Source organism: Alosa sapidissima, chromosome 4 (genome assembly GCF_018492685.1).
Source record: "Alosa sapidissima isolate fAloSap1 chromosome 4, fAloSap1.pri, whole genome shotgun sequence".
Taxonomy (NCBI): domain Eukaryota; kingdom Metazoa; phylum Chordata; class Actinopteri; order Clupeiformes; family Clupeidae; genus Alosa; species Alosa sapidissima.
The window spans coordinates 7,934,408-7,995,648 of NC_055960.1; the positions used below are offsets into that span (position 1 = coordinate 7,934,408).

The 61,241-nt window shown below is 44.6% G+C and overlaps 2 protein-coding genes across 9 annotated transcripts; both read right to left on the reverse strand.

The window, feature by feature from the left end:
* Positions 1-3,749: 3,749 nt before the first annotated feature.
* Positions 3,750-42,506, reverse strand: LOC121706381 (alpha-2-macroglobulin-like protein 1). 8 transcript variants are annotated; one of them, XM_042088056.1, is made up of 37 exons: positions 42,344-42,506; positions 32,666-32,754; positions 32,390-32,517; positions 30,648-30,828; positions 30,148-30,307; positions 29,846-29,898; positions 28,987-29,007; positions 28,175-28,340; positions 27,205-27,289; positions 25,241-25,367; positions 23,480-23,600; positions 23,296-23,405; positions 22,333-22,500; positions 21,786-22,028; positions 21,494-21,706; positions 21,067-21,216; positions 20,672-20,812; positions 20,487-20,574; positions 19,323-19,455; positions 18,953-19,178; positions 18,312-18,438; positions 18,046-18,167; positions 17,914-17,965; positions 17,620-17,703; positions 17,331-17,507; positions 16,533-16,608; positions 12,866-13,022; positions 7,325-7,402; positions 7,002-7,152; positions 6,106-6,296; positions 5,417-5,632; positions 5,193-5,329; positions 4,922-5,003; positions 4,291-4,359; positions 4,085-4,190; positions 3,936-3,974; positions 3,750-3,829 (listed from the first exon to the last, which is right to left on the reverse strand). In XM_042088056.1, the coding sequence occupies exons 3-37, from the start codon at positions 32,470-32,472 to the stop codon at positions 3,798-3,800; spliced, it is 4,365 nt and encodes a 1,454-aa protein (XP_041943990.1). In that variant the 5' UTR covers positions 32,473-32,517; positions 32,666-32,754; positions 42,344-42,506; the 3' UTR covers positions 3,750-3,797. The 8 variants fall into 8 exon arrangements, with proteins under 8 accessions (XP_041943990.1, XP_041943996.1, XP_041943993.1 ...); XM_042088062.1 differs by having other exon boundaries at positions 3,752-3,829; positions 32,390-32,509; XM_042088059.1 differs by having other exon boundaries at positions 3,752-3,829; positions 32,390-32,512.
* A 1,784-nt stretch (positions 42,507-44,290) lies between these two features.
* On the reverse strand, positions 44,291-48,620 carry LOC121706933 (WD repeat-containing protein 53-like). The gene is made up of 4 exons (XM_042089084.1): positions 48,132-48,620; positions 44,882-45,011; positions 44,512-44,784; positions 44,291-44,442 (listed from the first exon to the last, which is right to left on the reverse strand). The coding sequence occupies exons 1-4, from the start codon at positions 48,618-48,620 to the stop codon at positions 44,291-44,293; spliced, it is 1,044 nt and encodes a 347-aa protein (XP_041945018.1).
* Between the last annotated feature and the right edge of the window lie 12,621 nt (positions 48,621-61,241).

Consider the following 61,241-nt stretch of genomic DNA (forward strand, 5'->3'; position numbering starts at 1 on the left):
TTGGTACCACTGTCTTTATGCCTCACTGTTTGCGTGCTATATTAGCACATTAGCACATATGCATACCCCCCCCCCCCCCCCTCCATGCCACAGCCGAACTGTGGCCACACTTATACATTTTCTTAAATAGTTAAATATATAGATATATAGACTTTACTTTATTTCTGCATTGTTGCACTGTTGACTTACTCATTTGCACTATCACCATGACCACTATCACCATTGCACTACCACCATGACACTCATTCACACAGAGCACCTTAGAGCACCTTACCATACCTTACTATGCACAGAGAATCACAGGCTCAGTCCCTGCCTCAGTCATTGCAAGCGCCTCTGATTTATTAATCACCACTATGTGGATACTGTTTTTAGAATTTATTTAGATTAAGTGTTAGTATAATTTGTAATTTTGTTATTTGTATTTTAGTATATTTTTATATATTGTATTAAGTGTTAGTATAATTTGTATTTTAGTATATTTAGCATATCCTTTATCTTCTACTGTCCTTACTGCTTAGTTGTGTTTTTATATTATATACTTTAATTACTCTTCTGCTGTTAAAGAATGTGTTTGTGTTGTATGTATGCTGCTGAGACCTTGAATTTCCCCTGGGGATCAATAAAGTATCTATCTATCTGTTTTCATTTACTAGAAATATAGGCTATTTCAAAAAAAAAAAAAACTATAAATCCAAGGAGAAGTGACATCAGTTGAGCAGCCGCGAGCCGCACGAGAGGAGGCAAGGAGCCGCAGGTTGGCCACCCCTGGTGTAGGCCAATCGGCCCACCAGCTTTTTCTACTTTGTCACCTACAGAGTCTGACGGGTACGATCTTTCGAAATGCCATGTTATTTCCCATAGACATTTGACGACCGGAAGTTGGATGGATACGGAAGTTACGGAGGCGGGACTTATTCTGGAGAGGTCTATGGCAAGTGTAGTCACCACCGGCCGGGTGAATAAGGCGAAACTTCCGGTTTCTGAACTGGTTGCAGTTCCTTCTCTGGTTCCACGTGAGGGCGCTCGTCCACAAGTGCAGAATGAATGGAGGTCTATGGAGCTGTACCCCTCAAAATCCACTTTTCTCGGGATATGAAATATTTTTTTTGTTATATTTCAGGGGAGGCAAATAAAATAGGCCTACACACTGTTGACTATTATATTGTTTAAAGTCACTTAATTGTTCTAAAAAGCCTTTCAAACGTGTTAATGATGTCATTCATTAGCACAATGCTAGCGTGTTATGGGCAACAACGACCCAACCTGTAAGAAATAGAAAGGACAAGTACTTTCGACCTATAACCCATGTTGTTGTAAAAACTACAATCAAATCTGAGATTTCTCAAAGACAATCAGGTGAAGGAGACAAATTTGCTGTCTAGCTCCATAGACTCCCATTCATTTTTCACTCATGGCGATCGCCCCCAGTGGAACTCTGGTGGAACTAGATAGATAGATATATAGATAGATACTTTATTGATCCCCAAGGGGAAATTCAAGAAACCAAAATTCGGTACAATGGGACTTAATAGGGAGTGGCCAGGCTCTCCGTAGATGGGCTCTGTTTTAGCCTTAAAATTCTTTGTGAATACGGGCCCTGCTGGACTGAGAAATGAGCTTGCAGGAGTTAATTTGCCTCTGGTGCCAGACACAAAACACAGGGGCACATGGGGAGGAAAAGTCATCTCATCGCCCCCTACTGGTTGCGTTCCTACAGTTTGGCAAAATGAATGGGATTTTTGCTGTCTATGGATTTTCCATAGCTCGTTTTTTTAGAAAAAATATACAGGAACGTCACATATTACCAACCGTCATGTATGTCGACTCCAACCTCTTACGTGTAGGTCACTTAATATTCATTTCTATACAAACCAAGACAGCGGATTCCTAAAAAAACACTAGCACCTACACCATAAGTTTATCTAAATTAGCTATGTACCAAAAATTACATTTTACCGTGACTCGAAGAGCTGTAAAGTGTTGTAAGGCTGCGTACAAATCCACTTGGAGCTCCAGTGGAATTTGAATTGCGACGACGATAATTTGAGCGTATCGAGCGTATCTGTATTTCTACTCAGCGCCCCCTATAGAGCTTATACTGTATTTCTACTCAGCGCCCCCTATAGAGCGTATACTGTATTTCTTGATGATAATCCCTTTAATGGTTCCGTGTTCTTGCTCATTCTGCTGCTCTATACACTCTTCAGTCCAAATGTGGCACCCGAGGCCTTTATCCAATCACATTCAGCCCTCTGGATAAAGGCCCCAAACCAATCAATCACATTCAGCCCTCTGATTAGTTTGAGTGCCATGTGACCAACAGGCCCCACCTCTCATACCCTTTAGAATGTTCAGGGGACTTCTAGAGATGGAACTGAATAAGAATGTTGTGTCCAGCAGAGGGCCTCAGTAATGTAACTAATGTTGCTACATGAGAATGCTGTGTCCAGCGGAGGGCCTCAGTAATGTAACTAATGTTGCTACATGAGAATGCTGTGTCCAGCTGTGGGTACAGCAGCAAAGCAGTTATTGGATTTCCAACCGAGTCAACCCTGACGAGTCATGGGTGAGGGCCCCAGGATATTCTCTTACAAATAAAGATGTGAACGCACTCATGGGCTCATTAGTATAGAAGGTTAAACATAAAGATCCAGGTTAAAAGGAGTTGTACCAAGTACAATGGGAAGGAGTAGATTTGCTGTTAATGTGTTTCTTCTTAAACCTAGGTACCACAGCTAGAAGAAAATACCAATCACTGCAAACATTGCCAAGTGACGTCAAACCCACTTCTCAGCAGCGTGGCCCACTTGCCCACTTCTCTTCTCAACCACTTCTATTAAGCTCAAGTTGCAAGGCAAATTTAAAATCATAATAAAAACCACCTGTCCGTAGCAGGAGCTGCTACTGATATGTTTTGATACCATCTCAAGTCCCTGATGATCACCGCTTGTGGATATTATGGATCAGGATGCCGTGAAGCCATATATAACAATGTTCCTTGTTTCATAATATTGTTTTCAACCATATTCCTTCATAAAATGACAATGCTGAGCTCTACATCCCTGTTGAAAAAAACCAGCCTGACCAGCTAAAGGTGGTTTGCTGGTTGACCAGCTTGTTAGATAGATACAGTAGATAGAGATAGCTAGATAGATACTTTATTGATCCTCAAGGGGAAATTCAAGACCAGTTAACCAGCTTGTTTGACCACCCTATGATGGTTGACCTGCTAGACCAACAAAACTCTTGCGAAAACATAAATTCGGCTGGTTTTCCCAGCTTATGATGGTAATTCAGCCGGTTTTGTTTGTCGTACCACCTCAAGCTGGTCATTTTAGCTGGTGTTGCTGGTCTATAGTGCTGGTTTAACTGGCCATTCCAGTTTATGTTGGTCATTCTAGCAAACCAGCATGGCCAGCTTGACAGACTGGTCACAAGCATGACCATCTTGCACCAGCTGTATCCCACAAGACAGGCTGGTCACACCAGCATGACCAACTTCCTCAGATGGTCACGCCAGCATATCCAGCTGGTGGCCCAACCAGCAAAGTCCAGCAATAGCTGGAAGAAAACCAGCAAAGACCAGCAGAAGCTGGTTTCTTGCCGTTTTTTTCAGCAGGGATGTACGGTAATACTGTTTTCATTCATATTCTTTCATAAACATATTGTCTTCAACTGACAATCCTCTGAACAGTATGAACATGAGACAAATGCTAGGATTGATTGTATATCTGTAATAAATACTGCAAACACATCAGCAAGTTAAAGAGTTGAAATGTCAAAATAATTTCCACTTAATGACCTCTTCCTTCTGCTGTCCCCTGACCTGCACAAGGGGAGGACACACACACACACACACACACACACACACACGTTAAATAGAATATTGGGACCTGTTGTTGTTCTTTAGAGGACTCAGCAGACTAACTGACCTGCACAAGGGGAGGAGTACTCAGCCTCAGCTTGGTCACCTGATTGAGAGAGAGAGATTTCATTGGTCAGGGGCTTACTAGCACTGCTGTATCCATGGCAATGTAATTATACATATATGTAATGCTGGTCTTGGTCTATGGAGTCTTACTGGTCTGGTAGTAGTCATACACCTTGACCCCTGCTGGCTTCAGGTTGGTGACTGGCAAATCCTGTTGGATGGTCAGTTCGTAGTCAACAGGTATATCCTTTCGAACCTGTTTGGAAATCAAAAGAAACACATCACATCAGATGGACAGAGCGCAAGTAGGTGCAGCATGTTTCAGTGAAAACCAGGATTCTTACAGATGGCCTTACCTCTGACAGATACACAAGGATGTGGTCATCTTTCCTGTCAACTCGGTCCACAAACATGCTGCCCTGAAGCTGTTAAAACACAGAACATTATGGATGGTGCACACACACACCAACACAGCGTCCATCAGCAACATTATGGATGGTGCACACAGCCTCCATCAGCAACATTATGGATGGTGCACACACACCAACACAGCTTCCATCAGCAACATTATGGATGGTGCACACACACACACACACACACAGCTTCCATCAGCAACATTATGGATGGTGCACACACACCAACACAGCCTCCATCAGCAACATTATGGATGGTGCACACACACACACACACGCACACCAACACAGCTTCCATCAGCAACATTATGGATGGTGCGCACACACACACACCAACACAGCCTCCATCAGCAACATTATGGATGGTGCGCGCACACACACACACACACACAGCTTCCATCAGCAACATTATGGATGGTGCACACACACACACACACACACACACACGCCCACCAACACAGCTTCCATCAGCAACATTATGGATGGTGCACACACACACACACACAACACAGCCTCCATCAGCAACATTATGGATGGTGCACACAGAGCAACAGATGTAGGAGGGACAACTTACTTTTTCAGCGTCAGCAGTGAAGCCAGATAAGATTTTCACATCTATTATCACCATGTTCGTGCTCTGCAGTGGTCCGTTATATCTGCACAAGAAAGGAGGAATAACTATTAGAACGGATGTGTATCTGCACAAGAAAGGAGGAATAACTATTAGAACGGATGCGGTCAGACTAGTTCAGTCAAAGAGAGCAGAAGCAGGCGCTGCATGGAGCTCCATACTGTACTGTGAAGGCCTGCTGCCCACACACACACACACACACACACACACATACTGGACTGTGATGTGGAGGCTGAAGGCCTGTTGCCCATCGGCCTTGTTGCACTGTCCCTCAGTCAGAGGCTTGGCTTGAGTCTTAATGCTCAGGGTTGAATGTTTACTGGGAGTGGGGATGTTGTAGAAGAGAGCGACCTGTTGAAGAGGGCGAGAGATGTGAAGAAATGTCACGGACAGAGTATCCATCATCAATAGTTTAGAAACAAGTTCTTTTCCACTGACCCCCACAGAAGCGCATGCAGAGCCCTTCACGTCCACGCTGTACTTCCCAGGAACGTGGCGCAGCGCCCTCTCCTGGTACAGCAGTGTGTTGTGCTGGTTCACATCAAACTGGTGTGTGTCGCCCCCTGCTGACCGCACGGTCACTGTGCCGGAGCCATGTGGGCTGAAGACCTTGGTGGCATACAGAGCCAGAGCCTGCAGTGCCACCACCGTGTCCTGAGAGAACACACACCCAGCCGTCAGCACACACACACACACACACACACACACACACCCAGCCGTCAGCACACACACACACCCAGCAGTCAGCACACACACACACACACACAGCAGTCAGCACACACACACACACACACCCAGCCGTCAGCACACACACACACACACACACACACCCAGCCGTCAGCACACACACACACACACACACCCAGCCGTCAGCACACACACACACACACACACAGCCGTCAGCACACACACACACACACACACAGCCGTCAGCACACACACACACACACACCCAGCAGTCAGCACACACACACACACACCCAGCAGTCAGCACACACACACACACACACACACACACACCCAGCCGTCAGCACACACACACACACACACACCCAGCCGTCAGCACACACACACACACACACACACACACACACAAACAGCTTAGAAAGGAAAGGTGTGTGGAGCACCTGTGTGGAAGAGAAGCCTCCATACGGATTCTGCTGCTTCACCAGCCAGTTGACGATCCTGGAAGCATAGCCCAGGTCTGCAGCCGTCAGGGCGGGTTTGGTGAGAACAGCTAACAGCACATAAGCACTCGTCTCCACTGCCAGGGAATCAGCTTGCTCTGATGAGGACTGAGACCAGTGCAGGAGACTCCCTGAGAAGACATGAGCCGTAGGAGATAGACATTCAATTCAAGTTTATTTATATAGCACATTTCATATGCATACACAGACTCCAATGTGCTTTTAGAAAACATTATCAAATAGACATTAAAACACATTAATAGTAAAATAAAAAAATGGTACTAGAAATAAGAATTTCTGATAAAAGTAATAAAAATGAAAGTCGCCACACCAACTTGGAAAGACCTTCAATTTTAACCAAAAGCTGAGGCAAATAAATATGTTTTCAGTCTGTTTTTAAAAGAGTTCACTGATTGGGAAGATTTCAGTTCAGAAGGTAGGGAGTTCCAGAGAGTAGGGGCATAGTGACTAAAAGCACCATGAGCGGAACTAGTATTTATTCTCGGGATTCTCGGGGAGACCTTTGCTTGAGGACCGTAGGCATCTGGCTGGAGTATATGCAGTGATCATATCAGAGATATATGATGGGGCTAAGCCATTCAATGATTTAAAAACAATAAGAAGTATTTTAAAATCAATTCTTTGTTTTACTGGGAGCCAGTGTAGTGATTTTAGTACTGGCGATATGTGATCATATCTTCTCGTTGAAGACATGAGCCGTATGAGATAAACATGAGCCGTATGAGATAAAGACATGAGCCGTAGGAGATAAAGGCAGCAGATGCACGTGTTTGCTCATCTATGTCGGTTCTGGCACACTGCACAACGTGTCCTACCAGCAGAGGTCGCTACGCTGTCCAAGTGTTTCAGCAGCTCAGCTCGGAGGTCTGCTTCCCCAGCGAGGCTGAAGGTGTAGGCCAGCAGAGCGGTGGTGTAGGTGTTGGAGCGGTCACTGGCGGAGGACTTCAGGAACCTCATGGTTTCTTGCTGAAGTAATAAAAATAGATTATTTTTTAAACATTCTGGTCAAAGGTTATATTTCTCATGAGCGGTACAAAAGGGGTATGACTTTCTAGTCATGTTCAGACAGCTATGGAAAAGATAAAGCATCTCAATGAAACCTTTGATAGAGGAGATGGTTTGAGACAGATTTACCTACCGTAACAGTGCTCATATTCAGCTCAAGCATTGATGCAGCGATGTAAGCTGTTATTGTTACATCATCGCTTACACCCCCCTATAAAACAATGAAAAACTCATCAACACTGAAAACGATGGTTACGTATGTAACCGCGGTTCTATGAATTTTGGATTTCCATCACATGCACGTGCAGGTCGAGTGTTTATCAACAAAGTCACTCGTGACATGGGGTGACGCATGACCCCCGTCCCGGTACTTAAGGTGCGCTCACCCCGGAAGTGACCTCTTGGCAATCTTCTCGTTCGCCTTCCGAGTGACTGGCGGTCATCCGAAATTCATAGAACCGCGGTTACATACGTAACAATTATTCTATTTCATTTCTACTGACCGCCAGAGGCGGTGCTTTCAGCACCTGGATGACAAATTCCAACAGGGTCACGAAGAAGATCTACATACCCTTTTAATGGCTTGAGAGGGTGGCTGTGGCTATTGACCCTATAAAACCTTGCAAATGTGCAAGTCGATGCCCATGAGGCCGCCATGCATATGTCGGAAAGTGGGACTCCGCGTAGTACTGACCATGACCCAGCTACACTCAGAGTTGAGTGACCACGAACGCGAGGTGGAACCGGTAAGCCACTATCAGAGTAGGCATAGCTGATGGCCTCCACGATCCACTTGGATAGCCGTTGCTTGGACAAAGCCAGGCCCCGCGCATGTCCAGTGTGGCAGATGAATAATGAATGTGACTGCTGGAGGGCAGCGGTCTGTTCGATATAGGCTTTCAATACTCGGACTGGGCATAGAAGAATGTCACCTTGCCCCGGTTCCTCTCCCTGGGCTGGGGGCTCGAATGCTCCCAGACTGAGCGGCTGGTTAGCATACGTTGCAGAGAAGGTTTTAGGTAAAAATGCCGGGTTCGGCCACAGGGTCACCCCTGTGCCATCGGAAGTCCATTGTAGGCACTCCCGGCTGACAGACAGCGCGTGTAGCTCTCCCACTCTCTTCGCCAATGACATGGCTAGGAGAAAAGCAGTCTTCAAAGACAACCATTTTAATCCCGACCTCCCCAGAGGTTCAAAAGGGTGCCGACAGTGCATTCAGCACCAGCGGCAAGTCCCAGGAAGGTATCATCCTTCTTTGAGGGGGCCTCAGTCGCTGAGCACCCTTGAGAAAACGGGTCACCAGACTATGGGATCCCACTGTAACTCCCTCTACCTTGTTATGCCTAGCTGATATTGCAGCTACATACACCTTGATAGTGGATGCCGCCAGTCCGTCATCAAACCGCGATTGTAGAAAACTGAGGATAGCTCCTGTCCATGTTCTTGGCACCATTGTATAAAAAGCTTCCACCTATTAGCGTAAAGCGCATTAGTGGAAGGTGCCCGTGAGTTGTGGATAGTCTGTACCACTGCAGGGTCACATGCCCCTAGCAGTGGTTCAGGCCCTTCAGAGGCCACACCCAAAGTTGCAATCGTGCTGGGTTCGGATGCCAGATCCGGCCACCCAGCTGAGAGAGGAGGTCTATGCGCACAGGGAGACGCCAAGGCTGTCCGTCCAGTAGGCTGCATAGCACCGGGAACCAGACTCTCCCTGGCCACCTGGGGGCTACAAGCAGCACTTGGTGGCCCTCCCAGAGAATCCTCTCTAGAGTGGGTAGTATGAGCGGGAGTGGGGGGAATGCATATAGGAGCTGCTGGGGCCACCCATGCGGCAGCGCATCCTGGCCCAAGGGGCTTGTTGACTCCCTGAGTGAGAACCAGAGGGGGCAGTGTGTTGTGGCTTGAGAGGCGAAAAGATCCACCTCCGCTCTGCCATATTGGTGCCAGATGGCGTGCACCACTTCTAGGTTCAGCCTCCATTCCCCTGGATCGGGGTGTTGCCTGGACAAGAAGTCCACTGTGACATTCCGTGTGCCTGGGATGTGCATTGCCCTCAGGCTCAATAGCCGAGGGTAGGCCCATGAGAGTAGCTGCTGAATCAGCCTCAGGGATGCTAGAGACCTTGTGCTCCCCTGGTGGTTGATATGGTAAACCACTGACATGTTGTCTGTCCTTATAAGGACATGTCTCCCTGCTAAGACTGGCAGGAAATGCTCGAGAGCAAGAGCGACTGCCTGTAGCTCCAACAAATTTATGTTTTGTTCCCTCTGTCAAGGGTCCCATGTGCCTTGGGCAGTTCTGCACTGCCAAACAGCCCCCCATCCGGCCAGGGATGCGTCGGTCTCTACCACTTCTCTGCGAGAAGGTATGATCCCTAAACGAACCCCGGCAGTCAGGAACGAATGCTTCTTCCATGGCTGTAACCCTTTTAGGCAACTGGTGGTAACGGTCACCAGTCTGTGCCTGTGGTGCTTTGGATGAAACCCTAGCCTGTTCATCCATATTTGGAGAGGCCTCAAAGAAAAGAAGGCCCAGGGGGACTACGGAAGAAGCTGCTGTAAGCATGCCCAACAGCGCCTGGAAGGACCTGAGCGTCAGAGCTCAGCCTCTCCTGAATCACACTATGCAGAGGAGAATCTCGCCTACCCTCCTCTGAGATGGGGTTGCCCTCATTGTCTGCGAGTCCAGTTTCGATTCCAATGAACACCGTCTGCTGGCTGGGGATTAGGGAGCTCTTCCCGAAATTCACAGTTAGCCCTAGCCTGGTGACATGAGCGACTAGCAGGGCTGAGTCCCTTAATGCCTCTGGCTTCTCTGTTCCCAGACAAGGGCAATCATTTAGGTAAAGAAGGATGCGCATACCTCTGCCTTGAAGCGGAGCCAGGGCTGCCGCAGCAAATCTTGTTAAGGTCCGGGGGGCCAGAGAGATTCCGATGGCAGGACCCGGAACTGGTAAGACCTCCCCTCGAAAGCGAAGCGGAGGAATTGCCTGTGGTGAAGTGCAATTGGAATATGAAAATATGCATCTTTCAGGTCTATGGTTGTAAACCAGACGTCTTGCTTGACGCTTTGTAATACCTCTGCTGTGTGAAGCATATGGAATTTGAATACCTTTAGATGGCTGTTCAACAGCCTTAGATCCAGTATGGGGCGAAGTCCACCCCCCTTCTTTGGAATTAAAAAATATGTGTATAGAACCCACAGTCTTGTGATGGTGACCCTAGTTGCTGGAGGGCCCCCTTTTCCAGGAGGGCCCGAACCTCCTGGCGTAGGGCCAGAGCCTTGCCCTGGTCCTTCAGTCATTTTGACCCCTTGAAACCTCGGCGGTCGGTGCTTGAACTGGATGGTGTACCCTTTTGACAGGGTTGACACTACCCCAGGGGTCTGCTGTATTCACTTCCCAGTAATTGAGCTGTTCTCTGGTGAAACGTCCGACCGCCGGCCTGTAGACGTCACTGTCTACCTCCTCGCCCCCTCCTATTCCGAAAGGGGCAATATTCAGGCGTGCGCCGTTCCCTGTGAGGGTTGGTTCTCAGCAGGCCGGCGAAACCGCTCTGGCCTTGTTGACCCCTGTGCAAAGGTCCGCCTTATTGGCTGAAGAGTATCACCCGCCGTAGCGGGCCTCTGTCCCCGAACGGATACACGGCGCAGGCTAGCAAACTGCTGCCTGGTTTGCGTTACCTGTAGGCTGCGTTCGAGCGTTTGCTGTGCGGCAGGCCCAAAGAGTTGTCCAGGAACCACCGTGAGACAACAAAGGGCTTTCCTGCAGGGCTCAGACAATGGTGACTGAGCCAGCCATATCTGTCGCCGTGTCAGGGTCAGGGACGACATTAGTCTCCCCAGTTCCCTTGTCATGTACCCAAATGCTTTCAGTGAGGCCTCACTCAGCACTTCTGCCGACTGGTCTGCTCCAGAGGACTGGAGGGTCTGTGACAGGGACAGTATAAGGTGCGACATTGAGTTGCCTATGCGCGCAACCCGCGCCGGTGAGTCATAGCTCTTCCCAATAAGCTCGTCAGTCAGGCGACACTGTGGCCGGGGACAACGTGCATCTGGCCTTAATGCCTCATCAGGTGAAAGGATAAGGGCGGCAAGTGCCGGCCCTATAAACGGCATGCGGTCCAGCCCATGACTGGCTGCATCCTGCATACTAGCCAGGGTTCTGCAGTCGCTGGGGAGATGGGAGAAACGTCTGGGGTCAGCCCAGCATCTCTGTAACTCCTCAATGAAAGGAGCTGAAGGAGGCACGCTAAAAGATGCAGTAGAAGGGGCCTACCTGCGCTGGTGCTGCATCTAAGCCCAGGCGTGCCAGCGCTATCTTCACAGCGGGTTTGATCGCTGATGTGTGGCTAGCAACTGAGCCCTTCTGTGAGCTGTGTCCAGAAGCATCCTGGGTGTACGAGCCATAAGACTCTACATCTCCCAGATCATCCGCCCACTCATCAACCGTCGATGTGCTCTCTATCAGAGCCTCGGAGAGCCCATCCTCCTCTCGGGCACCCCCAGCTGGGGACAGCACAGGGGGCTGCTCTGATGAAGACCTTGAAGCGGCTGCTGCGTGATCGCCAGCAGGCTGTGCTCCCCTTGTAGATTAAGGAGCATCGCTTTAATCTGAGTGAACTCCGAAGCCATGTCTTCTACCTTCTGGTTTAAAGGATCTGGCGTAGGGAGTTTAAGCCTCCTCTTAGCAGAGGCCTCCCGTGTGTCTGCTCTGCGTTTCTGCTTTTGGGGATCCCATGCGGCTCCTTGCAGGGGGTGGTTGGGAGTTTAACCCCCATTCTAGTTGGGCTAGCCTAGCAGTCCTTGCAGCTACGCTCAGGCAACTGCAATTCATGCAAGCCTGGTCTGTCAAACCCTGCCTTAAGTGTTCCATGCCCAGACAGCTTGGACACTTATCGTGGCCATCCTCCAGTTCATCAGGGAGGCTAATCAAACGCAACAAATCAGGGAGGCTATCAAACGCAGTAGGCTAAACAAATATGCGCAAATAAGGAGCGAACACGCGCTCACCTCGCCACCTTAGTTTAGAAATAAGAAACAGAAGAGAGCGTTTGAAAACGCGAACAAACAATCTCATAAACGTGAAATTAGCACTTCCAATACAAAAGCGGAATTCGCTTGAATTCTAACTCACTTAGGAAGATGTTGCGGAAAACACAAGATCCGTCATTAACTCAAGAAGCCCGCGAGACCGCGAAAGCATTTCAATAAACAAAAATGTATTTAAGGCACCCTGAATCGCTAGAAGGCGAAAAAACACCCAAACGATTCCACATAGGCCTAGTTGCCACAGTAGAGCGAGCTCACTCGTAACGGTATTAATAAAGAAAAGTGTACTTACCGATCATAATAGAAAGTCACGTAGACAAATCGCAGTCTTATAAGAGGGCGAGAAAATCGCAGCTCCAACTGTACGGTTTGAAAAGATTCCAGCGTTCGTCCACGAAAATATGCCAACACTCTAAACAACCTGCTTCCACACGAGAAGATTTCAAGAGGTCACTTCCGGGGTGAGCACACCTTAAGTACCAGGACGGGGTCATGCGTCACCCCATGTCACGAGTGACTTTGTTGATATAAACACTCGACCTGCACGTGCATGTGATTGAAATCCAGGTGCTGAAAGCAGTAGAAATGAAATAGAATTCAGCATCCAGTATCATACAGGTCAGACCTTCATTCTGTTGTTGAAGAGTTTCCCCTGCATATTGAAAACACCATCTGGTCGAAGGTTTCCTCCAAGCCAAGTGCTCGCATCCGTTATAACTTTTGGATCAATGTAGACAAAGGACTTTGCTTTTCCAAACGACCTCAACACAAATGCAGTGAGCCTGGGAGAAGAGATGGACACAACGCTGAGTTTGCTTCTGTCCAGAGGTAAGAGCTGTGGTCTAAGGTTAGGAGCATTGTATGCAAGTCATTTTCATTTCTATAGCACATTACATTCCAAAGTGCTTCACAGTTAAAAAAAGACAGAGTTTAAAAGATGATTCAAGCATCAACTACAGCCGACACCTCCAGACAAAAACCAAAACGAGAGAAACAGACATATAAATATACAGACAAAATACAAGTGGCATCAAATCCATAGTTCCACAGGCTCAGTGGCTGTTAAAAGCAAGTCTGAAGAGATGGTTTTTTTTTTAAAAATTTTTTAGATATTATATAATACATTTTTTTAAAATATATTTTTGGTCTTTTTATGCGTTTAATGATAGGACGGTGGAGAGTGACAGGAAGTGAATGGGAGAGAGAGTCGGGGTGGGATCCGGAAAGGACCACGAGGCGGGAATCGGACCCGGGCCGCCGCCGTACGGTGCAGGTGCCCCAGCTGGGGCTGAAGAGATGGGTTTTTAGTAGAGATTTAAAAACAGTCACAGGTGATGCCGATTAGAGTTCCGGTGGTAAGCTGTTCCAGAGGCGTTGCATGGATACTGAAAGCACTAATCTAATATTACTATTACTAATATAATACTAAGCAATTTAAAGCAATTCTAAGCAATATTACTATTACTAATATAATACTAAGCAATAATCTACAAGCCAAATTGTCACCTTAGAAAACGTAAATCCCAAAGATCTAAGAGCAACGGCAACGTCACTCATAGAACATTTATTGTAAAAGATAATGCAACACCGACAGTGCAACAAGGAACAAGCTTGGTAATGTCAATACACATAAACCTAAAACTAAAAGGATCAGTGGGATTAATTGCCTAAATAACACAGGTTTAGCATCCAAGTTATACTTCAGCCTTAGGCTACTTGATATGAAGCATATTCAAATTGCTCACGTTTTTGCTCTCCGTAACACTCATGTTTCCGCAAAATTCCACACCATCTTAAATTCCAAAATCAATGTTTACTCACTGGAACCACCACATGGATGTTCTTGCTCTACATTATTAGTATCTAGTTGTTTTGTAGGAATAGTACGCTTGTACAGTAGGCCCTAGGCTATGACATTCAGTTTCCTTTCTAAAATATTTAGCAACTCCATCCCTAACGAACTTACTATGGCCAATATCTTTGAAATGTAACGGTCTTGGTTTCATTCCGAAGACATGAAATCTAGGGATGTCCCGATCCGATATTTGGATCGGATCGGCCGCCGATATTAGCAAAAAATATGGGATCGGCCCGATCCGGACTCCCGATACAGTTTGTTTTCAAAACTCCGGTCCGTGTTTTCCAGCGCACCGATGTAGGTAATCCATTCCAGTTTTTTTCAGCTTTTCCCCCCAAATCCGGTCCGCGTTTTTCAGCACACCTAGCGACCTGTCCAGCATCCCACTTGTCTGTGCATGTCCAACTAAGAATTTAAAGTTATCGAGCAAACATTTCATGTCAGTTGAATTAATATAGCCTAAAATGTTAACCGCGACCGCGAGTGTCCGCGAGACCCTCTTACTATTAAGGCTCTTATGCATGTTGCTGCTGACAACATTCGTTAGACAGGCAAAGCTATCTCCGCGATTTAAGATTGTTGTGTAATGTATAGGCACAGCACGCACTTTAATTTTCCTATTAAAGTCTAACAAACGCATTTCATTTCAAAAAGCAACCTGGTCAATCGCTAACAACTAAGTGCACCTAGGCCTACAACTCTACACATCCAAAAGGGCAGAAGCTTCCAGTAGGCCATCATAACTTTTTTTACCGTTTAGTCTGTGCATCAGCGCAGCCTACGACGATGTGAATTAGTGGCAGCTGTTGTCGCGGTAAACTTAAGCTCCTGTCTCTAAATAGTGTAGATAGGCCTACTTGCTATGTTGCTTGATTTTCTGTAATAAAAAATGTAGCCTAGGTTACTTCAGCAAACACAGACCAGTTGTGGCATCAGTTTCGCTTTTAAAACGCAACAGTGAGAGGCTTTTTAGCGCAGTCTCACTTATCATTGATGAGCACAGGAGCAGGCTGACACCTGAGCATGTTGAAATGATCACCTTTGTGAAGAAGAATCTCCCCATCATGCTCAGACTGCAGCCAGGGCAAACAGTAGAAATTGGAGTATGGAGATGGAGCAGTAAAGTGTGGAGGAGATAGCAATACTGTAGAAGGCGTGACAGTTATTTGGGTTGTTATAGCCAATGCAGTGTGTGTGGTAATTTGACTATTTTCTACTCAGGTTTTGTGTGTGTTGCTTTTATATTGTTTACAATATTGTTTACACTGATGGCTTTTTTAAGCCTTGGTTTACACTCTTGAGCAGAGCACTGATGCCAATTCAGTTTGTGTGGTTAATTGACTATTTATTATTTTGTATTTATTTAACCCTGTTAAGAATAAACAGGTCAGCTTCTCATTACCAACCACTGTGGATTATTCAAACTAACCTAATTAAGTTGGCTAGTTGTTCTTAAGAGTAAAACCCTTTTCAACATGAGCATAACAACAAAATAAGTAAATATCTTTAATCTTTAATACATGCTTGGATCGGCCGGTATCGATATCGGCCGATGCTAAAAGCTACAATATTGGTATCGGATCGGAAGTGCAAAAAGCTGGATCGGCACATCCCTAATGAAATCTGGGTGAATTTGGGCCTCAGACTCTTGGTGTGAGCGGAATCGGAGCGGAACAGAGGGGCTGCTCCGGCCTCCAAATTAAAAAGCGCTCCAACAAAGCTCCATCCGCTGCGCTCCTTGCTTTGGCTCGGCAGCTCTGCGTGGGATGCAGATCCTAGTGGTCGTTATTGAGTGGAAAAGTTCAGCATGTTTGTGACATAACCGGGAGCACGCTCATTTAGTGATTTAAAAACAGTCAATGCCACTTTATACTGGATTGTAAATTTAACAGGAAGCCAGTGCAGTACTGGAGTGATGTGTTCCCGTTTCCTTGTCCTGGTAAGCAGTCTAGCGGTTGCGTTTTGTACCAACTCTTGCAAGAGATGATTCATCAACTCCAGTATAAAGGGCAATACAATAATTACAAGGCGATTACAATACTGTCAATCTTAAAAGTGGCGCTTCGGTCCTAATTATGCTTTTAAATGAAAGTTTGACTCGGGTACATTCACAAGACGACCCTAGGTTGCATTTTGGTGAGTTACGCTTTAATGCAGAAACACAATTAGCTTTAAAGCACCTGTTCAGTGCAGAGATCGGGGAGAGGATGCATTTGAGGCCGTAGAGGGGGAGGACCTCCTTGAGTGGCACTGTGATGTTTTAGTAGCCATGTGTTGAATCATGGGAAACGGCGCATTAAACGTTACCGATTTGTGGTCAGAGAATGCAGTATCTATTACATCAACCATGTCCAGATTAAAAGCATGTGATAGAACAACATCAAGAGTCTTGTGGTCTACAGGTGTCTTACTTTGTGAACCAGGATGGACTCACCATGTGTTTCCATCTCCTGTTCCAAACGTGCTGTATGCTCCATTAGGATGCTTATAGTTCAGCTGCCTCTGGTATCCTGTTGATTAGAACCATATTACTCATTATTATGTTCCAAATCACCAGCCACTGTATTAGGCACATGTGTTCAACTGCTCATTAACAGATATCTATTCAGCCCATCACATGGCAGCAACTCAATGCATTTAGGCATGTAGACGTGATCGAGAGCACTGCTAAAGATCAGGGGCGTGTCCAGGGGTGTGGCCACAGGGAGGCACTGCTTCAAAAGAATGAAGTTGGCTTTAATAATATCAAATCAATAAAATAATCAATTATCAACAAATTTGATATAGAGGTAAACAGTGAAGAATACGAAATGTGACACATGGTCATAATATATTTCTAGAGAGCTTTGTCTTCTGTCATACTTTGGATGTTGTAGGTATTGTTGTACCATGTAGTGTGTGTGTGTGTGTGTGTGTGTGTGTGTGTGTGTGTGTGTGTGTGTGTGTCCATACTTTTGACTGGTAGATATAAGTATGTATACTCTTTTGATCCCGTGAGGTAGTGGTAGTGTATGCTATAAAGAATTAAGGCAATTCTGAAGGCAAAAGGGGTTCAACCCGGTGCTACAAAGGTAAATGGGAAATAGTCATTAGTCATGCCTACCACACAGAACTCAAAAGTTAGAGGTGCCATCTTGTTCAGGGGTTTACTATCCAGGATGGATACATAATAATGAACATAGACATGTGCCCTCTACTGCCCTCTACTGTCAAAAGGAAGAGAACATCTCACCGCTTTTGAGGAAGTTGGTGGCCTTCTCCTTAATGTCTGCAGTGAGCTGGCCAGTGTTCTGCAGGTACTGCAGAATGTAGATATTTGGGGAGAGGACGGCCATATTTTGCTCCCCACAACCATAAGGCATCTGCAGGAGGCTGTCGATGTTCTTCAGAGCACGACCTAAGATGTCTCCTGCAGGAGGCATGGAGTGTTGGACAAACATGGTTAGGGTTTCAGCAGTCAGTCAGCCAATGTAAGGCTCTGCTGTGCATATGAAGCGTGTGTTGTATGTGACTGTTGGTACCTAGCACAGACACAGAGGCTCTGGCTGATCCCTTAACTACATCCCCTGGGAGTGTCAGCTCCACCTCCTCCGTCAGGGCGCCCCCTGTGGACACAACATGGAACTGAGTTGGGGGCCAAGCAGGCCAATGGCCAGTGGTCTAATATGAATAAAGGTCTGGGCAAAATACATGGACATAACAGTGCATGCAAGAATAGCATCAGGTTCCTTTTAACACAAGAATCTATTAATACATTCCATAGAGTATGCATAAGGACAACACGTGAACTATAGACACAGAAGATTGGAGCTCACCCTTTGGACATAAGAGCCAGCTGAAACTTCTTGCCTTCTCGGTTCCTTCCGCCTTACAAAAGAGAAGTTACAGATGTTAGAAGTGTGATTTTAGCTCTAGAGGTTCTTGTGCAGGACTACTGGCATGCCTACCTTGACCTTGAGGGAGCGAGTGACTGCGTCTACGCGGCCTCTCTCTGGGACGGTCACCACTTCATTGCCACACAGAGTCCGAGACGGCTCAGCGGCCGCACTCACAGTCACGCTCATCTCTCCTGCAGGCAAGTTTCCCCAGGTCAGCTTCAGCAGTGTCCACTACTACAGTGTCTCTACGCTCTCAGCATTACTCACAGAGTACAGAGGGTCCCAGTGTCTAATAAAGTTACCCACTTTCCTTTAACTCTCTCAGCGTTACTCACCGAGTACAGAGGGCACTAGCGTCCATTTGAAGGTTTTTCTCCCATCTGCACACAGACAGGAGGAGTACTGGCCATCAGAGGAGGGGGTCAGAGTGAAGTCTGATGAAGGGGTTGGAGTCACTGTGACCTACCAGAGAGGGACTCGTTTAACACACACACACACGAGATGCAACGGTACACAGTATTTTACAGAGCCATACATACACACATATACCGTGTGTGTGTGTGTGTGTATATATGTGTGTGTGTGTGTATATATACATACACACACACACACACACACACACACACACACACACACACACACACACAAAAATAAAGAGTTCAGACGACTCAAATCATGGGCACCATGTTTCATACCAACGTCGGATGATTCTACAATGTAACCCTGTGGGGCGAATACGGTATGTTGAAATAAAAAGCTAGAGAGGGAATCGAGTTTCACACACACACACACACACACACACACACACAGCTAATTAAGTAATTCAATCAGAACACACTTTGGCTACCAGAAAGTTCAAAGTCCTTATGCTCAGAGCATGATCTGTTGCTATACCATGATGCACTTGGGCAGGTAGTTGAAAAATGTTGCAATATCATGATGCACTTGGGCAGGTAGTTGAAAACTGTTGCAATACCATGATGCACTTGGGCAGGTAGTTGAAAACTGTTGCTTTGAGCTCAAAGGTCTCTCCACGGATGATGGAGTAGGGCAGGGAGAGCTCGAGGAAGAAGGGCTGGAACACTGTGAGCTGAACTGGTGGGGCCAGACCGAAGCCCTGGGGGGACAGGCAGAACGCCTCCATCTCCCAGGTGGTGATGGTGTCAGGGACAGTGAGAGGGACTTGTGTTTCTCCAGACCCCCTGTGAAGAGCAACGTTAGAGCAACGTTAGAGCAACGTTAGAGCAACGTTAGAGCAACGGTGATGGGGCTGGATATGGGGAGCTGGTTATGGGGCTGGAGACTAGTGCTGGAAACAGGATCCCTGATTCTACATGGCCACTTACCCGACCTCTGCCAGGTCCCAGATCCACGTCTCAGGGAAGATTGTACGAACAGTCACACCAACACTTTCCGGCACTGGAGCATCTGGTGCAGCATTTCCAGCAACTCCAAAGGCCACCTTGGGATACGGATACCCTATCAAGCAGAAACAAACTCGTACAACATGTGCAGTATGCAGTATGCAGTACCTGCCCTCTCTGCTCCCCCCCCCCAGTCTCTCCCCCTCCCCCCCCACGTCAGGGCACCGGTGCACATCACGATTAACCCCCCATGTCAGCAGCAGAGGCTTGAGGTGATAGTCTGCCTGCATCTGTGGACATGAAAGGTAGAGTGCCCATACCTACTGACCTACTGACGCTGACCAAATCCTTTACATGTTGTTTAACGACAGACAGACACACAGACAGACACAGACAGCATTAAGGTATTAAAATGGGGTTCACAGATTTAGAAAATGTCCCTCGACATTGGAAACTTTAAATGTCCCTCGAATGTCCCTTGTTAAATGGTGAATTTGTGTTTGCGCCTAAACAATTACTGCTGACATAAAGGTAAGAATTTCGTAAGAGATCTGATCCCATTGATATTGAAGGCAGTGAATGTGCCATATCTCTCTCTGACGCTACGCTGATCTGAAGGCAGTGAATGTGCCATATCTCTCTCTCTGTGACGCTACGCTGATCTGAAGGCAGTGAATGTGCCATATCTCTCTGTGATGCTACGCTGATCTGAAGGCAGTGAATGTGCCATCTCTCTGTGATGCTACGCTGATCTGAAGGCAGTGAATGTGCCATATCTCTCTCTCTGTGACGCTACGCTGATCTGAAGGCAGTGAATGTGCCATATCTCTCTCTCTGTGACGCTACGCGATCTGGAAATAAGGTGCTACTACTGCCATCCACAGCAAACTGCTCTCTGCTTTAGACTGGTAGGTATAACATCTTCTGCTTTACAAATGGCTTGGAGGCCTTCGGAGAGGCTTGGGAGCCATTGTTATTGCTATGGCGATGGCATTGACACAGGACTGTAGTGTTAATTAGAGCAATCAGAGGCCTTGGTCAATGGTCAGGTCTACAAACACCAAGTAAATTGAGCCTCATTGTTAAATTAGGTTACAGTGTCTCAATTCAAGGTCTACAGTGTGTTTCATGTTTAAGTGCTCTTACCGAATCCCTTGTGGTACGTCTCTCCCCGGTACAGTAAGCAGTCTGGTGTCCGCAAAACCAGGTTAGTTACAGCCTTCAGCCCCAACCTCTAAAACAGACACAGATGCAGATAGACTCCTCCTTCACAGATATTATGGACATTAGGATATGGACTTATTCTGTGTTCAAGTGCTTATTTTTCAGACCTGGAAAGCTGCAAAGGCATCAGTTGCAGAGAGTCCCGGAGGATAGTACAAAGATCGCCGCGGTCTCACTTTCAGACACTCTACTGGATCTTCAACTTCATAATCCACAAACGAGTCCATCGGCGGGAACAGATCAAAAACCTAGAGGGGAAGAGGAACGCATCATCACCCCCCTCCTCCCCATCACCCCCCCCTCTTCAGGAATCATCATCACCCCCCCCTCCCTCTCTCCAGGCATCACCCCCCCCCCTCCTCCTCCTCCTCCTCCTCCTCCTCCTCCTCCTCCTCCTCCTCCTCCTCCTCCTCTCTTCAGGCAGTAATGGGCAGTAATACATATGAGCGTCAGAGGCCCAGTCCCCTCTGGGTCAGATCTATGTCGTCATGGTGCTGGTAACCTTGTCAGCGTTCAGGCGTTTCCCAGGTTCCAGGATGAAGATGCTCTGATCCACAGCGCTGAGGCCGCAGAGAGAGCCAGGCTGGGCGGACAGCTGCAGGGAGCTCTTCTCTCCAGGAACCGCTTTAGGGGGGAAGAACTGCACCGACACCTGTGTACACAACAGCATATTATCAACCAATCACAGAGCAGCAGAGGACAAAGACAACTTTCCACTACCTTGATCTAGCGTGCTACCATGACATGCTCTACTGTGCTACCATGACAACAACATGCTGTAGTGTGCTCCCATTACACCATTGCACTGTAGTGTGCTACCATGACAACATGCTGTAGTGTGTTCCATGACAACCATCATGCTGTAGTGCACTACCATGACAACATGCTGTAGTGTGCTACCATGACAATATCATGCTGTAGTGTGGTACCTTGTTTATGAAGCACTTCTCCGTTGAGAAGGTTTTGCTGTCAGCCAGAACCGTCTCACTGGGTAAGACACAGTAGGCCAGGACCTGCACTGAGGGGGCCATCTCAGCACTGACGGACAACTGGAAGGAAACCTCACCCAGAGTTACTGGTGGAGAACCCTTCACTGAAGCTTCAGCAAAACCATGATGAACAATCTGTCCTCTTGATAAAACCTGCAACAAACAAGGAAACCTAATGACAAAGTATTCAAATGACTTTAGATGTCTGTAATGGAACCTGTATTCCACATACCATATAAATGACATCCACAGAGTCTGCGTTGAAAGTCTCCCCAGTGAAGGTGTACTTAATGGTGATGGGTACGTCTTTGCCACACTGAAGAGCATCATCTATTTTGTCATCTATTATGGCCAGAGAGCTGGAGGACGCCGAGTCTGGAGATGCTGTTCTTAATCTGGACACAGACTTTGATGCCGAGTCATAGTATGGGGTGTTATATGGTCTGTATGTGTTGGTGTCTGTAGTTAGGCTGGCCTGGAAAGGAAGAGGCATTAGAGATGAGAAAGGAGGAATGCCTGGATCTTCCACAAAGCACCGTCACAACTACACTAGCACTAGCTTGTGTACAATATACACATGACACACTCACACAAAGATTCAACTACACTAGCAGTAGCTTGTGTAGAATATACGCATCACGCACTCACACGCAGAGACTCAAATATACTAGCATTAGCTTGTGCACAATCTATACACAACACGTTCACATAGACACTAGACGTAGCTTTTCTGCAGTGCATTCACTGATTTTTCCAGAAGACTCTAGTGACCAGCTTACAAAGAGCTCAAAGTCCCCTGGGAAAGGAGCTGTGTTGAGAGAGAACTGGGCCACTCCAACGGAGTCTGTGGTCAGGTTCAGCAGAAGTTCTGCATTCCATCTCGGACCTTTGAACAGATGGACCATCCTCCCAGCGATGCCAGTGTCATTGTAATGGGTCGCTTTGATCTGCAGAGAAAGTAGTAGTAACACTTTATTTGTCCCAGAAGGGCAATTATTTTGCATGCAAGGTTAGTCAAGTCAAGTTTATTTATATAGCGCATTTCATACACAGAGGTCATTCAATGTGCTTTACATAAACAAAACCAAACAATAATAACAAATAAAAGCATAGAAGGGCAATATAGTCAAAGAAAAGTAAAGATCATAATAAAAAGAAAACAAAACACAAGGTAAAATAATTTAAAAATAAAGGATAATTAGTAAGCAAAAAACAAAGGCAAAAGTAGTAAAAAAAAAGTAATAAAAGATAAAGTAGAATAATTATCAAGGCAGATTCAGAATTTGTAACTTGGCACAGTTAGCAGAAAGCATCTGAGAACAGTTTGGTCTTAAGTCTAGATTTAAAACTGGCTACAGTTGGGGCCTTTTTGATGTCATCCGAAAGTTGATTCCACAGCTGAGCCGCATAGCAGCTAAAAGCTGCTTCACCATGTTTAGTTCTAACAGTAGGTTTTACTAGCAGGTTTTTCACCTGGGACCTGAGAGGACGCGAAGGTGTGTACTGCTGAAGCATGTCTGACGGGTATTTAGGTCCTGCTCCATTTACTGATTTATAAACAAGCAATAGAGCTTTAAAGTCAATTCTGTGACTTACTGGAAGCCAGTGCAAGGACTTAAGAATTGGAGTAATGTGGTCAGTTCTTTTAGTTTTTGTTGTTCTACTAGTGCAGGTTCTACTAGTGCATGCACTTCTAGTGCATGCATGGCAGATGTGTTTGCAGAGACGACCTTTTCACCTACCTTGCCCTCCATAACTGCCCCGTCCTCAATTACGTTTGGTGTATCAACAAAGGAGAGTTTCCCAAGAGAGAAGTCCAAATCTATGTTTTTGACCTCTGAACGACTGATACCTGAAGACAAAATGAAATATAGACAAGGCACCTTTGGTGGACAAACAGTTTTCAAAAGGGTCGCTTTAGCTTACCTGTTCCTTCTTCAACTACTGTGGCCTTGAATATTAGAATATCCCTCAGTTTTTGGTTCAAGTCTTGCTGTGTAAATGTTGCCATATAGAATACATAACAGCCACAGCCAGACTTGTCCATCTGTGGGCATAAAACAAGCACAGTTACAATTAAACACTCCACAAACCTGCATCATCACAGCCTCAGGAAGTGTTTGTCAGTCTACTTCATAGCTGTCAACATTGAGCGTTGAAAATAAGGGAGATCCCCACGTCTCACCCAAAATACGAGATCAACAACATAGAATTCTTGCTGATAGCAACAGGAAGATCAGACAACAAAACTGCTGCACTAACTAAACAAGGTGTAGAGCTAGGTCTACCGTTACATGGCCTACAGATTGGCATCAAAATCATGCTCACAACAACCACGCTGTTATCTTAAATAGACTAATATCACCAAGTCGCCTTCAAGCAAGCAAAACAATGCTTTGAAAACATCTGCTTCGCTGGAAGGGCAAGGGGGTAGCAACAGGACAACAGTAGGCTACATAGACAGACAGGTGCGGTGGTAGGGCTAATGTTATGAGAGTATTAAAATATGGGATATTTTACGGGGAAAAAAATATTAAGATGGGAAGGCAGTGGGAAAAAAGTTAAAATAGGTCCGAAACCCGGAAAAAACAGGAGGGTTGACAAGTATGGTCTACTTGCAGTGGTGGAATGTAACGAAGTACAAATACTTCGTTACTGTACTTAAGTAAATTTTCCACGTATTTGTACTTTACTTAAGTAAAATTTATAGTGCATACTTTTGACTTTTACTTCGTTACATTTTACAGCAATTATCTGTACTTTTACTCAGCTACATTTCTACAACACCATCGTTCCTTTTTACGATACATTTTATGATCAGTTTTTTTTTTTCTCTCTGACAAACACGTTTGTTTTACCGGGGGGTTGCTACCAAAGATTCTGGAGCGCTACGTGCATTCTTAGAAACATAAGCTTCTAGTCTAGACCAGGCAAAGCGTGAGCTTGTAGCCATCTGCATTCGGTAGGCTATATTCACCAGACCCATGGCTACACTGTACATGCAACTGTGTTCTGTGCCTTTCTCTGTCTGTTATCTGCAGCGTTAGGGCTATCCGCGGATCAGCGAAGTTACAGGCTATGCCCATGCTTCTGTCACACGTCTGATCATTTGCGGCACAAATGAATGGTAGACTATTAATGAACCGGTGGCCGGAAAAAACGTAACATTTTCCAGATTAGGAAATATTCCTTAATTGTGTGTGATTAAATAAAGATGCATAGCCTACAATTGGGGGGTAGTAACGTGAGCGCTCATTCAATGTCTATGCGTCTGCGCAAGTGAAACTGAACTTAATCATAAAGACACCTTTCTCAGCAACTTTTCTGTTCAATCAGCATAATTGGCATTACGATCCACCCGACGTTTCCCTTGTCTACCCCGTTAAACTTCAGGCTCTCCTGTTTTGCTGAATGATATTACTCAGCAGATCACCCTAGTAGATAACCAGAATTACAGTCTCTAGAATTGTAGGTCAGAATGTAAACTTCCTCCACCACTGTCTACTTGGCCCTTTAATCCCTACTGTTATAACTTCATTTTAAATGCCAGAAATGAAATAAATGTGTGGCAAACATAACAAATGTTAATTTATATTTTAATGTTCATTTCGTTAATATCAAAATCAGTCATATTGAGGCAACATTTACAGAAGAGTGAATAACTATGATGTGGAAGTAGATCTTTACCTCCACCAGTTCTTCCCAACATACTGATTGTGTGGGATCAACGTCATCGCCTCCAAATCCTCGGATATCCGTCTCTCGACACAAAGACAGAGTAGCCTTCCCTGGCACAGGCGCCCCAAACGTGTACCTGAGAACAGGGACAACACGGGTTACAAGATCACGGCCTACAAGGTCAACACGGGATACAAGGTCACACAGCACAACGCTTAAAGGCTAAAAGACCACACAATCACAACGCTTAACAGGTGAAAACAACCTCCATCAACTGCAGCTGTACTGCAAGATGGGTGATGGCAGATGACACACATTTGCTTAGATTCAAGAGGACCATAGTCGTTTGGTGACGAAGCTATGTCTCGGTGTATAGAACAAATCGACACCTGGATGTCTCAAATTTTTCTTCAGCTGAACAAAGAAAAAATTGAAGTAATTATATTTGGTAAAAAGGAGGAAAGACTTAGGGTTGCCACTCTCCTTGACACAAAAGGGTTGAAAGCAAAGGGTACGGTTACAAATCTTGGGTGTATTAATTGACAGTGATCTAAATTTCAACAGCCACATGAAAGCGATAGCTAAATCAGCTTTTTACCACCTCAAAAATATTGCCAAACTTAGAGGGCTGATGTCAAAACATGATTTAGAAAAACTCATTCATGCATTTATCTCCAGCAGGGTTGATTACTGCAATGGACTGTTCACAGGCCTTCCTAAAAAGACTATCAAACAGCTTCAGGTGATACAAAAATGCAGCTAGGATTCTAACAAAAACTAAAAAGAACTGGCCACATTACTCCAATTCTTAATTCTGTGACTTACTGGAAGCCAGTGCAGGGACTTGACTTTAAAGCACTACTACTTGTTTCTAAATCAGTAAATGGAGCAGGACCTAAATACCCATCAGACATGCCTCCATGGTCCCAGGTGAAAAACCTGTTAGTAAAACCTACTGTTGGGTTTTTGATATCAAAAAAGGCCCCAACTGTAGCCAGTTTTACTTCAGACCAAACTGTTTCTACATATTTATTCTACCTTGTCGTTTATTACTTTACTTTTTTTCTTATTAATTGTTCTTTATTTTTAAATGATTTTACCTTGTGCGTTTTCTTTTTATTATGATCTTTATTATTATTCTTTACTTTTTAAACCATTCTTTGACTATTGCCCTTCTATGCTTTTATCAGCTATTCCCGTTTTTGTTTATGTAAAGCACATTGAATGACCGCTGTATGAAATGCGCTATATAAATAAAGTCGACTTGACTTTGACCATGATCGCACAATTTCGTCCGAACACTTCCCCATAGGATGCTCTCGTATTTCCTCGCGTATCGGCGCTGTCGCCTCTCTCCTCCTCTCCTCATTCTCTCCTCCTCTGGTTGCATTTAGATAAATGAGACATCCTCGATGACATCGAGCTTGGAACAATTAGATAAATGAGACGTCCTCGATGACCATAAGCTTTGAACGATTTCCGGGGCACTAGCAGGAGGCGCGAGGAGAGCTTTGAGATGAATGAGATTCTTGAATTTCCCCTGGGGATCAATAAAGTATCTATCTATGTATCTAGATGCAGCCCAAGTCACTCTGTTTGAAGATTTATCCATTTAATGGCCGCTGTACTTCACCGGATCACTTTATTTGAAGATGTTATTGTTGTACTTCACCGGAGTTGCCCAGTTGGGGGCTCGTCGTCAATTTTGTAGTCACGTTGTAGTTCATCTGTAGTCTATGTGGACTTTCATGTCCAGCAGTTTTAATGTGAACTTGGGAATTTGCCATTTTTGTCACTTGAAATCTGCATATCCTTCTTTCACCAGCATCTTACACCATATTTTTAAGCAAACACAGTTGTATTTCAGATTGGTGAGCATATGTTTTAACCTTTGTTGTGGCATCCATGTTTTTCACACATTGACAGCAAAGCACATGAACTTCCTGAGAATGACCCGTCCCCATGTCACTTACTTGGCACATGCTTGCAGTCGGATCTCTGCTGCTCCCACACTCACTGACTCTGGGCTGTTGAGAGTCACGTCAAACTTGGGTAAAACTGAAAGGAGGAAGAGACGCCATGGTAACAAAAAAACTTTATTATCCTAAACGTGCCAGTTGGCTTTCCACTATTCTTAAAACATCCTAAAAAACATACTGACAAACCTATATAGCTATACATATTATATATAAACACAAACAAAGCTGTATAGCGCGTCATCTTGAAGGATTGCTAATCTTACAAGAACAGACTAAAAAGGTTGTAGGCCAAATGTGTAGTGAGGGAAAATGTCAGGGACTCGTCACTTACTGGATTTGGTGGCTGTCCGCCAAGACAATTTTCCAACCCGTCTTCTAAATACATGGATGACTTTATAACAGATATATTCTTGTGCTAAATATACAACCTATTGTGGAATGTTCATCTGCACATTAATATGAGTGTGGAATGTTCATCTGCACATGAATATGAGTGTGGAATGTGGAATATGAGTGTGGAATGTGGAATATGAGTGTGGAATGTTCATGAATATGAGTGTGGAATGTTCATGAATATGAGTGTGGAATGTTCATGAATATGAGTGTGGAATGTTCATGAATATGAGTGTGGAATGTTCATCTGCACATGAATATGAGTGTGGAATGTTCATGAATATGAGTGTGGAATGTTCATGAATATGAGTGTGGAATGTTCATTAATATGAGTGTGGAATGTTCATCTGCACATGAATATGAGTGTGGAATGTGGAATATGAGTGTGCAATGTTCATGAATATGAGTGTGGAATGTGGAATATGAGTGTGGAATGTTCATCAGTTTGGAATGAAAGTGGGACTCTGGAGGAGGACTAGCACGAAGGGACACGCCCACTTTGGGACAAGAAGCCACTAACACACACACACACACACACACACACGTGTCACGCTAGACAACAACAACATACCATATTGTTTCACTTGAAACTGATGAGACCCTGTACCCTGCTCTCCGGTCACAGACAGCATGTAGTAGCCCTGGGTAGCCTCTGGGTTGAGGGCGTGAGACAGCTGCAGCATCTTACGCTCCGACGACACGTTCAGCCACTGGCCAATGGTGTTGCCACGGTGATCCTGAGAACGGCCAACAAGCGACAGAGTTTAATACTCTGATGAAACCGCACATTTTGAGAAAACAGAACTCTAAAACTTGTGCTGCTGTTGCACCAGTTCAATTTCAGTCTACAAGCACTTTTTCCTTAGACTCACACAATATGTATGGTCAAGTTCAAAGGAATTTAATAAAGGATATTTTCAAGTGGAATATGAGATGACTAATGTATTAATCTACAGAATAATTCCGAGGGAGAAACACAGTATGGTGTGGGGGAGTAAACATAAAGGCACGTAAGATAGATAAATATAATTATCATTAGTAAATTAGATAAACATAATATAATTATCATTATCATCACATTGAGGGGCAGCCATGGCCCCACTGGTCAGCACTCTGGACTTGTAACCGGAGGGTTGCCGGTTCGAGCCCCGACCAGTGGGCCGCGGCTGAAGCGCCCTTGAGCAAGGCACCTAACCCTTCACTGCTCCCCGAGCGCCGCCATTGTAGCAGGCAGCTCACTGCGTCGGGATTAGTGTGTGCTTCACTTCACTGTGTGTTCACTGTGTGCCGTTTGTGTTTCACTAATTCACCGATTGGGTTAAATGCAGAGACCAAATTTCCCTCACAGGATTATACATATATAAAACACCGTTATGTACACACCTGAAGTGTCACCAGGCTGTACTGTGGACACAGAAGAGAAATGATTAGTGCTTTTATCTTTATTTAAATGATGATCGTGTTTAAAAACCAACACTATAAAGCACTACAGAGGAGAATATTTGGAATGGATGGTGATTACATAGCAGTGCGTGGAACTGCTCCGAGCTGTCGGCAGTTACAGTTACCATGACCTACCAGTAGAGGGAGCCACAGACATTCAGTTTTTATGTTGAATTACGCCTCAGAGAGAGAGGGCCAAACTCCCCAATATGAGCAAAAAGCACTCAGCTAAGAGATTCAGCCCACACACGTACATTTCTGTTGACTCTGTTTCTGTTCACATGCCAGTTAGGCAGTTATGAGCTTCAGGCAGAGCAGCTTCAAAATCTGCCATTTCTTATTTTAAAGTCAAGAGCAGAACATGGGCAGTATGTGTCAATTAGAATATCAGAAACATGCATATGAGAAATACCCAGAGTTCTGGTTTGCGCCGCCCTAAGTGACTAACAGACACCATTAAGCACCAATGAGAGGCAGAATAAATGTAGGCTTAACATATTTTACATGTGTGCAGGGAAGAACATGCCCCACTGTGAATGGCAGATCATTAATCGTATTAGCGGAGGCGACTAGAATACGCTACTTAATAGATGTATACTAAATCCTGCTATAGGAAGTAAAGTAAATAAAGGCTGCGCGTCATGGAGCTCGTGTTTTTTGTTTTGGATGGGTGCTCAAGTGAGAGGACGCCTACCTCGCTACACAAGTCCCTGAGGGGACGTCTACCTCACTACAGTACAGCTCCTGAGGGGACGTCTATCTCACTACACAAACAGTCAGAAAACTCAGCAGGACTCACCTTCTGCTGAAGGGGAATGAATTCCGTATCCATGGTAACCACTCTGAAATGCACTGCAAGTGAGAATCAGAGTTAGAATCAGACCTTGAACTGGACCATCTGGGTGTTTACAACAACTGACTCTGCGACCACATGCAAGCGTCTATAGGAGGACGTACCTGTTTAGCCTGGGCTGTACATGCAAGCGTCTATTATGACTGGACGTACCCGTTTGGCCTGGGCTGTACATGCAAGCGTCTATTATGACTGGACGTACCCGTTTGGCCTGAGCTGTACATGCAAGCGTCTATAGGAGGACGTACCTGTTTGGCCTGGACTGTATATGGGTTTATCTGTCTGGATGAAGGTCACAGGATCAGGTTTTGGCCTGAACTTCACCCGACTCTCTGAAGTCCAGTGAGATGTACGACCTTGGACCTCTACTTTGATACTCTGCACAGAGTCTTTATTTACCGATGGGGCCTGTTCAACAACAGAGTAAACACAAGATCACTGGCTAACCTAGAGCAGGTAGAGTGACCACAGGCTAACCTACAGCAGGTAGTGACCACAATCACAGGCTAACCTACAGCAGATAGTGACTACAGGCTAACCTACAGCAGGTAGAGTGGCCACTCTACATCTAAGCAGAAGGGGGCAGCACAATCACCTGCTCATTTTACACACACACACAGCTACGTATCTGGAGCTTGAGGAGTGCACGCTGTGGCCCAGTCTACCTGTGCTTGTAGTTGGACCTGCAGGTGTGTATGTACCTGGCCCCTGCCCTGCAGGTGTGGATGTACCTGGCCCGGCTACTGACCTGGAAGTGGACGCAGCGGTGGAAGTCTGTGTCTGACGTCTCCTGGTGCAGCATCTTCTTCTCGTCTCCGGTGGTCAGATATATGGACATGTGCAGAGTCTCGTTAGGACTCTGGAGGCTGGCACACAGTTTGGCTTCGGATGCTGACCTCATCTGGGCAGGGAAGGTCACCAGGAACGACCTACAGAGATGCAATGTGTTTCCCCACACCCCCTCTGAGCATTCGTACAGATTAAATGACCATTAAATGACTAAGGCATCGTTTCCCAACCTTGGGGTCAGGACCCCATGTCGCCTGAAATTCAAATGGGGGTCGGCTGAGTATAAGGCATCTTAAAATGTACTAGCATGTTACATAAGAATATATATTTATAAAAACCTCTTGAAACTAGTATGTACTAGCAACGTAAAAATAAACTTAAGACAGCGCGGATGACATATTTGATTGATGTGCTTAAAAATCAAAGTACCGCTCTCGACTGGATGTTACACCAGAGATGAGATGCGCGCTCATATTGTGATATGGGTCGCCAACATTTTGTGACATCAAAATAGGCTCACCTGCCAAAAAAGGTTGGCAAGCCCAGGACTAAGGGGATGTTTTAATGCCACTCATGCTTGCAAATGAGGAGATAGCACTAGTTCCATGTATACTGCAGGTGTGCTGGGCGGTATACCGGTTCACAGAATACCGGTGTATATTTTCGTTATGATATGAATGTTTAATATACCGCCATACCGGTGCATTTGATTACACAACGTTCGGAACGCTGCACCGCACGACACTGTTTCAGACAGGACCCCTGTTTGTGACCCTTAAGGCTCAATTTCTCCTTAAGGCTTAATTTCTCCTTAAGTAAGGGATTTATTTAAGGGTGTTGCACGGAATACCATAAATGGTTTCCTTAGTTAAGGAAAAACGTTAAGGGATTTCCCGGCACAAAATTTCTATAGTTTCCACAGAGATTGTTCCACAGCTGTAACTATTTGGCTAGTAGGCGATCGGATCATTCATCTCACCTTAAAAATAAAAATGTTCTAGACATGAACTGAACAATACTAGCTGGCTAGTAAAGATCCTGACTGTCATGGTTGGCTAACAAGACATCCACATGAATTCTGTTCTGTTCAGTAGAAAATGCTGAACACCTGATTAGGCATGAAAAAAAAAAAATTCCGTCATATACCATGAAACCGTCATATACATTTTTGGTGATACCGCCCAGCACTACACGGAACCCTGTCCGCGTGCCAAAGACTACACATCCCACCTCCAAAAGGGAACCACAAAGCATCCTTTATCTCTCATTTGGTTCCCACTACCCTCCATCTGATAGATGCCCCCACTACCCCCTCCATCTGATAGATGCCCCCACTACCCTCTCCACCTGATAGATGCCCCTTGCTAGCCTCAGCAGGAGGTACAAGAGGTGATCTGTGTGGACAAGGGGTATGTATACTCACGGCTCTGGCGTTGCTGTGTGTGTGTGTGTGTGTATGTATACTGACGGCTCTGGCGTGGCTGTGTGTGTGTGTGTGTGGGTGGGGGGGGGGGTGTATACTCACGGCTCTGGTGTTGCTGTGTGTGTGTGTGGGGGGGGGGGGGGGTGTATACTCACGGCTCTGGTGTTGCTGTGTGTGTGTGTGGGGGGGGGGGGGGGTGTATACTCACGGCTCTGGTGTTGCTGTGTGTGTGTGTGTGTGTGTGTGTGTGTGTGTGATATATATATACACACACTTACGGCTCTGCCGTTGCTGTGGAGGAGCAGAGTGTGTAGAGGCAGAGTAGCAGCCCTCCAGCAATCAGGATCCTGGTGAGGGCCATTCTGCGCTGATTCTCTTAACTCAGCCTGATGCTCCTGCTGCTGTGCTGACAAGAGGGAGAGGGAGGCATGATGTCCTCGGTGTGGTGGACTTCAGTCTCCACACAAACAAACATTTCCCCACATTACCATGTAGATAGTATGACCTAGGACCTTTCCTGAGTTCATCAGGGCAACATCAGAGAGCAGCATCACCTTTAAAAGCTGATCCAGTTCCTTTTTGATCTTGGTGATGAGCGGAGGCTCCTGGTATACGAGGGCCGTGTACAGCAGCACACCATCAACTAAAAATGTAACAGAATTCCACACAGCGTAATCTCATTTGTTTACAGATCAGTTCAGATTCTGCATCTTTCCTTTTCAAGTAGGCCTACTTATCTAGCAGTCATCGGCGGCCATATTGCTTGAGGCAAACACCTAATGGCCCCCTTACACCAAACAACTTTGACAAGATTTGGGAAAGATTCTTGAAAGATTGTAGTCTTTTAACTAATGCCTCCCATTCAAGCTTTATTCAAAAGACTCCACTCTTAAGAATCTTTCCCAAATCTTGTCAAAGTTGTTTGGTGTAAGGAGGCCATTAACCGATCAAATAAATTCACCGGTTTCAAAAAACCCAGAGTCGTGTAGACACTTGCCGTCAATCAGAGACACCCGTTGCTTCTTTATGGAGCTAAATTTGTCTCAATAATATTTGCATACATGTATGCGCAGAGGGGGATCCACAAATATTTCTCAAACTCAAAGATCGTAATTCTTGATTTCGCTTGCAAACTGACAGTTTTATGCGTTTACTAAACAAAGATTATGGAAATTAAACACCACTTATCCATCAAAAAGCTTGTTGTAAAAGGCATAACTTGTTAGATTTAAGAACTAGGTTCGCTAGCTCTGTGTGTTATGAGCAAAGAATCTTTGGTTACGAGTCCCATAGAACAACACTGCCATCTACTGGATTAGACAGTGTCAGCAGGCTACTTGTGGATCTGGGTGGCTTCTCTGCCGCAAAGTTTGTCTCAAAAATACGTGATCCACAAATGCTGATCCACAAATGCGAAAACGAAAACTGTGTGTGCTGGTGATCCACAAATGCAAAATTAGATTTCACAAAGGCAATTTTCAGTTTTACCAATGCCATTTCGTTTACAAATACACATCTACAATTGTGAAAACCAATTTACAAGTTATAAATGATTTTTTTTATTTTTTTTTTATTTGTGGATGTCAAAACACAAATGCAAGTCAAGAAATATTTGTGGATCCCCCTCTGCACATATACAAATATTATTGAGACCAGGGTAGGAATTTCACGGCGGCCACGACGGCCATGGCCGTCGTAGCCCCTTGCATTGGCCGTGAGGCCCCTTTGAAAATCAGAGGTTTACAGGCCACGGTGGCCTTGGTGCCCCCTTCTTTCAATATTCTGCTTTGCGTCCTACTAATAGCGATTTTTATTTAGCCTGTGGCCTGTCAAAATAATCTTGGCATTCACAGCGCAAATTAATTTAGTCTTTTACGCAGTGGAGAAAGTGACAGCGCAAGAAAGAAAGTGCGTCCAAATTCACCCTTTTTCAGTTGAACTACTCGCGACGTAGCCTATTCATCACACAGACATCACAAGTATCACATGAAAGAGCTTTTTCTCACCTTTTAAACAATGTTAGCCGATAATTGCTGTGTTGAACGGTTCGCGAGAAAAGTAAATAATATCATTCAATTTAATCATACATTCTACTGAAGGTTTTGCGTCCCATGATCTCCCTACCCATTCATCTCGGTGGAATACTTTACGAACCCTTCTTTTAACACATGACAAACCATATATCAGAATAAACAGGAGACCTTACCGAACACAAAGGTGTAAAGCAGTCCCCTGTACAGTTAGCCGTTCCAGAGTAATCCAGTTTTGAATTTGCAGTAAAGTTCGACATCCATGGATGTCTCCAAATTTTGGCTTTTGCACTGTTCCACATGATTTAATAACGGGCCAAATACAAAATAAATGTTACAAATATCGCCTAGATATTGGTAAATCAGAGGACAGCTGACTAAGAGTATGTGAAAGTAGCATTAATGATCACAAAATGCTAAGCATGCATCTAGGCTATTTGAGTTTCTTAAAGCTGAGCTGTGCTTAAATTGTTCAATACATGATTTCATAACAGGCCAAATATAAAATAAATGTTATATATAGCCTATATATCTGTAAATATTAGATGATCAGATGATTTACAGTTCTATGTAATATGTCATGTTTCATGTTTTTGTAATGTTTCATACAGTGATGCAGGTCTACTGCAGTGAATAGGCTAAATACAACTTTGATCATTTTTATAGCCTACTACTGTATAGTTAACTTTGGCCTTGGGGCCCTGACATGGGGCCTTTGTGCCCCCCACCAAATATGCCCAACTGAAGGCCAAGTGGCCTTGCCCCCAGAATGGTGAAATTCCAAGCCTGATTGAGACAAATTTAGCTCCATACTTCTTTGGCCTTGATTGTCGCCGCCATATCATGATTATGTTCTGGAGCCAAATGCGTATCTACAGTGGGCATCGCTTTCAAATGACCACTTCATTCGCGCATTACGCGGCGTGAAGCTGCGTGAAGCTTTAGTACCACTTTCAGCCACTGTGCGTCGCTCTGCCTGCCGTCCCTTACATAATTGTTGCCGAGAGTAATCCCAGCCTACGAATTCAATAACAAAATAAATCATGCATAATTAAACATTACCTCGATTTAGGCTACTTGGGTGCTTAAGGCTTGACTACACGAAAATCGAAATGTGCCGTCTACATTATTGTCAGTGTTGGGGTTAACGCAACTACGCAAATCAAAACAGTGGTGTGATAATTGAGCCAGTAGAGAAATAACTGTTCAGAATTAATCTGTAGCCTTGGGTAGGCTTCTGCAGAAAACAATGTTGTTGCCGATTTAATACTATCTGGCGACGTTTTTAACAGGCTACGCAATAGAGGCTTAGACAACTATGACCCACGTTTTGGTTTCGTAAATTAATTTGCCCTACTTCTTGACTGCAATGTAGTCAATTGACTGCTTGACATGTCATTTTTATTTTTCTGTACAATAAACAATTACATCTGCTTTATGCCACAGAATTACATTCATATTTGGCTGACTGCAGACGCGCCACTTCCCTCCCCATATTCCAAGATTAAGATAGTATGAAGTGCTTTTTGTATAGGCTACCATCATAAAAAAATAGTTAAAACGAATAGCTATTTGCAATTTGACAAAACACTGGTCCTCTTTTTGCGAATGCGAGGACGATATGAGCCTGTTGCATTTAGTTAGATGTCCGAGTCACGCATAATGTTTGAAAACCACTGGCTCGTAATCACAATAATTTAACACACGACAGTTGGATAACCTACTTCATCATGTCCCCATGCCTACATTTTTGTGAGTAGCATAGAGATCGTTAAAAACAATAAAGTATGGCTCTCCGTTTAGGACATTGAAAACTTATATTTTTAATAGACTACCGTCGAAGATGCTGACTTGCAAAAGCCTCGGGATAACACGTTATCTCCACTATCATCAGTCATGCCCCTTGATCAAAGTGGGGAATGAAATAAAAGTTTGAGAACCACTGGCTTAACAAGTTACCTACAGTCCAGAACACAGAATCTGTTGCAATATTCTGATGATCGGCGATGATATCGGCAAATGTTTGTTTTCCAAAGTAAGAATTTCACTTCACCATGCACCTTCGACAATACCTGGCATCATTACAAACATTATTCTGTGTCCTAAAACTGGCATATTTTATGACATTGTGTCATGTAAGTTCTTTGCAAAATCTAGAGAAATGTGTGAGGTGGTCAGCGGGGGACAATTGAGACACACATTGGATTGGGTTATTACTTGAACATTCCACACTATCCACAGCTGTGGTAGGCCTATCAGGGGCAGGAGGATTACTGTCAGCGCAGGCTTTATATAAAATTCTTCAACAGAAGGCCTCGAATGTTGTCTTGTTTGTGGGGCGCTTTGCTTCGCTTCTGTAATTTCGGCTTCATTGAAAATGAGGGCTTCCCTCAATGACCCTCCGAGAATAAATAAAGGTTGAATGAATGCAGGCTTGCCCAAAATAAAGGCATGTGGTTTGCGCAGCCTACAGTAAATAACAGACCCGCCAGAATGTGCGTTATGATGCTTTTTTACGAGCAAGATGTTTTTGGTACCCTACGCACACTGCATGTTCTTAAATAACAATGATCATCAGTAATATTCGAACATTAATTTGGGTAAATGGGCAAGCGTGACCACCTTGATTGGCTGATGATTGTAACGCTGGCTGGCGGGCATGATTCCAAACACCTCCCTTACGATGATGAGTGACAGGTCTCAGAATGCGTGCGCTACACAAGGACGGAAGATGATGAATAACTGGGGCCGTAGGCTATTCACAAAGGCTTTTATCTTACTACTAGGAGTAGGCTACTCCTAAATCGCACTTACAGATTTTAGATTGGAGTTTTCTCTTAAAAGTTATTCACAAAGCCTTTCAGACAACTCCTAAACTAGGAGTGAGTCTTCGTGGCTATGGATGACGTCATTACTCATGCACGAGCTTGACTGAAGTGACCACCTTGATTGGCTGACGATTGTAACGCGGGAATTCCCAACACCTCTCTTCCGATGATGACTGACAGGTGACAGGTCGGAGAATGCGTGCGCTACACAAGTAGTGCGAAGGACGGAAGATGATTAATAACTGAATAAAAAGGCCTAGCCTAAATGAATAAAGAGTAAGGCAAAACAGATAGCTTAGTAGCCTAATGAAACATAGGCCTATGGATTGATGCAGTAGCCTACCTTTGCAACATTATTAAATTAATCTGTCACCATATGCCTAGGCTACGTTTGCAAAGAGGAGAACATTTTAATTTGATTCACAATGAAACGTTACATTTCATTTACATGTTAACAATGAGTAGTTTTGGTTGTTGTTGGTGGCGTTATTGCATCCCTTTTATGAATGCAAAATTGTTCCCTCGCGATTGGAAGCTCCTGTTGTGCATAGGCTATTTCAAAACATCGCAACGTAAAATGCCACAAAAAAGCTGTTTATGAATAGGTCTTAGTGAGTTAGGAGTCCTCTCGACTTAAGCTGTCCCAGACTTAGGTGCTACTTTTAGGTCTAAAATGCTTCGTGAATTACTTTTTGTGAAAAAATTAGGAGTCCTGAAGTTAGGAGTGCCACGCCCATTATTTTTAGGAGTTGCTCCTAAATTCGCCAGTTAGGAGCTACTTTTAGCCTTAAAATTCTTTGTGAATACGGCCCCTGAATAAAAAGGCCTAGCCTAAATGAATCAAGGCAAAACAAATAGCCTAGTGGCCCAATGAAACATACGGATTGATGTAGTATCTTTGTAACATTATTAAATTATTCTGTTACTATGCCTACGTTTGCAAAAGAGAACATTTTAATTTGATTCACAATAATGTTACATTTAATGTACATGTTGACAATGATTAGCCTAGTTTTGGTTGTTGTTGGCGGCGTTATTGCATGTTAGTTATGCCTACAATGCAAAATTGCTTCCTCGCGATTGGAAGCTCCTGTAGCTGCATAGGATTTCAAAACAGCAGGTTTGTGAATAGGTCTGTGAGTAAGGAGTCCTCTTGACTTCTTTTAAGCTGTCAGAGGTGGGAAGGTGGGATTTTTTGGGGGATGGGCCGGATTAACTGGGCACAATTGTCTGATGGCCCCCCTTCCCCCCAGCCAACGTGAATCGGGTGGTTATTTAATAGGCCTATCGTGAAGATTTTTCCTGCCATCTAAGGCACGAGCGCATCTGTGAGGCCAAGCCTCACCAAGTAGCTCATTTGTTTACAACTAACATTCCATTTAATTAAACTGCTTTATAGGCTATGCCGAAATAGTTTTCAACATTTTGAATATTAGTGTCGGGTGAATTGAAATGTTCTCAAAGTAGCCTTATGGCTGAAAGCTGCTTGGGACACCACCCCCCCCCCCCCTCCGTCAAGCAATATAACCATACAAACGCGCTTCCTGCACTCATTGTTTCAAAAGGAGTAATTTTGGCTTTGTCAGAACTGAAGAGCTGTGGACGGCACGGCACGGTATGCCCAATGAAAATAAATTAACGCAACGCAACGCAACACAACACAGACCCCGCTTCTCTCGCGTCAGTCACTGACATGAACGAAACACAGAACCCGCTTCTCTCACGGCAGTCACTGACAGTAACCTAGAATAAATGCATGGGGAAAAACACTTCCCCATGACAAAGACATCGTAAAACACTGAAAGTTAATATTTTGTCACTAGCAACATTCATCTTTCCTTTGTCAAATGTATTATGTTCCAAGTACCCTATGCGTAATTCTGCTTCATAAAGTTGAACAAATACATTTGCTTATTTCACAGAAAAATATAAATAGCCAGTCTACAGTGCAGAGTTGGTAAGTTATGGTAGGCCAACTTGCAGTGAACATACAAACAGGGGAAATTATTTCTCTTGCAGCCGAGTAGCCTCAGGTGCGCACGTAGACATAAGGCCGAACATGCAAGCGCCAATGAATCGTGCTTTCGCGACAATCGCGCCGTTAAACTTAAATAGGTTAACATCACTCTAAGTTCGCCTTCAAGCAAAGAAAACGATTATTTGAAGACATCTGTTTCGTTGGAAGGGCAAGGGGTAGCAACAGAGCAACACAGAGACAGGCCCGATGGCAGGGCTGTTATGAGAGTATTAAAATATGGGATATTCTACGCGAAAACATTAAAACGGCAAGACAGCGGGGAAAGTTAAAATACGTGATAAACACGGAAAAAGTTGGCATGCATTGTTTCGGTCCCCGTGCACAGGGATTATTTGTCATACTATTAATCACATATGATTATTTGTGAAATTGTGCAAACAGGCGCAACACATTTGAAAAGGAAGGACTGGTATGCAAGCTCACGGGAAAGATTGATTTAAGAACGTTATCACAAAGTGTGTGGCTGTGGCGCGGGCGGAAGACAATTGGCAGGTCATGTCTTTAACAATTCTGTCGGAGGGTCATTGAACAATTTCTAGCAGGCAAGAGAGGGTCATGCAACTTCCAACTGAAGCACTCAAAATTCCTCCGGTGGCCCCTTCAATAAATAACGATCAGTCACTAGATTGCTGCTGGGCTATAGGTCTTGGTTCTGTTAACAACTCATTGTCAAATGCATAGCCTATCTCGCGGTTGCATCCATTACAAACAAACATGCAATGTGAACGTCTGGGATTGGGGAGAGCACTACATGCTCTACTGAATAAGCACGAAGTCAACCCTTTAAATGAAAAACACTCTTTAATAATCCAAAAAAATAAACCGCTAATGAAGTAAACTTGTGACCATCAAAAATCGTTTATCGCTTGTAACTCCGTGATACCAGGACGTAACAGGAAGGCATTTGGCTGAGCAACGGAGGTTAATATGCTCCATGTTTTGTCCAAATGATGACTGTCTATCATCGTTGCACTCGGAGAAAACCGGAATGTTTCATTCGTCCCCGTTTCAATCATCCCGGTTCTACCTACTCAAAACGCAGATAGAACCTTATTATTCTAAGGTAGCGAAATAGCGTTCAGCATGATTCATGCCCAATTAATTCCCCCTGTTAAAGTGTTCGCCTTTGTAGTTTGGTTTCGTGATAGCCTATGATAAACGGCTTATGGCCAAATATGTGAAAACGTTAAAATACAGTAGGCGATAAACCCGGAAAAAGTTCACAGTGATTCTTTCATAATCACTTTGGAGGGTCATAGAAAAAGGTATTGCTGGCGAGGGAGGGTCACGTCTTTTTGGACTAATGCTCCCAAAACTCCTCCGGTAGCCCCTTAAATAAATAACGAACAGTCCCTAATGAAGTAAACTTGTGACCATCAAAAATCGTTTATCGCCTGTAACTCCGTGATAACAGGACGTAACAGGAAGGCATTTGGCTGAGCAACGGAGGTTAATACTCCAAATGATGTCTGTCTATCATCGTTGCACTCGGAGAAAACCAGAATGTTTCATTTGTCCTGCGTCTACGGCTGCAAACGGGATTCACTCGCAGTTAACCAAATATTTCTTTATTAGGGCAGGGCAGGCATATTTCTGGCTATTACATTATTTCTAAACCAGTCTGCTAAAGTCTGTAGTGAAGTCTGTGTAGGGTTTTCCAGGCTCCATTTCTTTTTACGAGACACCCTGCTCACTTGAGCCATCTACCGGTTGTTTGGGTTGTTGCAGCGTCTCACTGGAAAAATACAAATTAAAGTCGCGTGATACCGCATGGACCGCGAGTGAAGCTGGCCAAGTCGAAGCACTGCCCACTGTAGCTTTCTAATATCCATTTTCGCCGCCAGTTCTCAAGGCTACATTGCAGGCACAGATAGCCTACTCAACAATATCCTAGCCTACTTTGCAACAACTAAATAGTTAATGTTTAGGACCAATTAAGTGAAATTGGACAATTTCCCGCGGTACACCTGATCTCTCACGGCACACTGGTTGAAAATCACTGAGTTAGGGGGGGATCATGTAGCCTAGAAATCTAGACGCGCCCCAGCAGGGCTACAATTACATTTGCTGCCAGGGCTAGTCTAGCAACTCTCCGTTGGCTTGTGAGCTCCAGAAATCGAAACTTAATCAGGGCATTGAAATTGTGTATAGAGTCGTTTGGTGGGCTTAACATAATGATTGGTGGCAGAGCTTCAACAGTTTGGCTTGAATTCCCTGCTACTTGAAAACAAATATCCTATTGCGTCCTATTGCTTGCAGAGGGAATTTGAAAGACAACTGATTATTCCGCCCCTCGGACTGAGCACTGCGAACGGTGAGTGCCCAGACCCTACATTTTAATGTGGGTCTGGCTCGCCAGGCTAGGGATCATGGTAAATAAGTTGAATTTTCCCTTGGGGATCAATAAAGTATCTATCTATCTGTCTATCTATCTAAGTGGAGCCTCCAATGTGCTTAATGTAATAAACGTGTGTGTGCTGGTAGTGTAATGTTTGTTCACATTTAAGGAATGAATGCAATCGTGCCAATCGGATCCCTGTCAGCGTGTCGTCAGATATCAATAGCTGCGTGGGATGACTTGGCCTATGATCAATACTTTTGTCCCAAAAAGGACCAGGATTGTAACATAAAGATACACAAAGGACTTGAATGGCTGACTGGTAGTAGCTTACTTTTTAAAGAGTCTGCAGAGATGAAAGTAGCCACAATGGATAAACCGTTGGGTTTTAAATTGTTAAAGCTCGCAAACATAAACTTCTCCATTTGAATCTCCTGGCCCCCACCCCATCTCAACATGTCCGCGAGGTTTTCGGAGGCCTACGAAGGGCAAACTTTACTGCGCAGTCTGAGGACACCGAGTTAACCAGCATGCAGGTAAACGCCTCCACATCGCCCCTCTTGCGCGGCTGAACACAACGCAACAACTTTCCCAAACATTTGGACGGATTTAATGTAAATTATAAAGGAAAGCGCTCGTTTGTGGTCCAGATAAATGAATGTTAATGCGTCTATTCCATCTACATATCACAATTATGAAATCCACAATGTGAATTGTTTTATCAAACTTTTTCCCGAGTGAGTCTGAAGTAGAGGCTTGCTTTACCTGATAGGCTCCAATATCTATGAGGCTGGCGTCGCACCGCGGTAGAGCCTGAAGTTAAACGTGTAGAGTGTCTCACCTGTAGAGAGTGCGGCGTTGGGGAATGGGACCGCGTCTACCACGTGTTCGTCAGTGAGTCTGAAGTAGAGGCTTGCTTTACCTGATAGGCTCCAATATCTATGAGGCTGGCGTCGCACCGCGGTAGAGCCTGAAGTTAAACGTGTAGAGTGTCTCACCTGTAGAGAGTGCGGCGTTGGGGAACGGGACCGCGTCTACCAAGTGTTCGGTGCTGTGTTGCGCCTGCGCCACATTAGATAAACGGTATGTGGGCGTGCTCAGCAACGTCCTTCGCTGCGAGCCTTACTGGCAGTCTGATGTGCAAGAAATGTAGGCCTATTCCCTTCACTTGAGAGTGGACGACTTAATGTAAAATGACATGTGCAGCCATGGGCATTTAATTCAGCGTGTTTGAGTTCTGTGTGTGTGAATGACGAAGAGAAGTCCATGGTGCAGTGCGAAAGTTAGAATAGGCCTATTAGGCCAGTCAATCTAGCCCAAAAAGAAAATTGCAACAGAAATGCCTTATAGTTTTTATTGGTCCTAATACCCTCCTGAATCATATACTAAAAGTCTTCCGCCGAGGATGGAGTGGAACATATTTTTTTTAAATTATTTTTTTAGATTAAAGGCCAAAGTTGTGCTCAACACTCTAATAGGGGGGGGAATAATTTATATCACTATGAAACTTCTCCAGTTGATTAATGACATCATACCAAAGACAAAATGTATTACAAGTTTTTGAGATTTTATGTTTATATATGCAAATTAACAGCAGCACCTGTACCGTGGTGGAACACAGCAGCTGTTCCGGAGCATAGGGTAGCGTAGGGGGAGTGAATCCAGTAAATGGTGGCAAAGATCTGTTTGACCAACCTTCTACTTGAGTACGTTTTCAACTCACTCCTACAGTGTGTTAGTTAGAACATATTCTCGTCATGGAATGGATACACAGTAAACATACACTCTAACACTACACCTGTTTTGTAATCATTTATCAGTGACACACAACTACACCTGTTTATAATCATTTATCAGTGATACTACACCTGTTTATAATCATTTATCAGTGAGATACTACACCTGTTCAAAATTAGCATCACTGGAACAAAGAACCTACTGAAATACACAAGACACATAAAAACTACACACACACGGCTATCATAAAAAATATAACACACACAAACACAAGGCTTTCCTAAAAATATAACACACACACACACACAAGGCTTTCCTAAAAATATAACACACACACACACACACAAGGCTTTCTTAAAAATATAACACACACACACACACACACAAGACTTTCCTAAAGTATATAACAAACACACACACAAGTCTTTCATAAAGAATATAACACACACAAGGCTTTCTGCCAGAGGCACAGTTTTTGTTTTTATTCAAAGCCAGTGATGTCAGATAAGATTGAACGGGTTGATATGTTGCCCCAAACTAAGATCCCAGCCAATCAGGGCTCACTGATCTAAGATCCCAGCCAATCAGGATTCACTGACCAGGAGCCAGTAGTTCTGCTGCAGGTGAGTCTCGTGCTGCAGGTGAGTCTCGTGCTGCACACACTTCAGGTGCAGTGAGCTCCATCAGGGGCACACATCATCATCATCATCATCATCATCATCATCACACACACACACACACATCAGGACATCACCACCATCATCACCGCCGCCGCCATCACACACACACACACACACACACACGTCAGGTCATCACCACCATCATCATCACCATCACACACACACACACATATCAGGTCATCACCATCATCATCATCATCACCATCACACACACACATACATACAAACACACACACACACAGACAAACACACACACACACAGACTCATCACCTCTCTTTCTGTTAGAAATACTTTGTGAATGTTGCAGCCCACAGTTTATTACCTTTCACTAATAAACACACACTCTAGAGCGCGGTCAGGGGGTACACGTATAAATCAGCGCTCTGATCGGCCAGTAGGGGGCAGCACTAGAGGGTCAGGGGGTACACGTATAGATCGGCCCTCTGGTCGGCCAGTAGGGGGCAGCACTAGAGGGTCAGGGGGTACACGTATAGATCGGCGCTCTGGTCGGCCAGTAGGGGGCAGCACTAGAGGGTCAGGGGGTACACGTATAGATCGGCGCTCTGGTCGGCCACCACCACGCTGGGTGTGCCCTGGAGCAGGGCGGGGCAGACCCAGTTCACTTTGTCCGTGTGTGTGAAGCTGAGAGCGGGTCCGGTACTCTCCTGTGTCCCTGGGCCTGCCCCACACACACCCGCCTCGGCCCCCTCACACACACCCTCCCCCGCGGCTGCACTCTCTGGGCCACCTGCATGCTCCTCCCCCAGGGGCGTGGCTGTGGCTGGTGGGCGTCGGCCCTTCGGCCTGATTCTGGCTTTCCTGCGGCTGGCTGGCGGTCGGCTGCTGTTGCTGGCCTTGGCCTCCGGGGGGCGCGCGTGAGCGCTGACGTCCCACAGGGCCACCAGGCCGTCGTTGCCGGCGGAGAGCAGCCAGTAGGGGTGCGGCAGGAAGTGGACGAAGTGGGCCTGCGAGGCGCCCTGGCTGTGGCCCTGTAGCGCCCCCTGGTGGTCCAGATGAGACCCTGTGCCCACGCGCAGCAGGTGCAGACGGCCATCCTCGGCAGCGCAGGCCAGCAGATCCCCACAGGAGGAGGCGGATGGGCCTGCGGGGGGTTGAACTGGATGGGCAGTGGGCCAGCGGGGGGTTGAACAGCTGACCGGGACGACCCGCCTGTTCCGCCTGCTCATGGGAGTCCTGCAGGTCCACTGCCCACAGCGGCCGAGTCTTCTGCAGGTTCCACAGCAGCACCTGCAACACACACGTTTAGTTGCCATAAAATGGTCACGACGCTGTAGGAATGGCAGCATAGCTACGCCGTGGAGTTGATGTAGAAGCATGTTGAGCCCTTAAAGTTTAACACCATGACCTGCACGAGGGGTAAAGGAGTATCTAATAGCAGTAAAGTTTAACACCATGACGTGCACATTAGGAGTATCTAATAGCAGTAAAGTTTAACACCATGACGTGCACATTAGGAGTATCTAATAGCAGTAAAGTTTAACACCATGACGTGCACATTAGGAGTATCTAATAGCAGTAAAGTTTAACACCATGACGTGCACATTAGGAGTATCTAATAGCAGTGAAGTTTAACACCATGACGTGCACATTAGGAGTATCTAATAGCAGTAAAGTTTAACACCATGACGTGCACATTAGGAGTATCTAATAGCAGTAAAGTTTAACACCATGACGTGCACATTAGGAGTATCTAATAGCAGTAAAGTTTAACACCATGACGTGCACATTAGGGGCAAAGGTAACACCTGCGCTTACAGATGAAGAGGCTACCAATCATAGCTGACCCTCTCCCAGAGCATCTGTTTACTGTGTGTGCTATTGAGCATGTTTACTGTGTGTGCTATTGAGCACGTTTACTGTGTGTGCTATTGAGCATCTGTTTACTGTGTGTGCTATTGAGCATGTTTACTGTGTGTGCTATTGAGCATGTTTACTGTGTGTGCTATTGAGCATGTTTACTGTGTGCTATTGAGCATCTGTTTACTGTGTGCTATTGAGCATGTTTACTGTATGTGCTACTGAGCATCTGTTTACGGTGTGTGCTATTGAGCATCTGTTTACTGTGTGTGCTATTGACCGATCCCAAGCCCCTCCTCCCATTGTCAGTCCCATAGTTACTGTTGCTAAGTCGGACAAGTTTGCAGGAAAGTGTGCGAGAACGCGTGTTCAACATGGGGACACAGCACTCCCATTTAGCCGAGTGCAACAGTGTATGCTGGATTTCTGGGGGTCAAGTAATCTTGATATATTCAAAAAACAGAGGCCAGAAAGGCCTTCAGTATGCAGATGTACACATTCACAATGTCTGCTGTTATCAACGAGGTGGAACACCACAAATTGAGGACAAACAAATCCGGTGTCGTGGATCTTAATGGGATGCATGTTAACTGGGGATAAACAATTAGCACGTTATCACGAGCAGGTAGTTTACCTTATTTGCTGCAGATGTGACTGATTCAATAAACAGGTCTGTGCAAAAATATGGTGTTGACGTGTCCATAACAAAATCTAACCATATTTCGAGGATTAATAGAAGACGGGACCAAGTGCTGCAGATCCAAGTTCCCACGCAACTTGGGAGAGTGACTAGCCAAGCAGCTCATGTTGGGGAGGTGGAGAGATAGCTTCTCTTCGGTAGGCCGATAGCCTACTTATTATTTTGAATGGCTGCTTTAGAAGGAAGAGTTCAAATAAACATGATACAAGTGTATTGAAAAAAAAAACCACTCCGAGTTCAAACCCATGCCTATCACGTTTGACATATCTGCAGTTTGCAGACGTGATTTGTCTTGCACTAGACTTGCCCGCTTATGCTATAATTAATTTAAACGTGGGCAATGTAGTAGCCTTTGTCTAATATGGGCGATTTCGAGACTGCATAGTTTTGAATCTGCACATGATTCGATCTTTAGAAGACATTGGCTATCTCTCGTTCAGCCATCAATAATGCATCGCAGTATAGGCTATTATTGCGTTTGTTGAAAAAATGATCATTAGCTTATTTCTGTGAACAGTCTTCTATCCCAAGTTAAACATGGCAAGGTAGCAAAGCTGAAAGTATTCTTGTTGTGTGTAAGGCGATACGTGATTGAAGGTGTATTCTTTTGCGCGTCTTCCAATCGTATGAATATGCGAGTTCAGTTCCTGCAAGGTAGGTATAATTTTTTGCGTAGGCTTATGTTGTCGTTTCATCAGTGGAAACCATATTTAGTTATGTTTTTGTGTGTAGCCTAGTTATGAACACAAATAAAGGGAACATTTTCGTACACACTCAGATTTCTTTACTGAAAAGTAGCAGCCTATCCAAAGTTATGCAAAGGTTGTTATGCAAAGTTAGGCCTATGTGTGTTAACGTTTCACACGGTCAGGATATCGGATGTCACTTCTACAAGTATCCCAGGCTTATCTTTGAACCTTTTTGAGCTCTTTAGTTATTTAGTTACTTAAGCTACTCGCAAAAGAAGCATTATAGCATTCGCATAACTGGCGTATTGTCATACCGAATGGCCACTAGAAATTTCAAAATTGACCGAGGTTGACCGAGGTCCTCCGAAGTCCTCATTGTGACATAGCAAAAGGGGGCGGGGCTTGGGATCGGTCAATTGAGCATGTTTACTGTGTGCTATTGAGCATCTGTTTACTGTGTGCTATTGAGCATGTTTACTGTGTGTGCTACTGAGCATCTGTTTACTGTGTGTGCTATTGAGCATCTGTTTACTGTGTGTGCTATTGAGCATCTGTGTACTGTGTGTGCTATTGAGCATGTTTACTGTGTGTGCTATTGAGCATCTGTTTATACTGTGTGCTATTGAGCATCTGTTTATACTGTGTGTGCTATTGAGCATCTGTGTACTGTGTGTGCTATTGAGCATGTTTACTGTGTGTGCTATTGAGCATCTGTGCTGGCGGGTAACGGATGAGAACCAAAACGGTTTTGATATTAACACGGGTGACGGGTCGGATCTGGTGCTGAACTTGGCAGGTGTGGGCATGGACCTGTGCAGGACTCTGGAGCAGAGTGACCCGTGCTCTGATCTGCGCAGGCCAATTCTTCTGACCAGTGCTAATCATTCGTGTTTGGAGTCGAGTTGAATACAGTTCCTCTGGAGTTGTGGGCATTGAGATGTATTTGTCTGCTGATGTGATGGTTGTATGATGTGATGGTTGTAAGCAAGTAAGTAAGTGTAAGTAAGTCTTTGGGCAACCAGAGAGCATCGGTGACACATACATAAAAAAGATGTCATACAAGCTACAACAATTATAGACCATTTTACATAGACTCACTATACATCGTACATAGTACATGGAACACAGGCATTACCCAAGCACACACACACACACCCTTACCTGCATGTCGAGTCCAGCAGACACCAGGCTTTGCGGTCTTTGCGGTCGGAAGGCGACAGATGAGCAGATGTTTGTGTGTCTGCGCAGCGTGCGGACAACTTTCCCGTTCTGCACCTCCACGATCCTCACGGCGCCCGAGTCGTCACCCGCAGCCAGCATGGTGCCCGTATCGTTGAACGACAGCCCGTTAATCTCATCTTCACCGATTCCGCTCAGATGCTCTACGGGCTCTTTCAGGTTCCTGGGGTCCAACACACTCACCGCCTCCCCGTGCGGTACGTACAGGAGGCCGGGCGCCGCTGGGGAGAGGATCAGCACTGCGTCCATGATGCGCATGATCAGGTGAGGCGGCTTCCCCAGCTTCCGCACTGTGGCGATGTCCGCCGGCTTTATAGTCTGGACACAGGACGACAAAACAACGAAATCAGACCAGCGATCTACAATGGGATGGTGCACACTGACATAGCACGCAATATAACCACTGACCATTTGGTCAATTATTTTGGTCAGTTATTATTTTTTACATGTGTATGCACATATAAAATTCGATATAATGTTTACAAAAAAGATTATACAACAATTGGGTTCTATGGAACTATTTATTTGTTTCTGATTGGCCGAGAGACTTTCCATGAGTTGGAATATCCCTGGACATTTCAACTCAGACTTTGCACAGCTAATAATAAATCACTCCGCGATACAATGCGAAGATTTGACACAATTTGACGTATAATTAAGCAATATAGCACGAGTGAGAGTGGGCCTCCGGCCTCGTGGCTACGGCCGAACAACACCCGTGGGAATATCCATGACCAACCCCACTCTCACTCGTGCTATATTGCTTAATTATACGGGATTTTGGTGGGGGGTTGGTGTGTTTGTGTGTGTGTGTGTGGGGGGGGGGGGGGGGGTTGTGTTCAAATGTTACCATTTTATGCGTATGCACTGTACGCACTTTATAAATAAAACACAAGATAGGAAAGATTATGTGGTTGGATGTAGGGCCCTCTAGGTCCCATTAAACCTGAGGCCCCCTAAGTGCCTTGAAAAGGTCCTGTGTGTATCTGTAGTGTGTATCTGTAGTGTGTAGTGTGTATCTGTAGTGTGTGTGTATCTGTAGTGTGTAGTGTGTACCTGTAGTGTGTATCTGTAGGGTGTATCTGTAGTGTGTAGGGTGTGTACCTGTAGTGTGTAGTGTGTACCTGTAGTGTGTAGTGTGTACCTGTAGTGTGTACCTGTAGTGTGTATGTGTAGTGTGTAGTGTGCACCTGTAGTGTGTAGTGTGCACCTGTAGTGTGTAGTGTGTATGTGTAGTGTGCACCTGTAGTGTGTAGTGTGTATGTGTAGTGTGCACCTGTAGTGTGCAGTGTGTGTGTGTACCTGTAGTGTGTAGTGTGCACCTGTAGTGTGTATGTGTAGTGTGCACCTGCAGTGTGTAGTGTGTATGTGTAGTGTGTGTGTGTAGTGTGTAGTGTACACCTGTAGTGTGTAGTGTGCACCTGTAGTGTGCACCTGTAGTGTATAGTGTGTACCTGTAGTGTGTAGTGTGTAGTGTGTATGTGTAGTGTGTAGTGTGTACCTGTAGTGTGTAGTGTGCACCTGTAGTGTGTATGTGTAGTGTGCACGTGTAGTGTGCACCTGTAGTGTGTAGTGTGTATGTGTAGTGTGCACCTGTAGTGTGTAGTGTGTATGTGTAGTGTGTAGTGTGCACCTGTAGTGTGCAGTGTGTGTGTGTACCTGTAGTGTGTGTAGTGTGCACCTGTAGTGTGTATGTGTAGTGTGCACCTGTAGTGTGTATGTGTAGTGTGTGTGTGTAGTGTGTAGTGTACACCTGTAGTGTGCACCTGTAGTGTGCACCTGTAGTGTGTAGTGTGTATCTATAGTGTGTAGGGTGTGTACCTGTAGTGTGTAGTGTGCACCTGTAGTGTGTAGTGTGTACCTGTAGTGTGTAGTGTGTATGTGTAGTGTGTAGTGTGTACCTGTAGTGTGTAGTGTGCACCTGTAGTGTGTACCTGTAGTGTGTAGTGTGCACCTGTAGTGTGTATGTGTAGTGTGCACGTGTAGTGTGCACCTGCAGTGTGTACCTGTAGTGTGTAGTGTGTATGTGTAGTGTGCACCTGTAGTGTGTAGTGTGTATGTGTAGTGTGTAGTGTGCACCTGTAGTGCGCAGTGTGTGTGTGTACCTGTAGTGTGTAGGGTGCACCTGTATTGTGTAGTGTGCACCTGTAGTGTGTATGTGTAGTGTGTATGTGTAGTGTGCACCTGTAGTGTGTAGTGTGTATCTATAGTGTGTAGGGTGTGTACCTGTAGTGTGTAGTGTGCACCTGTAGTGTGTAGTGTGCACCTGTAGTGTGTAGTGTGTATGTGTAGTGTGTAGTGTGCACCTGTAGTGTGCAGTGTGTGTGTGTACCTGTAGTGTGTAGTGTGCACCTGTAGTGTGTATGTGTAGTGTGCACCTGTAGTGTGTAGTGTGTATGTGTAGTGTGTGTGTGTAGTGTGTAGTGTACACCTGTAGTGTGTAGTGTGCACATGTAGTGTGCACCTGTAGTGTGTAGTGTGTAGTGTGTATGTGTAGTGTGTAGTGTGTATCTATAGTGTGTAGGGTGTGTACCTGTAGTGTGTAGTGTGTACCTGTAGTGTGTAGTGTGCACCTGTAGTGTGTAGTGTGTAGTGTGTATGTGTAGTGTGTACCTGTAGTGTGTAGTGTGCACCTGTAGTGTGTATGTGTAGTGTGCACGTGTAGTGTGCACCTGTAGTGTGTACCTGTAGTGTGTATGTGTAGTGTGCACCTGTAGTGTGTAGTGTGTACCTGTAGTGTGTAGTGTGCACCTGTAGTGTGTAGTGTGTGTGTGTAGTGTGTAGTGTACACCTGTAGTGTGTAGTGTGCACCTGTAGTGTGTAGTGTGTATGTGTAGTGTGTAGTGTGTATCTATAGTGTGTAGGGTGTGTACCTGTAGTGTGTAGTGTGTACCTGTAGTGTGTAGTGTGTACTGTGTATGTGTAGTGTGTAGTGTGTACCTGTAGTGTGTAGTGTGCACCTGTAGTGTGTATGTGTAGTGTGCACGTGTAGTGTGCACCTGCAGTGTGTACCTGTAGTGTGTAGTGTGTATGTGTAGTGTGCACCTGTAGTGTGTAGTGTGTATGTGTAGTGTGTAGTGTGCACCTGTAGTGCGCAGTGTGTGTGTGTGTACCTGTAGTGTGTAGTGTGCACCTGTAGTGTGTAGTGTGCAACTGTAGTGTGTATGTGTAGTGTGCACCTGTAGTGTGTAGTGTGTATGTGTAGTGTGTAGTGTGCACCTGTAGTGTGTAGTGTGTATTGTGTAGTGTGTAGTGTGCACCTGTAGTGTGTAGTGTGTATGTGTAGTGTGCACCTGTAGTGTGTAGTGTGTATGTGTAGTGTGTACATTTAGTGTGTAGTGTGTATGTGTAGTGTGTATCTATAGTGTGTAGGGTGTGTACCTGTAGTGTGTAGTGTGTACCTGTAGTGTGTAGTGTGTATGTGTAGTGTGTAGTGTGTACCTGTAGTGTGTAGTGTGCACCTGTAGTGTGTATGTGTAGTGTGCATGTGTAGTGTGCACCTGTAGTGTGTACCTGTAGTGTGTAGTGTGTATGTGTAGTGTGCACCTGTAGTGTGTACCTGTAGTGTGTAGTGTGTATGTGTAGTGTGCACCTGTAGTGCGCAGTGTGTGTGTGTACCTGTAGTGTGTAGTGTGCACCTGTATTGTGTAGTGTGCACCTGTAGTGTGTAGTGTGCAACTGTAGTGTGTATGTGTAGTGTGCACCTGTAGTGTGTATGTGTAGTGTGTGTGTGTAGTGTGTAGTGTGTAGTGTGTATTGTGTAGTGTGTAGTGTGCACCTGTAGTGTGTAGTGTGTATGTATAGTGTGCACCTGTAGTGTGTAGTGTGTATGTGTAGTGTGCACCTTTAGTGTGTAGTGTGTAGTGTGTATGTGTAGTGTGCACCTGTAGTGTGTATGTGTAGTTTAATCTGTATTTATAAAAAAAAATTCTGTGGATTAGATGGAAGTGTTAAAATTATGATCGATAGTCTAATAATGCCATTATTAAGTGAAGAGTACCTGATGACTTGTTCAGGACTTGAAAAAGATTGGGACTTGGACTTGGACTCGACTTGGCTTTGATGAGACTTGGACTTGGACTCGACTTGCCCTTCTCTCTATTCACTTGGGACTTGACTTGGACTTGAGTGCTAAGACTTGGGACTTACTTGTGACTTGCCAAACAGTGACTTGGTCCCACCTCTGGTGCATAGGCTACAGGATTACGGCTGGCGGCGCCACTGACCAAGGCCACAGTAGCCTGTGAACCTCTGATTTTCAAAGGGGAATCACGGCCAATGCAGGGGGCAACTCTTCTCTTCAATTTCCCTTCCAAATTACTTTTTATTGTCTGAAGACATCTATCGCAAGAATCTAACATTCTAAGCAACAGCAAAGCAAATGCAAGCTAACCAAAGTGCAGTCGGTTCTGGTTTTGGAAATCACACACTTGCTGAAAGGTCTCATCTCATGGTTTCTTCATTAATGTTGCAGTGGTCTGTAGTGTTGATGAATGCCCTGTGAGCCGGTTCTGGTGAAAAAAATGCTCCTGCGTCTGTTTCATGCTGTTCTAGTTTGGTGGGGAAGGTGGGCGGGGAGGAACGACTGGATTTCGCCTCTAGTCATGAATATTAATGACATGCTAATGAATTCACCTCTGATTGGCTAACAGTACTGTGACGCTTCCTCCAGTGCGTCCTCATCCGATTCTGCCTGTGCTCCATATTCAACTTTACAGTGCTAAAACCTGGCTAAAACTCGAGTCAAAACTGTTGCACAAAATGTCTTCGGAGATACAACTTCATGTGTTTGATCCTAGTATTCGAGTAGGAAGAAGAACCTATACCTAGCTATATTTTGCTGGAATTGTACCAGAATGCCTACAGAAGCAGAGAATGTGTGCTGCAAGACTTCTCCGGTAATGAGAACTATGGCTTTGATAGCCTGACATTGGCAGGTTAGCCTACTCTAGTTGTTTTCCGTCACGTATGACAGAAAAAGTAGCCTAAATATTACAGTAATCTTATAGGAACACTATAGTATTTGGACATACTATAAGACTACTATATAGAAAAACTATAGCGGTTACAGGATATTATAGAGTTATTAGTAGTACTTCTACAGTATGTCCCAATTATTCCTATAAGATTACTATAATATTTTGTCCCAAATACTATAAGATTCCTATACTACTTTTTCGTAAGGAGATTGCTCATGTGGTTAGAAAAATGGGCAACACCAGTACCCCTGTTGTCTGTATGACCCTGTACCCAGGATTAGAACCAGTTTGCCTTAGCATAATGTACTCCCTTCAAAATGCACTAAACATTCGACTATGACGACTATGGCCCTCTGTGAGACAGAAGATATGAAAGGTAAGATAAACCTTTAGCTTAAAAGGGACAAAAACTGATGAAACTCCTAAAACAAATATACAAAACAGGTCAATTTTCTATAAACAACTTTTTATTATATTTACATACAGCAGTGGTACTCAAAGTGTGGTCCGCAAGCTCTCTCAAGTGTTCCACAAGTAGATGTGGTAAAATATAATAGATGAGTTGTTTGCAATATTGAACCAACTTGTATGTAAATCCAAACAGTTCTGCAACACTGATGTAACCTATGCCAGTTTAAATCATATGAATCCTCCGACACCATAAGCAAGGTGCAAAGACAATAAGCAAGGTGGTTCAGTAAGAAGGCCTATTGTGTAATATACTGTTGAAGTAGGTCTACTGTTTTTTTTTTTTTTGCTAGGTGGTCCATGAAACACTGACAAATAGTAATATTGCAGTCTATTAAAATAATGCAAACACAAAACAAGAACATCCAAACTATGCACAGAATTAACAATGTCCTTTTTTTGCCAGACAATGCAGACATCTGGCCTACAGATCCTTTGTAAGATAGTGCTGGGATTATTTAGGGAAAAAGGCCTGAGTTGTTGTTTCGGCTTGTATTGTCCTGGGGATCCGAAGGGACAACACACAAAACACATTCGTTGGCTGTGATGATTTTATTACATTGCTCTTTGATTGCGCTGGGCCATAGGTGGAGCCATCAGGTGTTATTGTGGAGATGTCGCTTTCATCCTCCTCCTCCTCTTGATCAACCCGAGGTCTTCTAGCTGGCCTTGGATGAACAGGCTTGATGGCAGTAGAGGTAGCAGGCCCCCATGCCCATGGTGTATCCGAAGTGCTTGTATCAATACTCATACTTTTCATGAAGTATTCTGTTTGGGTTCCTAAAGTAAATAAATGTGTATTACTGTCAAGTTACAATATACTTATAGTACACAGGACATTCACTATCTCACAAAACTGTACTGGCACAATGGAAACAAAAATATTTTAGTGACTGTGGTAAGGTGTATGATGTACTAAGTAGCACACCCACAAGAAGACATTCAGTAATATCAATTCTATCTGTTATGCAATTCATGGGTTTCATCAGGTCCATTTACACAGGTGTATTAATCAAGCACCATGCAGTCTGCATTCATAATCGAGGTGCTTGATTTTATACACCTGTGGAAAGTGACCTGAAGAAACCCATGAATTGACTTTCCAAAACATTGACGAGCACATAAGAACCTGTATTAGCCTACTAGAAAAAGACTTCTAGAAACTAACTAGCACAACAATAAAAGTTAGATCACAAACCTTTGCTTCTAACGTGATGACCTAATGTAGGCTAGAAAGCTGTGTAGCCTGACATGAGGATGTGCTCTGGAAGACATACAAAACACTAAGTAAACAGCAAGTAATCAAACAAAACATCATTGTATGTCAATGGCAAGAAGACAAATTAGACTGAAGTGTAAATACCTGAGCTCTAGTGATAGCAACTTAGCCTAATAGTGCAGGGGTATTTTTGATTTTCCCTGTTTAGACTAGAACAATACCCGTACTTAGTTGAGCATAAAATATTGTTGCTAATATTATTATTTGTGGTTTAACGCTTAGGTTTGAAGATTATAGGTTCAACAAGCTAAATCTCTGGGTAGTGTGGTCAATTTCTTATGAGTGTAGCTACACCAGGCACGTAACTGAAGCATTCCGTTCGCGTTATGTACTGCAACAATTAGCTTCCAATAGGCCTAATCAATGGAAGTAGCTACACCTGGCGTGTTAGTGGCCTGTAGGCTACGTTCGGGAAAATAGACCATTCCTCTAATGGATTTTACCAGAGCCCTTCCTATTAGGCATTCTCTGATTTTACACGTCGCGAACAGAACACTTCAGTTACGTGCCTGGTGTAGCTTCCTGTAATATAGGCTAGCCTAAGCCTAGCTCGTACCCTTTTCATGCATGCTAACGTGAAGAATATGAACATGCTATTTTGTAACAGACGTTAGGTGGAAAAGTTTGTTTGTACTTACAGCTGTGAGCTGGTGGTCAGAAATAAAACAGGCACGATTTTTTTTCCCGCCATGTTGGCAACTTGCTGTTAGCTCCTACTAGCTGCAGAGAGACAATCCCCTAGCCGCAAAATCTTCCAGTCTTCCTGTAGGCGGTCACAAGCCAAGGTGGGCGAGGCCATGAGTAGTCAGTTTCCCTTCGGCGTCATTGGGAAGGGCTCTTTCTGATTCGCTTGTTTTTCCGTGTATTTTCTTTCATTGGCTAATGCGGGCAATGGGGGTAGAAGATCATTTTCACGTGCAGCATGCATATGCAACTTGGAGTGAGCTATAGTATTTCGAAAGTAACAAGTATTAAACGGTTTCTCAGTGAATGTGACCTTGAAGGCCCACGCATAATAAGGCCTTCGCCTATCACTCCACACGCCCCTGTTGCACGTCACATTACTAGCTGATCCTGCCTTCTGGCTCCCCAAAATGCCGCATAATGTGAACAGATCAGCAGGCCTGCAAATTTTCACCTCGTTTTCAGACACATGTTGCGGCAAAAAGACGCCTCCTCTTCCCGCAAATTTAGCGTGATCTCTGTGTGAAAAGGCCTTTTGTTGAAGCATATCATACAGTGCAAATTCTTCTTGTTTTAGTGTTTAGTTAATAAGAAAGCATTGTCTCTACCTCAATATGAACTGCAAAGGATAGCCTAGGCTATAGGCACATTTTTTTTTTTTTTTGTCGGGTCAGGTTCGGGTAGTTAATAAGTACATATTTTTGAGGGTCGAGTGGGTGCAGATTAACTCTCCTGACAGGTCGGGTGGGTACGGATGTTAAAAAACCTTAACCGGTGCAACACTACTGTTGTGCATATTGTAATGCAGCGTTGAATGGATGAATAGCTTACATAAGGGTACCCCGCACTTTTCAAACCACACTCAAGCTTATGGTTATTGTCCCCACCACTTCTAAAAACAAACTGACGCCCTTGCCAGAGCCTGTCTACGGAGGTGGCACTAACCCTGCGTGAAATCATCATGTTTGATAGGTTGTTAATACATTCTGAAAACGTTACTGTTCTGATCAAGGTCATGCAAAATAAAGCTATCGACTCAATACGATTCCTAGTCTGCTTATCATGATCTGTTATTCGTGAAAAAAAATCTCATCTCGTCATGTTTTTAGTGTCTTCGTTGGCAGTTTCTTTCTTTTTCAAATATCTCAATAACAGCCAACAAACTCCCACAGTCAAACCAAAGTTAAGTCATGTTGAAAAGAGGCTGAACCTTGCAAACGATTTACATTTATAGACCACTGAAACCACGCATGAATCACATGTGAAAATGACCATCAGTTAGGTTGTGACTGGTTGGTTAAGAGCAAGATCTAACGCCCTCCTCCGCCCGCGTACATCGGAACTAGCTCCCGGTTAGCATTAATAATCGTTTACTACTTAAACGGCACCGACAATCAAAAAATCCAGTGGAAACTAGATGGCAGAAGTGTGTAGGCCAGGGGTGGCCAACCAGTCCAGCATGAAGAGCCAAAAAAAAATTCAACACAACTCAAAAGAGCAAAGATATCTGACACATCACAAATTCCCCATCACTGAATGACTTATTAGCATGAGAAATGCTCCGATGTAACAACTGATAAGATGCCAATGTGACCGTGTCTGCTTCTCTGACTGACGTCTATGTATCCTACCTTTACCTTGTACTTGCGAAGGTCAGTGCCTTTGGGAAATGTTCAGGTTTGAAGCTTTATGCATCAGTTAAGTCTGGTATACCAAGTACCAAACTAACGTGTTAACCAAAATAACGTGTTTATGTTAAACCAGAAGGGTTATGCTAGCCTACAAAAAAGATTAATCCTCCCTTTGAATGTCCGTGTTCCTCTTTCTATTTAGGCTACTCTTAGCATCAGGGTTTTCCTGATTGCAACAGTAGCATTACACCTGGCTAAAGAAACAAATGTTTCTGCTTCTTTATGGGCTAGACTTCTATCCATAACATGACAGTAAAATTATTTTAATTTAAATATTGCAGCCTAACTATTGCCAGTACTATCAACTTATGAAAAGTATTTTCATGCAGAAGTTTTCTGATGATACTGCAATTGTGGGGTGTATCAGGAACGGGCAGGAGGAGGAGTACAGGAGCCTGGTGGAGGACTTTGTGCAATGGTGCAAACTCAATCATCTTCAACTTAACACTTCAAAGACCAAGGAGATGGTGGTGGATTTCCGCAGGTCTAAGCCCACTCTGCTACCAGTTCACATTGATGGGGTCAATGTGGAGGTGGTTAGCACCTACAAGTATCTGGGTCTCCACCTGGACAATAAACTGGACTGGTCAGCCAACACTGATGTACTCTACAAGAAAGGGCAGAGCAGGCTGTACTTCCTGAGGAGGCTGCGGTCCTTCAATGTGTGCAGTAAGCTCCTCAGGATGTTCTACCAGTCTGTTGTTGCCAGCGTCCTCTTCTATGCAGTAGTATGCTGGGGTGGAAGCACAAGGAAGAAGGATGTGGGGCGAATTGACAGGCTGGTAAGGAAAGCTGGCTCTGTAGTGGGAGCTGAACTGGAGTGGATCACTTCACTATCTGACAAAAGGACCCTGAACAAACTGATCAACATCTTGGACAATGAGTGTCACCCACTCCACAGCACTATTGTTAAACAGAAGAGCCTGATCAGCTGGAGACTTCGCTCACTGCCTTGCACAACTGACAGACTGAGAAAGTCATTTGTCCCCAGGGCCATTGAACTGTTCAATGCCTCACTTAAGGGAAGAGGAGAGATAGACTTCTCTGCATAGTCTGTCTGCCTCTTCATCCCCTCCATGTTTGGTACCACTGTCTTTATGCCTCACTGTTTGCGTGCTATATTAGCACATTAGCACATATGCATACCCCCCCCCCCCTCCATGCCACAGCCGAACTGTGGCCACACTTATACATTTTCTTAAATAGTTAAATATATAGATATATAGACTTTACTTTATTTCTGCATTGTTGCACTGTTGACTTACTCATTTGCACTATCACCATGACCACTATCACCATTGCACTACCACCATGACACTCATTCACACAGAGCACCTTAGAGCACCTTACCATACCTTACTATGCACAGAGAATCACAGGCTCAGTCCCTGCCTCAGTCATTGCAAGCGCCTCTGATTTATTAATCACCACTATGTGGATACTGTTTTTAGAATTTATTTAGATTAAGTGTTAGTGTAATTTGTAATTTTGTTATTTGTATTTTAGTATATTTTTATATATTGTATTAAGTGTTAGTATAATTTGTATTTTATTATATTTAGCATATCCTTTATCTTCTACTGTCCTTACTGCTTAGTTGTGTTTTTATATATGATATACTTTAATTACTCTTCTGCTGTTAAAGAATGTGTTTGTGTTGTATGTATGCTGCTGAGACCTTGAATTTCCCCTGGGGATCAATAAAGTATCTATCTATCTGTTTTCATTTACTAGAAATATAGGCTATTTCAAAAAAAAAAAAAACTATAAATCCAAGGAGAAGTGACATCAGTTGAGCAGCCGCGAGCCGCACGAGAGGAGGCAAGGAGCCGCAGGTTGGCCACCCCTGGTGTAGGCCAATCGGCCCACCAGCTTTTTCTACTTTGTCACCTACAGAGTCTGACGGGTACGATCTTTCGAAATGCCATGTTATTTCCCATAGACATTTGACGACCGGAAGTTGGATGGATACGGAAGTTACGGAGGCGGGACTTATTCTGGAGAGGTCTATGGCAAGTGTAGTCACCACCGGCCGGGTGAATAAGGCGAAACTTCCGGTTTCTGAACTGGTTGCAGTTCCTTCTCTGGTTCCACGTGAGGGCGCTCGTCCACAAGTGCAGAATGAATGGAGGTCTATGGAGCTGTACCCCTCAAAATCCACTTTTCTCGGGATATGAAATATTTTTTTTGTTATATTTCAGGGGAGGCAAATAAAATAGGCCTACACACTGTTGACTATTATATTGTTTAAAGTCACTTAATTGTTCTAAAAAGCCTTTCAAACGTGTTAATGATGTCATTCATTAGCACAATGCTAGCGTGTTATGGGCAACAACGACCCAACCTGTAAGAAATAGAAAGGACAAGTACTTTCGACCTATAACCCATGTTGTTGTAAAAACTACAATCAAATCTGAGATTTCTCAAAGACAATCAGGTGAAGGAGACAAATTTGCTGTCTAGCTCCATAGACTCCCATTCATTTTTCACTCATGGCGATCGCCCCCAGTGGAACTCTGGTGGAACTAGATAGATAGATATATAGATAGATACTTTATTGATCCCCAAGGGGAAATTCAAGAAACCAAAATTCGGTACAATGGGACTTAATAGGGAGTGGCCAGGCTCTCCGTAGATGGGCTCTGTTTTAGCCTTAAAATTCTTTGTGAATACGGGCCCTGCTGGACTGAGAAATGAGCTTGCAGGAGTTAATTTGCCTCTGGTGCCAGACACAAAACACAGGGGCACATGGGGAGGAAAAGTCATCTCATCGCCCCCTACTGGTTGCGTTCCTACAGTTTGGCAAAATGAATGGGATTTTTGCTGTCTATGGATTTTCCATAGCTCGTTTTTTTAGAAAAAATATACAGGAACGTCACATATTACCAACCGTCATGTATGTCGACTCCAACCTCTTACGTGTAGGTCACTTAATATTCATTTCTATACAAACCAAGACAGCGGATTCCTAAAAAAACACTAGCACCTACACCATAAGTTTATCTAAATTAGCTATGTACCAAAAATTACATTTTACCGTGACTCGAAGAGCTGTAAAGTGTTGTAAGGCTGCGTACAAATCCACTTGGAGCTCCAGTGGAATTTGAATTGCGACGACGATAATTTGAGCGTATCGAGCGTATCTGTATTTCTACTCAGCGCCCCCTATAGAGCTTATACTGTATTTCTACTCAGCGCCCCCTATAGAGCGTATACTGTATTTCTTGATGATAATCCCTTTAATGGTTCCGTGTTCTTGCTCATTCTGCTGCTCTATACACTCTTCAGTCCAAATGTGGCACCCGAGGCCTTTATCCAATCACATTCAGCCCTCTGGATAAAGGCCCCAAACCAATCAATCACATTCAGCCCTCTGATTAGTTTGAGTGCCATGTGACCAACAGGCCCCACCTCTCATACCCTTTAGAATGTTCAGGGGACTTCTAGAGATGGAACTGAATAAGAATGTTGTGTCCAGCAGAGGGCCTCAGTAATGTAACTAATGTTGCTACATGAGAATGCTGTGTCCAGCGGAGGGCCTCAGTAATGTAACTAATGTTGCTACATGAGAATGCTGTGTCCAGCTGTGGGTACAGCAGCAAAGCAGTTATTGGATTTCCAACCGAGTCAACCCTGACGAGTCATGGGTGAGGGCCCCAGGATATTCTCTTACAAATAAAGATGTGAACGCACTCATGGGCTCATTAGTATAGAAGGTTAAACATAAAGATCCAGGTTAAAAGGAGTTGTACCAAGTACAATGGGAAGGAGTAGATTTGCTGTTAATGTGTTTCTTCTTAAACCTAGGTACCACAGCTAGAAGAAAATACCAATCACTGCAAACATTGCCAAGTGACGTCAAACCCACTTCTCAGCAGCGTGGCCCACTTGCCCACTTCTCTTCTCAACCACTTCTATTAAGCTCAAGTTG

Bases quoted from the DNA above. Each gene is read 5' to 3' on its own strand.
- LOC121706381 (XM_042088056.1), bottom strand. From the start codon at position 32,472: ATGGCCCTCACCAGGATCCTGATTGCTGGAGGGCTGCTACTCTGCCTC. The intron at 20,813-21,066 runs GTTACCAGCACC...CTTCCCCTCTAG, and splicing joins AACGCCTGAACGCTGACAAG to GTTTTTGATCTGTTCCCGCC. The intron at 16,609-17,330 runs GTGAGATGTTCT...TCTAATCAACAG, and splicing joins CACCAACTTCCTCAAAAGCG to GATACCAGAGGCAGCTGAAC.
- LOC121706933 (XM_042089084.1), bottom strand. From the start codon at position 48,620: ATGGTCAGTGGTTATATTGCGTGCTATGTCAGTGTGCACCATCCCATT. The intron at 44,785-44,881 runs GTTCAACCCCCC...GCGTGGGCACAG, and splicing joins GCTGGCCCACTGCCCATCCA to GGTCTCATCTGGACCACCAG. The intron at 44,443-44,511 runs GTGGCCCAGAGA...TGTGTGGGGCAG, and splicing joins CCTGGGGGAGGAGCATGCAG to GCCCAGGGACACAGGAGAGT.